We start from the raw sequence: 72,089 nt of genomic DNA, 5'->3' as shown, positions 1-72,089 counted from the left end.
ATATATATATATAAAATGAATTGTAGAATGACAAATAATAGAACAATTACTTACTGCAAACATATAATCACTCTGTTCATCCACAATGGGGGGATGATCATGCTTAGGAGTGACAAGGCCCTACAACAAGCATTATGCAAGAAATAACATACAAGTATCATTACAATTTTTAATATAGATGATTAAAAGAACAATTAAAATTTACTAATTTGTCTCATACCTCTGTCAAAGCTTCTGAACTTGCTACTACTGCAGCAACACCACCATCCAATGTAACTCAAACATCAGGAGGAGTATCTAATGTCAATAACTAAAAATGAAACAATAACTAATGTACATTACCAACTTTAAGTAAAATATTATTTTTTATATTATAGTAGTGTTGTTTTATGAAGACTGTTCTAAAACGTTACTTGTTTTGGTCAATTTTTATTCCCTTATTGAAGGTTACTTTCTCTACATTATACAAGTAATATTATGAAGTGCGTATGATAGTCACCATTTTAGACATTGTTAGGCAAGATGTTGTCAACTGTTGCAAAAAAATCAACCTAAATCAATTTAATTTAAAAAAGAAAAATCAATTTCACTATTTGTAATAGTTATTGGTACACAATTTTAAAAAAAAATCTTATATTATTGAGAAAATATCTTCAATCTTTGTAAGGTGCATACAAAGAGGTAAAACTAATGCAACTACAAAAAAAGATCATTCAATATCTATGGTTTTTCCAAAAACACACATTGAGATTGGAGGTACACAAATTTCAGGGCACCTAATTTTTTTATTGCGAAGAGGAAAGTTTATTACTTGTAAGATAAAGAGATTATGTTGCATGTGTGTTATAACTATGATGGAACTTTTACCCAAGTTCATGCTTGCACTTTGTTAATTCAAGTCACATAGTTTTTGATAAAGATAAACAGGTTTTACAGGAACCTGAAATCCAAAGTTTTATAGACCAAGGCCAGTATCCAAAAAGACATTAAACATAAGAGAAATAGAAGATAGACCCCACAAAGACCCAACACCAAAAAACAAATCAAAAAGTCTCCAAAAAAGACAAGAAAAGGTCCTCAACTAATTGAGTGCACCAATTTAGTATTCTTCTGAATAATCTTCTTGTTGATTTTCTCCAGATCCTCCATGATGAATCTAGATGTACCCTGGTCCTAGCTCTAGCTCCTGGTCCTAGAACATGGACCCTAACTAGTCTTCTCTCTAGCAACACTTTGGCCACCCTCTGAAGCATTCATTTTCTATTTTTCTCCCAAGGGAGGATCTCTGGCTATGGTTCTGGTTCTATAGTCGACCATCATGGCATTGATTTTCACCAAATCTTCAACACTATTAATCATCATCTCCCTACTAATTTCCACTAGATTATTCAGGCTATCTTTGATGTCATTCACATACTCTTCCAGCTTATCAATTCTGCACTCATGGAAGATCTTCATATTTTCAACATCTTGAGATATCTCCAGAATCATGCTCATGATCTTCTTAGTTTTACTAGGCCTAGGGCACTTCGTGAAAGTTTCAATAATTCCCTTAATCCCATCTTTTAGGATTCCAATTTCCTTATCCACCCACTTCCAGTAGTTATCTTGGCCCCTAGTGACCTCCAAAATCAAGTCTTCCAACACCTTCTCCTCCTTTTTATCACCTCCATTCTCCTTATTCACCATCTTTGGTTTCTTGTTATCGACATTGATGAAGATGTTCAACCTAATCTCATAGTCCTTATCTTTGGACCCACTTGACTTGGTCAATTTTATTTTCTTCCTAATGGGGGTCTCTAGTTCTTGCATTTTCCTGCTACTGGATTTAAATTTGCCTGGCGCCCACCTTGGAGGATTGGTTTTTCTGCTATTGTTAGTTCCTGGGGTCACCATAGCCTCCTCTTCCTTCTTTGGTCTATACTTAGGGTCCTTTGAATCCTTGATATCACGCCAACCCATGGCAGTGCCACTATCATCCTCTTCCATCTCTGAGTCAGAAACAAACTGCACCCCAAGGATAGAGAAGGAAATGTGGGTTTTATCCATGGGGTAGGTTTTCACTTCATGAGCTTTGGAATACTCCATGATTAACATGATAAGCCCCTCATGAAGGTTCGAATTATCTGGGTTCTCAACATATTTTGCTAAACTATTGGTATGATATTATTTAGAGATGGTTTATTTTAAATGTAATAATTTTATCATTTGATCTCTATATTGATGAATTTTGAGAATGTTGTATTAATAATAAGATTGTTTGAAAAAAAATATATATATATATATATACATACATACAAATATACACACACACACACACATATATATGTATGTATGTATGTGTATGTATGTATGTATGTATGTATGTATGTATGTATGTATGTATGTATGTATATGTATGTGTATATGTACACACACACACACACACACACATGTGTGTGTGTGTGTGTGTTTGTGTGTGAGTTCCAACCTAAGATATTTCTCAACATATTTTTAATTTTCTTTTTCTTTTTTATTTTCAACAATCTTTTTTTTATCAGTAATATATATGTGTGTGTGTACATATACATTTACAGACATACATATACAGATATATATATATATACACACACACACATATATAGACACACACACACACACACACACACACACACACACACACACATATATACATACATACATACATACATACATACATATATGTATATATATGTGTGTATGCATATATATATATATATATATATGTATATATATATATATATATATATGTTAGTTAAGATGAGAGGGGGGGTGAATCATAAAAACTTAATCTTTAATATATTCAACAGATTCAACCTCGGTAGCTTTTACAAATATGCAACTATGACTGTAAATCATTCAAACTCATAAACAGATACACTTTAAATATCATAACACATTTAACACCAAATTTAATGTGGAAACCCAAATAGGAAAAAACCACTGTGGGATTTCAGACCCACTAAGAAATATACCCTTCTAGAGTATGCTCAGTTAAAAGCTTATCCTGTTAAAGATTACAAACACATTGCTAGATGTGACCCAGTTAAGGGATTTCCCTTAGACTTGTTAGAGTCTTACACTTTGTTAGAAGTGACCTTGTTGAAGAATTTCAAACACTCATTTAGAATGTTACCTTGCTAGAGGGTTTACAAATAAGACTATTAAGTCCACTCGGTTAAGAGATTTCCTGTCACTTACAAAATAAACAACAGTAATAAAATATATTTGCAACTTCACATCCAAAATGCTAAAGCAGATTCTATTTGCTCAAAACAATCTTGTCTTACGACTTATCTTGTCCCTTGTTGGGCTTGTTGGGCTTCTCAATTTGTTCTTCAATCAGATCTTCAAGCTTTTGTGCTCGGTAAACATTACTGTAGCATCATTGTGCATACATTTGCCCGCATACATTGTTCATCAACAATTCCTTATTTATAAACAATTTATAACCGCTTAATCTCCTTGATCACATTTCCCATGATCAATCTTAGCCATCAGATCTTCAAACTTGACCAGGTTCAATGTATCCTTCGATCTGAAAATTTTTTTACCTTACCTTGGAACTTGCATTCCTTCCTTGGAACTTGTGCTAGGTTATTGCGGCTCAATCTATGTTGTAGATCTTCCTCTTGTGTTTTCCATGTCGTTGATCCTCAACAAACTTCATGCATGGCATACCAATCGCTTATTCATCTCCAGCTCATCAGCATCCTTTATTAAATAATGCTTTTATCCATCCAATGTGATCTATTATATCTTGGTTGTTACTCGATAAATACTGAGCTTCACTTGATAGACATTCTTCCTTCTTTAACCAATATTGATAACCTTAGGGTTTACCAACTAGGTACCTTAGGGTTTACCGACCAGGTTCTTTGCTTGGTGACATAGTATAGTATTAAACTTATAATCAACAACATATGTAGGATATCAAAACAATCAAAACAACATGATCTCATCATTCTCTAACTCGGTAATAGTTGCCCATTGAATAACTTATTATTCCCCTTCATTATCACATCCTTTCTGTGTCACTTACTGACCACTTAATACTCATTAAAACATTCTTCTCAAGATATGGCAACATCATACTGAGTCAGAAAATCAATTGCTTGACATCAATGACAAAATAATATTATTAAGATAGTAATCATCCTTCTTTAGTTATATCAATGATCTCCAATAACCTTCTCAATAGCCTCATTGCAATGCCAACAATCTCCCCCTTTGGCATTGATGGCAAAACCAACTTGATTTGATTCAATTGATTCGAACTTTGATTGTTGTATAGACTTCTCCATTGCTATGTAGATTTTTCTGAAGTCTTCTCCCCCTACCATTAGTCTTCTCCATTTAGTCTTCTCCCCCTTTGAAAACAATGCCAAAAAGAAAAACTAATTCATGATTTCTTCCTTTGTGAAGTAATTTCCTTGCAGTCTCATTAATGGTCAGGACATCTTTGTCTTCAATCACTTTTTCTTGTACAACTTTAGGCAACCTCCTAAAGTGTAAAGCAACATCAACTTCATAGATAGTTATCCTTTAAATTCGTAGAATTGATGCTCTCACCAAACTCGGTCAGTGAGTACTAGATAGGGGTAGGACCCCTTACTAACTTCTGAGATACTCAAAAGTGTCCCTTGGCAGTGGCTTTGTGAAAATATCTGCTATTTGTTCCTTTGAACTAATATATTCCAGCACAACTTTCTTCTCTTGAACTTCTTCTCTGAGATAATGATACTTTATAAAGATATTCTTTGTCTTAGAGTGCATTACCGGATTCTTTGAAATGTTAATGGCACTAGTGTTATCACAGAATATAGTCACTGACTCGGTAACTTTCTCATTCATACCTTCCAACAGTTGTTTTATCCATGCTATAGTGGTATAATTCAATGCTGCAACAACATATTCAGCTTCAGCTATTGACTATGAAATGCATCCTTGTTTCTTGCTAAGCCAACTTACTAGTCTATCTCCCAAGAAGAAAGCTCCACCGCTTGTGCTTTTCCTATCATCAATGTTTCCTGCCCAGTCAGCATCAGTATAGACTTTTAGGTCAAAAATATTCCCTTTTTGATATGCTAAGCCATAATCTTCAATGCCTTTTAGGTATCTAAAAATTCTCTTGATTGTTGTCATATGTGTTTCTTTGGGATCTGCAAAAAATATTGCAACTATACCTACTACATGTGCTATATTCGGCCTGCTGTGAACCACATATTATAGCTTTCCAATCATAGATCAGTAAAGTGTCTCATCAATAGATGCAGATTCATCACTCTTTGATATTTTATAGTTGGTAATCATAGGGTACTTACAAGTTTAGAATCCTCCATTCCAAATTTCTTCATGATTTCCTTTATATACTTGGATTGAGTAATGAAAATCTCATTTTTCTTTTGCAGTATCTGTAAACCTATAAAATACTTTATTTCACTGATTAATGACATCTCAAATTCTTTGCACATTTCATTTCCAAAGTTCTTGCATAAAGACTCATTACCACAAAAGATAATATCATCAACAAATATAGCTGAAAGCAGTATACCATATACATGTTGTTGTTTTCACTTGTCCTTATAAATCCAATCTTGATCAAATAAGAGTGCGGTCTTTCATACCATGCTCTAGGTGCTTGCTTTAGACCATATAATGCTTTGTTCAACTTACATACCTAATCTTTATTCTTGTCTTCAATAAATCCTTCAGGATGTTCAATGTAAACTTCTTCTAGTATACCATTCAAAAATGCAGATTTAACATCCATTTGATATACCTTGAAATTTTTGTAAGCAGCATATGCCAACAATGTTCTAACTCCTTCAAGTCTTACCATTAGTGCAAAAGTATCACAATAATCAATTCCTTCTTCTTCAGCATAACCTTTGCAAACTAGTCTTGCTTTATTCTGAATAACCTCTCCTTTTTCATTTAGCTTGTTTCTGAAAATCCACTTTGTACCAATTACATTCTTCTCTTTTGGTCTTGGGACCAATGTCCATGTTTCATTCTTCTTGATTTGATCAATCTCTTATGTCATAGCATTTATCCAATCTTTATTACTAAATGCCTCTTTTACTATCCACGGTTCAAATCCAGATATTAGACATGTGTTTTGTCTTAGTTTGTTCCTTGTCATCACTAGATCATCCTTATCTCCTATAATCTGACTTGATGCATGATTTCTTCTGACATACTTAGCTAATATGGGCTCAGTAGGTTCAATATGATCTTCTCCATCACTCGGTAACTGAGTATTTTCTTCATTTTCTTCATAAACTTTCTCGGTAGGACTTCTCGGTTGAACATAAATAAATTCTTCATAATTTTCTGGTTCTTTGGAATTTCCTTCATCATTTCTTTCTACAGATTCATCATTTTTCACATTTGCACTTTCTGTTGGCATTATGTGAACTGGTAATAACTTTGTATGTTGTCATTGATGTCAATATGCTGCAGATAAGTGAATCGACATGTTACCAAGAACCGGTATATGTGAGAACTGGTATAACATTGTGAACCAGTGTGTGTCCCAAAGTGAAGCAGTGTGTCTGATCAAGGTGAACTGACATGTTGATATGAGAACTGGTACATAGAAGCTTTGTATGACTACCGGTTATTAGTCTCAGGGTTTTCAGTTGGCAATCTCAGGGTTTTCGGTTGATGAGTTTCAAGCTTATGTAACTCAAACGGTGACTATGTGTGATGAGTTAGCATTGCAATGAAGAACATACTATGTTGCCACGTCAGCCTTGTGCACGTGAAGAATCCTGCATGAAGGAGAGTGTTCCTATCTACCTTGGGAATGTGCAAAGTCTATAAATGGTAAAAATGCATGATGGGTTATCAGCCACCATGAATGCAGTGGAAAATGAATGATGGAGAACGTCTTCAGATCGGTTCAAGATTGTTGCATTTAATGCAATTTGCTCAATGGTTAGGATTGAACCATTTGAATTGTTTAACCTAACATGTTTAGGGTTTAGGGTTTATGCTATCGACTGGTCTGTTTCCTATAAGGTCGATGTTGAGTTTCTTTCTGAAGTTGTTGGCAAAAGTTGTGTGTGTGTATCCAAGTGAAGAGATACGTGATTCTTGCCATACCAAAGGAAAGAAGTTATACCTGCAGAGTGTTAGTGCAGAAGGTGTTGAGGAGCTAAAGCGGATCTGCATTGGCATTGAGTGCTATTACGAGATCATTGTAATACCTGTTGATCTCTAACCACTTCAATAGTTAAGAAATCCCTTAATAGGGTAGCTTTAACCGGCTTATAGTAAATCCTTTGACAGGGTGACTGAAAACCATTGAGTTCTTGAAATCTTTTAACAACGTAACCTTTAACAGGGTTTAACCCTTAACTGGGTATTCTAGCCATCCCTTAACCAAGTGATCCCTAATAGGATTGGTTCTTAACAAAACCTATTGTATCAGTCTTTAACCAGACAAGGCTTCTAACAGAGCGGACTTCTAAAGAGTTCAAAACAACTTGTGGGTATTCATCCCCACCGTGGTTTTTCTCAGTTGGGTTTCCACGTGAAAAATTTGTGTGTCATGTGTGGTGGTTCATTGTCTTATGTCTGATGGTAAAACATGTTGAACTAGCTGTTATTATGCTTTTGGTGATAGATTACCTGTTCTTGCACTAGTGTATAATGGAAATGAAGTATTAGAGTGTATGAAAAGATATGTGTCAACCAATTTATGCATGTCTTAGTTATTCTGGGTTTAGCCGATTATACTCTGTTTAAGACCGGTGTTATTGTTTGTTTCCCAAAGCACAGTGTCTGCTGACAAACCAGTTTTAGGAATGTGTTTTTGTCTGTACAGATTCACCCCCCCCCTCTCAGTACCGGTTTGGTACTAACCATTCATCATTGAGTTATCAATTGGTATCAGAGCATCCTCTAGGTCCTCTGTGTTGTAAGCTTGACTGCTTGAGGGAAAGATCCTACTGTAATGATGAAGAGGGAAGGTCCAAAGTTTAATAGAGATAATTTCAAAATATGGAAAGATGGAATGAAGATATAAATAAAAAGCATGGGTGCTCAACACTGGAGCTATGTTGAGAATGGTTATGTTGCTCCTACCGGTACTCTCACCGATGATCAAAAAAGAGAAATACAAGAGAATGGGCAAGTCATGGAAGCCCTAATTAGAAGTTTATCTGACATTGAGTTTATTGATGTCCAAGATAAAGTAAATCCCAAAGAAGTAGGATATACTCTTGAAAATATCTATGGAGGTGATGAGCATGAAAAACAAGCTAAGGAAGAAAGCCTTAGAGGGAAGTTTGAAGACATGCAGATGGTTGAAGGTGAAACCATTCAACAGTATGGTATAATAATCAAAACTATTGTCAGAGATATCAAGAGTGCAGGTGGTAAAATGGAAGATTCCACTGTGGTAAGTAAAGTTCTAAGATCCTTATTACCAGTCTATGCAATAAGGGTTGCTTCTATTCAGGAGTTGAGATCAATAGACAAGACTAAGGTATCCGTTGACTCCATCATTGCAAAGTTGACAGCCTATGAGCTAAATAGTTTTGATGGCAGTGTTCAAAAGACTAAATCAGCTTTTAAAGCCTCTATTGTATCATCAAGAAAAGGAAAGGAAGCATGCACCAGTGGTGAACCAAGATAGATCAGAGAAATGGATGATGAGGAGATCCTGATGGAATTTGAAGCTCTTCTTGCCAAGAAATTTCCAAAAGGAACTGGTAAATACAGAGGTAAGCTCCCTTTGAAATGCTTTTCTTGCAACCGGATAGGACATATTTCTATAAACTATCCTAATGGTGACATCAAGGACAAACCGGAAAGGTTCAAGAAATTCAAAGGAGGAAACCGAAGAAACTGTTTTGTGGTAGTTGATGAAGCTGTCATAGATGAGGAATCTGAAGATGAAGAAAATGAAGATATTGTCTTTGTTGCTATCAAGGAAGAAGTGTCAAACAAGAAGGCTCTTGTCTCCTGCTTTGGTAATTCTAATGAGTGGATTATTGATAGTGGTTGTTCTCACCATATGACTGGTGATTGGAGCAAGTTTCTATCCTTGGAAGAGTATGATGGTGGTGTGGTTTGCTTTGGTAATGATGCACCATGTTTGGTCAAAGGCAGAGGGTCCATCTCTCTAAATGGAAAGAGTAGTGCTAACAATGTGTATTGGGTTGATGGTCTCAGACACAACCTTCTTAGTGTTGCCCAGCTGAATGATAGTGGTCTCACTCTAAAATAAAAGAAAGGAGTGTGTAGAATCAAAGGAAAGAATGGTGAAATGGTGGCCACCAGCATGCAGACCAAAGGTAATCTATTTCAGTTGAACGCAAATATCAATACATGTCTCATGGCCAAGTTTGATGACAGCTAGATATGGCATAGGAGACTCTGCCATGTAAACTTTGATAACATTGTGAAGGCCAGTTAGATCAAGGTTTTTAGAGGATTGCATGTGCTGAGGAAACCAAAAAACACCTTGTGTAGAGAGTGTCAATTGGGGAAAATGTCTTCCTCAACTTTTAAAGGTAAATCTTTCTCTACAGACAATTTACTTGATCTTGTGCATACTGATTTGTGTGGTCCTATGAAAACTAAGAGTGTGCAGGGAGATAGGTATTTCATGATTCTAACTAATTATTGCTCAAGAATGATGTGGGTCACATTCTTGAAAGATAAGTCTGAAGCTTTTGGAAAGTTCAAAGCCTTCAGAGCATTAGTGGAGAAGGAAAGCAGTAAAAGGATCAAGTGCCTTAGAACTGATCAAGGAGGGGAATTCACTTCCAATTAATTCAACAAGTACTATGAGGAATATGGCATCAAGAGGCAGCTATCTGCCCCCCAGACTCCATAGTAGAATGGCCTAACAAAGAGGAATAACTAGACTGTGGTTGAAGCAACAAGAACAATGTTGATCCAAGGGAAGGTAGCTCACACCTTTTGGAGAGAAGCGGTGAGCACTGCAATGTACACAATGAATTGGGTACTCATCAAGAAAGGAAAAGACAAGATTCCTTATGAGTATTGGACCGGTAAGACTCCTGTGGTAAGCTACTTTAGAATGTTTGGTAGAAAATGCTATATCAAGAGGAGTGAACATCAGAGCAAATTTGATGCAAAATGTGATGAAGGAATATTCTTCGGATATTCCACCAAGAGAAAAGCTCTCAAATGTTTCAACAATAGGACTCGGAGAATTGTAGAAAGCATCAATGTTAAAGTTGATTAAAACTTTGGAAAACTTGAGGAAACCGACAGTAAGCAAGTAAGAGATGAACTGGTAGTAACCTTCTGGGAACCATTTGCTAATCAACCAAGTACCAGTAACAGTGTTCCTTCACCGATGAATGCTGACACAAATGAAGATGAGGATGAAGAAGAAAAGCATGAGGAATCAGTCAAGACCATTCCTTGGTATGTCAAGCTCAATCATGATCCTAATCAAATCATAGGAGATAAGGATGTAGGAATCCTTACAAGAAGAAAGGTCAGAGAAAATTCTTGTATGATCTCTAAATTTGAGCCTAAATCATTCAAAGAGGCACATAAAGATGAGGATTGGATCAAGGCAATGGAGGAGGAACTTGACCAGATAGAGAAGAATGGTACATGGTCTCTGGTACCCAGACCAGAGCATAAAAATGTCATTGGTACCAAATGGTTTTTTAGAAATAAGCTAAATGAGGATGGCACAGTGGTAAGGAACAAAGTGAGACTAGTATGTAAAGGATATGCTCAAGAAGAAGGAGAAGACTATGGAGAAACCTTTGCTCCAGTAGCCAGATTGGAAGGAGTTCGTATGCTTCTTGCATATGCAGCTTTTAAAGGATTCAAAGTATATCAAATGGATGTAAAATCTACATTCCTCAATGGTGTACTTGAAGAGGAGGTGTATATAGAGCAACCAGATGGGTTTGCTCTATCTGTAGATAGTGACATGGTGTGTAGGCTACATAAAGCCTTGTATGGTCTAAAGTAGGCACCCAGAGCATGGTACAAACATCTGTACTCCCATCTACTAAAGATTGGATTTGAAAGAACAAGTGAAGATAGCAATATCTACTTGAAATCTAAAGGAGATCAGATCTTGATCTGTGAGGTATTTGTTGATGACATTATCTTTGGTGGAGATGACAAGATGAGTCATGAGTTTGCAAATGAGAAGAAGAAAGAGTTTGAGATGTCACTCATAGGGGAAATTAAGTTCTTCATTGGACTACAGATTTAGTAGATGAGAGATGGAATCTTTATCACTCAGTCCAAATATGTCAAAGAGGTGTTGAAGACCTTTGGCATGGAAGATAGAAAATCGGTTGGTACATCGATGGTGACTAGTTGTAAACTATCCAAAGAGGATGACTCAACATTGATTGATGAGAAAGAATACCGATCAATGATTGGTAAGTTGCATTATGTAGTGCATAGCAGACCAGATATTGCACATGCAGTTGGCATCACTGCAAGGTTTCAGAAAAGTCCAAGAGAATCTCACTTGGTTGTAGTCAAGCAGATTCTTAGGTATCTGAAGGGAACTATTAATTATGGATTATGGTATCCATATGGCAAGGACTTCAACTTCAAAGTATTCACAGATGCTGATTGGGTAGGTAACGTGGATGACCGGAAGAGAACAACCGATGGTGCATTCTTTCTTGGTGGTAGACTAGTCTCATGGATGAGTAAGAAGCAGAGTTGTATCTCTCAGTCTACAGCGGAAGTAGAGTATGTTGCAGCTTTCATGAACTACACTCAGACAATTTAGATGAAGCATGTATTGAATGGCTTCAAAGTTCCTATATCTGAACCGGTAAGTATATTTTGTGACAATACTAGTGCAATTAACATCTCCAAGAATCTAGTTTTACATTCTAGAACCAAGCACTTTGAGCTCAAGTATCATTTCTTGAGAGAAAAGGTTCAGAACAAAGAGATTGCACTGGAACATGTTTTCAGTAAGGAGCAGTTAGCAGACATATTCACCAAGCCTCTCCCAAAGGCTACATTTATGTACTTAAGAGGTGAGTTAGGGGTGTTGCCCCTTTAGGAGGTAAACTAAAGGTATATACTCCACATCAGTCAAGTATTGCATAGTCAAAATTCTCTTCAGATTGATGTCTTGACGAATGCTACTCCTCAATGGGAGTAGCACAATGGAATAATAAAAGCATGTGCCTCCACTTTGGCATTGTTGTCAAAGGGGGAGAAGAAGTGAAGTGGAGAAGATATCTGTAGAATTTGGGGGAGAAGATGTGAAGTGGCAAGATATCTTTGTATATTGCCATCAATGCTAAAGGGGGAGATTGTTGGCATTATGTGAATCGATAATAACTTTGTATGTTGTCATTGATGTCAATATGCTGCAAATAAGTGAACCGGCATGTTACCGAGAACCGATATATGTGAGAACTGGTATAGCATTATGAACCGGTGTGTGTGCCAAAGTAAAGCAGTGTGTCTGATCAAGGTGAATCGACATGTTGATATGAGAACCGGTACATAGAAGCTTTGTATGACTACTGGTTATTAGTCTCAGGGTTTCCAGTTGATAGTCTAAGGGTTTTCGGTTGATGAGTTTCAAGCGTATGTAACTCAAACAGTGACTATGTGTGATGAGTTAGCATTGCAATGAAGAATAGACTGTGTTGCCATGTCAGCCTTGTGCACATGAAGAATCCTGTATGAAGGAGAGTGTTCCTATCTACCTCAGGAATGTGCAAAGTCTGTAAACGGTGAAAACGCGTGATGGGTTATCAGTCGCCATGAATGTGGTGGAAAATGAACGATGGATAACATCTTGAGATCACTTCAAGACTGTTACATTTAATGCAATATGCTCAATGGTCAGGATTGAACCGTTTGAATTGTTTAACCTAACAAGTTTAGGGTTTAGGGTTTATGCTATCGACCAGTCTGTTTCCTATAAGGTCGATGTTGAGTTTCTTTCTGAAGTTGTTGGCAAAAATTATGTGTGTGTATCCAAGTGAAGAGATACGTGATTCTTACCAGACCAAAGGAAAGAAGTGATACCTCTAGAGTGTTAGTGCAGAAGGTGTTGAGGAGCTAAAGCGGATCTACATTGGCATTGAGTGCTATTACAAGATCATTGTAATACATGTTGATCTCTAACCACTTCAACAGTTAAGAAATCCCTTAATAGGGTAGCTTTAACCGGCTTACAGTAAATCCTTTGACATGGTGACTCAAAACCATTGAGTTCTTGAAATTCTCTAACAAGGTAACCTTTAATAGGGTTTAACCCTTAACCGGGTATTCTAGCCATCCCTTAACCAAGTGATCCCTAACAGGATCGGTTCTTAACAGAACCTATTGTATCAGTCTTTAACCGGACAAGGCTTCTAACAGAGTGGACTTCTTAAGAGTTCAAAACAACTTGTGGGTATTCATCCCCACCATGGTTTTTCCCAGTTGGGTTTCCACGTGAAAAAATTGTGTGTCATGTGTGGTGTTTTTCATGTGGTGGTTCATTGTCTTATGTCTGATGGTAAAACATGTTGAACTGGCCATTATTATTCTTTTGGTGATAGATTACCTATTCTTGCACTAGTGTATAATGGAAATGAAGTTTTAGAGTGTATGAAAAGATATGTGTCAACTGGTTTATGCATGTCTCAGTTATTCTGGGTTTAGTCGGTTATACTCTGTTTAAGACCGGTGTTATTGTTTGTTTCCCAAAGCGCAGTGTCTGCTGACAAACCGGTTTTAGGAATGTGTTTTTGTCTATACTGATTCACCCCCCCCCCTCTCAGTACCGGTTTGGTACTATCCAATCATCATTGAGTTATCACTTTCTACTATTTTGTTAGATGATTTTATCAAACATTTAAATGCTTTGCTTCTAGAAGAATAACCAAGAAATATTCCTTCTTCACTTTTATGATCAAACTTTCTATTTTTGTCATCTTTGTGAACATAACATCTACTTCCAAATATCTTAAAATAACTAGCATTGGGTATCTTATCATACCAGATTTCATATGTTGTCTTCAAAGTTCCTTTCTTTTGTTGTACTCGGTTCAGGGCGTAAACTGCAGTGTTGATTGCTTCTCTCCAAAATGTTTGAGGTAACCTCTTTTCTATCATCAGGGTTCTGGCACAATCTACAATTGATCTGTTTCTTCTTTCAGCTATCCCATTTTGCTGAGGTGTTCTCAGTGCAGACACTTGTCTCTTTATACCATGATCATTGCAAAATAGATTAAATTCATCAGAAATGAATTCTCCTCCTCTATTAGATCTTAGACATTTCAACTGTCTTCCTGTTTCTTTTTCAACTCTAGCCTTATACCATTTGAACATTTGAAAGGCTTCTGATTTTTCTTTTAAAAACATAACTGACATCATTCTTGAGTAATCATCCACAAATAATATGAAGTATCTATCTCCATAATAACTTTGAACTTTCATAGGACCACAAAGATCAGTGTGTACAAGATCTAAAATTCCTTTAGAGGTGTAGGACTTACTTGTAAAGCTTGACCTTGTCATCTTACCCATTTGGCTATTGGCATTATAACAGACAAAGGGAGATTGTTGGCATTCAAATTACAATAAGAGATTATTGGTATTTCAATAAGGATATTCAGAAGATTGATGATGATTATGGATATAACTGATTAAGGATGTTTACTGTCTTAATACTATTATTTTGTCATTGATGTCAAGAAATTGATTTCTAATTCAGTATGATGATGCCATATCTTAAGAAGAATGATTTGAAGAGTATAAAGAAGTCGGTAAAAGACACAAAAAGAATGTGATGAATAAGGGGAGAAATAAGTTATTCAATGGGAAACTATTACCGAGTTAGACAATGATGAGATCATGATATTTATATTGTTTTGATATCTTACATATGTTGTTGTTTGTAAGGTTAATACTATACTATGTTACCAAGCAAAGAACCTAGTCAGTAAACCCTAAGGTTATCACTATCGGTTAATGAAGGCGAAATGTCTACCGAGTGAAGTTTAGTATTCACCGAGTTGCAACCGAGTAATAACAGAATGCATTGAATGAATAAAAGCATTATTTAATGATGGAAGGTGATGAGCTAGAATTGATTAAATGATTAGTATACCGTGCATGAAGTTTGTTAAAGAATCTATGGCAAAGCAAAATTGGCAAGAAGATATACAGCTCAGATTGAACCGCAATACCCTAGCACAAGTTCCAAGAAATGTATGCAAGTTCCAAGGCAGAGTTAAACATTTTTCAGATTGAAGTATACATTGCACCTAGTCAAGTTTGAAGATCTGATGGCTATGATTGATCATGGGAAATGTGATCAAGGAGATTAAGCGGTTAGCAAATTGTTTATAAATAAGGAACTGTTGATGAACAATGTATGCGGGCAAATGTAAGCACAGGGATGCTACATAGTGATTACTAAGCATAGAAGTTTGAAGACCTATTTTGATAACAGAGTATAGAGCCCAGCAGATGGACAAGATAAGTCCTATGACTAGATTGTATTGAGCAAATAAGAATCTACTTTTGCATTTATAGATGTGAAGTTGCAGATATATTTTTATTACTATTATTTTGTGAAGTAATAGAAAATCTCTTAACGGAGTGGACTTAACAGTCTTATTTGTAAATCCTCTAGGAAGGTGACATTCTAATTGAGTGTTTGAAATCCTTTGACAAGGTCACTTCTAACAAGGTGAAGATCCTAACAGATCTGAGGGAAATCCCTTAACCGGGTCAAATCTAGCAATGTGTTTTGTAATCTTTAACAGGATTTTCTTTTAACCGAGCATACTCTAGAAGAGTATATTTCTTAGTGGGTCCAAAATCCCACAGTGGTTTTTCCTTATTTGGGTTTCCATGTTAAATTTGGTGTTATATGTTTTGTGATCTTATCTATTTATGAGTTTGCATGCTTTACAGTTTTTTTGATAAGGTTACCGAGGTTGAATCTGTTGTTTTTATGGAAGGTTAAGTTTGTATGATTCACCCCCCCCCCCCCCCCCTCTCATCTTATTAGCTAGGAATCTATACTAAACATTTAGTATCAGAACTATCAATTGGTATCAGAGCTTTGGACTCCAGAAGAAAAAGTTTAAAGGTACTTGAGGCAAAGATCCAAAGATGTATAAGAGGGATGTACCAAAGCTGAACAAGTCAAGTTTTTCTACATGGCAGAAAAGGATGAAGATGCACCTATCAGGAGTTGGAGAATATGTTGTATATTATCTGGAGAATGATTTCATTACACCGAGAACCTATCCATTGACCATGGAAGAGATAAAGGCAAAGCAAGAACATATCCAAGCAATGATTGAAATAACATCTGCACTGACTGACTCAGAGTTTAATGATCTAGAAGGCTGCAATGATGCAAAGGCAATGTGGGATAAGCTCATATCTATGTATGGTGGTGATGAACATGTTCAAAAAGCAAAAGTGGATAGTCTAAGAGGAAAACTTGAATCTATGAGGATGAATGAAGGTGAAAACATAACCCAGTACAGTACAAGACTAAAGGAGATTATCAGTCAAATCAAAGGAGCGGGTGGAACTATTGAAGAAAAGGATATAACAAGTAAGTTGTTAAGAACCCTTCTACTAGCTTATGCAATCTGAGTCTCTGCAATCAATGAATTGAGGTCTATACCCAATATGCTAGTTTCTTTAGATGCTACTATTGGTAAGCTACATGCATTTGAGTTAAGTAATTTTGATAACAGTGGGTCTTCGGTAAATAAAGTTGAATCTGCTTTTAGTTCTATTCATATTGGTGAATCTGATGATTACAATGATAGAATGAGTAAGTATACTGAAGGAGATCACAGTGGAGCAAGTGAGAGATTTCGTAAGAACATGGAAAAAGTACACAAGTTGTATGAGGAAATCAGGAAACAAGAAGAGTTTGAAGCACTATTAGCCAGAAGGCTACCGAGAGGCAAAGGTAAGTATAAAGGAAAACTACCTTTGAAATGTTTCAATTATGATAAGATAGGACATATGGCCTCAAAATGTCCTGAGAAAGAATCCACTGAAAAGAGAGATTGCCGAGATGACAGACAGAAAGATAATCATTATAGAGGACACTGAGATTTCAGAAGAAGAGATAAGAATACATGCCTAATAGCTGATGAGGAATCTAATGATGATAAATCAGATGAAACTGATACAGAGGAAGTTGTTTGTGTGGCTATCAAAGATGGATCAGATGAAAAAAGGTATGAAGAAAAATCCCTAATATCTCACATAAATACTAATGATTCTTGGATCATAGATAGTGGATGCTCACATCACATGACAAGTGATAAACACAAATTTGTTACATTAGAAGATTATGATGGAGGCTATGTAAGATTTGGTAATGATGCACCATGTCCAGTAAGAGGTAAAGGATATATAACACTTCTTGATAATGCAAAATTCAATGATGTTTATTGGGTTGAAGGTTTGAAATACAATTTGTTGAGCGTAGCACACCTAAACAACACAGGTTATCGAATAGAATTTCAGAAAGGAATTGTCAAAGTTCATGATAAGAATGGAAAGTTAGCTACTACCGGGACACAAACAAAAGGTAACACATTTCATCTTGACTCAACTCGAAATAAGTGTTTATATGCAAAGATAGATGATACCTGGTTATGGCATAAAAGGTTTTGTCATGTAAATTTTGATAATCTGATCAAAATAAGCAAGAAGCATCGAGTAAGAGGTCTACCGAGTCTTGAAAAACCTAAGAATACTATGTGTTGAGGATGCCAGATGGGTAAGATGACAAGATCAAGCTTTACAAGTAAGTCCTACACTTCTAAGGAAATTTTAGATCTTGTGCACACTGATCTTTGTGGTCCTATGAAAGTTCAAAGTTATTATGGTGATAAGTATTTCATATTATTTGTGGATGATTACTCAAGGATGATGTTAGTTATGTTTTTAAAAGAAAAATTAGAAGCTTTTCAAATGTTTAAATTGTACAAGGCAAGAGTTGAAAATGAAATAGGAAGACAACTGAAATGTCTTAGAATAGATAGAGGAGGAGAGTTCACATCTGATGAGTTCAACTTATTCTGCAATGATCATGGTATTAAAAGACAAGTCTTTGCACCGAGAACTCCACAACAAAATGGAATTGCTGAGAGAAGAAACAGATCTATTGTGGATTGTGCCAGAACCCTGATGATTGAAAAGAAAGTGTCACAAACATTTTGGAGAGAAGCAATAAGCACAACAGTTTACACCCTGAACCGAGTACAACTGAAGAAAGGAACTTTGAAGACACCATATGAAATCTGGTATGATAAGAAACCTAATGTAAGTTATTTTAAAATCTTTGGAAGTAGATTCTATGTTCACAAAGATGATAGAAATGGCAAGTTTGATTAGAAAAGTGAAGAAGGAACATTTCTAGGTTATTCTTCTAAAAGAAAAGCATTTAAATGTTTGATCAAATCATCTAACCAAATAGTAGAAAGTGCAAATGTGAAAATTGATGAATTTGTAGAAAGAAATGATGAAGGAAATTCGAAGGAACTAGAAGTTATGATGAATTTGTCTATGTTCAACCGACAAGTCTTACCGAGAAGATTGTTGAAGGAAATGAAGAGAATATCCAGTTACCGAGTGATGAAGAAGATCATACAGAACCTACCGAGCCTGTATTAGCCAAGTATGTTAGAAGACATCATGCATCAAGTCAGATTATAGGAGATAAGGATGATCCAATGATGACAAGGAACAAACTGAGACAGAACACATGTTTGATATCTAAATTTGAACCGAGGATAGTGAAAGAGGCATTTAACAGTGAAGATTGGATAAATGCTATGACAAAAGAGATTGATCAAATCAAGAAGAATGACACATGGACACTAATCCCAAGACCGAAGGACAAAAATGTAATCGGTACAAAGTGGATTTTCAAAAACAAGTTGAATGAAAAAGGTGAGGTCATTCGAAATAAAGCAAGACTAGTTTGCAAAGGTTATGCTCAAGAAGAAGTAAGTGATTATGGTGAGACTTTTGCACCTGTGGCAAGACTTGAAGGAGTAAGAACATTGTTGGCATATGCTGCTTACAAGAATTTCAAGGTATATCAAATGGATGTCAAATCTGCATTTCTAAATGGTATTTTAGAAGAAGAAGTTTTTATTGAACAACTTGACGGATTTGTTGAAGACAAGAATAAAGATCAGGTATGTAAATTGAACAAAGCTTTATATGGTCTGAAACAAGCACCTAGAGCATGGTATGAGAGATTGCACTCTTATTTGATCAAAATTGGTTTTATAAGAACAAGTGAAAACAATAATATGTACATGAAGAATGATGAAAATGGAATACTAATCTCAACCATATTTGTTGATGACATTATATTTTGTGGAAATGATTCTCTATGCAAGAACTTTGGAAATGAAATGAGAAAACAATTTGAGATGTCATTAATCAGTGAGATAAAGTATTTTATAGGTCTACAGATATTGCAAATGAAAGATGAGATTTTCATTACCCAATCCAAGTACATAAAGGAAATCTTGAAGAAATTTGGAATGGAGGATTCAAAACTAGTAAGTACTCTTATGACTACCAACTATAGATTATCAAAGAATGATGAATCTGCATCTGTTGATCAGACACTTTACTAATCTATGATTGGAAAGCTGCAATATGTTGTTCATAGCAGGCCAGATATAGCACATGCAGTAGGTATAGTTGCAAGATTTTCTGCAGATCCCAAGGAAACACACATGACAACAATCAAGAGAATTTTCAGATACTTGAAAGGCACTAAAGATTATGGCTTAGTATATCAGAAAGGAAATGATTTTGATTTTAAAGTTTATACTGATGCTGATTGGGCAGGAAACATTGATGACAGGAAAAGCGCAAGAGGAGGAGCTTTCTTTTTAGGAGAAAGACTAATAAGTTGGCTTAGCAAGAAACAAGGATGTGTTTCACAGTCAACAACAGAAGCTGAATATGTTGTTGTAGCATTGAATTGTACCAATATAGCATGGATCAAACAACTATTGGCAGGCATAAATGAGCAAGTTACCGAGCCAGTAACTATATTCTGTGACAATACTAGTGTCATTAACATTTCAAAGAATTCTGTCATGCGCTCTAAGACAAAGCACATCTCTATCAAATATCATTATCTTAGAGAAGAAGTTCAAGAGAAGAAAGTGGTGTTGGAGTATGTTAGCACAAACGAACAAATAGCAGATATCTTCACCAAGCCATTGCCAAGGGACACTTTTGAGTATCTCAGAAGCAAGTTAGGGGTCTTACCCCTATCTTCCCTTCACTGACCGAGTTCGGTGAAAGCATCAATTCGATGACTCTACAAAATATCTTTCAGGAGTTGATGTTGATTTACACACTTTAGGATGTTTTCTAAAGGTGTGCAGGAAACAATAACAGGGAACAGGAATTGAAGACAAAATGCTCTGACCGAGACTGAGTTGACACATAACAGCAAGGAATTCACTTCTTAGCAAAAGAAATCATGTTTTAGTTCTTTACTTTTTGGCATTGTTGTCAAAGGGGGAGAAGACTGAAGAAAGGGGGAGAAGACTAATGTATGGGGGAGAAATCTAATGACAGGAGGAGATAATTTCAGCAATCTGAGCAATCAATCACAGCAATCCGAATCCAAACCATTAGGTCAAATCAATTAGTTTTTCCATCAATACCAAAGGGGGAGATTGTTGGCATTATAATAGACAAAGGGAGATTGTTGGCATTCCAATTACAATACGAGATTGTTGGAATTTCAATAAGGATATTGAGAAGATTGATGATGATTATGGATATAACTCATTAAGGATGTTTACTGTCTTAATACTATTATTTTGTCATTGATGTCAAGAAATTGATTTCTAATTCAGTATGATGTTGCCATATCTTAAGAAGAATGATTTGAAGAGTATAAAGAAGTCAGTAAAAGACATAGAAAGAATGTGATGAATAAGGGGAGAAATAAGTTATTCAATGGGCAACTATTACCCAATTAGACAATGATGAGATCATGATGTTTAGATTGTTTTGATATCTTACATATGTTGTTGTTTGTAAGGTTAATACTATACTATGTTACCGAGCAAAGAACCTAATTGATAAACCCTAAGGAACCTAGTCAGTAAACCCTAAGGTTATCACTATCGGTTAATGAAGGCGGAATGTCTACCGAGTGAAGTTTAGTATTCACCGAGTTGCAACTGAGTAATAATAGAATGCATTGAATGAATAAAAGCGTTATTTAATGATGGAAGGTGATGAGCTGGAACTGATTAAATGATTGGTATACTATGCATGAAGTTTGTTAAAGAATTTGTGGCAAAGGAAAATTGGCAAGAAGATCTACAGCTCAGATTGAACTGCAATACCCTAGCACAAGTTCCAAGAAATGTATGCAAGTTCCAAGGCGGGGTAAAATGTTTTTCAGATTGAAGGATACATTGAACCTAGTCAAGTTTGAAGATCTGATGGCTATGATTGATCATGGGAAATGTGATCAAGGAGATTAAGTGGTTAGCAAATTGTTTATAAATAAGGAACTGTTGGTGAACAATGTATGTGGGAAAATATAAGCACAGGGATGCTACATAGTGAATACCAAGCACAAAAGCTTGAAGACCTATTTTGATAATAGAGTATAGAGCCTAGCAGATGGACAAGATAAGTCCTATGACTAGATTATATTGAGAAAATAAGAATCTTCTTTTGCATTTATAGATGTGAAGTTGCAGGTATATTTTTATTACTCTTATTTTGTGAAGTAACAGAAAATCTCTTAACTGAGTGGACTTAACAGTCTTATTTGTAAATCCTCTAGCAAGGTGACATTCTAATTGAGTGTTTGAAATCCTTTGACAAGGTCACTTCTAACAAGGTGAAGAGCCTAACAGATCTAAGGGAAATCCCTTAACCGGGTCACATCTAGCAATGTGTTTTGTAACCTTTAACAGGATTTGCTTTTAACCGAGCATACTCTAGAAGAGAATATTTCTTGGTGGGTCCGAAATCCCATAGTGGTTTTTCCCTATTTGTGTTTCCACATTCAATCTGGTGTTATATGTTTTGTGATCTTATCTGTTTATGAGTTTTCATGCTTTACAATTTTTTTGATAAGGTTACCGAGGTTGAATCTGTTGTTTTTATGGAAGGTTAAGTTTGTATGATTCACCCCCCCCCCCTCTCATCTTATTAGCTTGGCATTTGTACTAAACATTTAGTATCAGAACTATCACTGGCATCCACGACATATTGCATTTTTTGGTTTTTCCAAGCTAGGTAGACCTCTCACTCGGTGCTTCTTGCTTATTTTGATCAGGTTATCAAAATTTACATGACAAAACCTTTTATGCCATAACCAGGTATCATCTATTTTAGCATACAGATAATTGTTCCTAGTTGAGTCAAGATGAAATGTATTACCTTTAGTTTGTGTCCTGGTAGCAGCTAGCTTTCCATGTTTGCCATGAACTTTGACACATCCCTTCTGAAATTCTATTCGATATCCTGTATTGTTTAGCTGTGCTACACTCAACAAATTGTATTTCAACCTTCAACCCAGTATACATCATCACATTTAGCATTGTCAAGAAGTGTTATGGATCATTTACCTTTCACCAGACATGGTGCATCATTATGGAATCTTACATATCCTCCATTATAGTCTTCTAATTTAACAAACTTGTGTTTATCACCTGTCATGTGATGTGAGCATCCACTATCTATGATCCAAGAATCATTTCTATTTATGTGATATATTAGGGTTGTTTCTTCATACCTTTCTTCATCTGATCCATATTTGATAGCCACATAAACAACTTCCTCTGTATCAGTTCCATCAGATTTATCATCGTTGGATTCCTCATCAGCTACTAGGCATGTCTTTCTATCTTTCCTTCTGAAGTCTTGGTGTCCTCTGTACTGGTTGTCTTTCTATCTATCATCTTTGTATTCTCTCTTTTCATTAGATTCTTTGTCTGGACAATTAGAAGCCATATTTCCTATTCTATCACAGTTAAAACATTTTAAAGGTAGCTTTCCTTTATACTTACATTTTCCTCTCAGTAACCTTCTAGCTAATAATGCTTCAAACTCTTCTTGCTTTTTGATTTCTTCATATAGTTTGTGTACCTCTTCCATGTTTCTATGAAATCTTTCACTTGCTCCACTATGATTTCCTTCAGTATACTTATACATTCTATCATTGTAATCATCATATTCACCAATATGAAAAGAACTGAATGCAGATTCAACTTTATTCACCGAAGACCCACTGTTATCAAAATTACTTAACTCAAATGCATGTAGCTTACCAATAGTAGCATCCAAAGAAATTGACATATTTGGTATAGACCTTAATTCATTGATTGCAGAGACTCGAATGGCATAAGCAGGTAGAAGTGTTCTAAGCAACTTACTTGTTACATTTTTTTCTTCATAGTTCCTCTTGCTCCTTTGATTTGATTGACAAACTCCTTTAACCTTGTACTATATTAGGTTATGTTCTCACCTTCATTCATCCTCATGGATTGAAGTTGTCCTCTTAGACTATCTACTTTTTCTCACTGAACATGTTCATTACCACCATACACAGATATGAGCTTAGTCCACATCGCTTTGGCATCATTACAGCCTTTTAGGTCATTAAACACTAAGTTGGTTAATGCAGATGTTATTTCAATCATAGCTTGAATATGTTCTTTCTTTGCCTTTATCTCTTCCATTGTCATCGGGTTGGTGTTGGGTGCTATGTAATCATTCTCCAGATAGTATGTTGCATATTCTCCAATTCCTGATAAATGCAACTTCATCCTTTTCTGCCATGTGGAGAAACTAGACTTTTTCAGCTTTGGTGCATCCCTTTTATACATCTTTGGATCTTTGCCTCAAATACCTTTAAACTTTTCTTTCGTAGTCCAAAGCTACGATACCAATTGTTAGTTAAGATGAGAGGGGGGGTGAATCATAAAAGCTTAATCTTTAATATATTCAACAGATTCAACCTCGGTAGCTTTTACAGATATGTAACTATGACTGTAAATCATTCAAACTCATAAACAAATACACTTAAAACATTATAACACATTTAACACCAGATTTAACATGGAAACCAGAATAGGGAAAAACCACTGTGGAATTTCGGACCCACTAAGAAATATACCCTTCTAGAGTATGCTCAGTTAAAAGGTTATCCTATTAAAGATTACAAACACATTGCTAGATGTGACCCGGTTAAGGGATTTCCCTTAGACTTGTTAGAGTCTTACACTTTGTTAGAAGTGACCTTGTCAAAAGATTTTAAACACTCATTTAGAATTTTACCTTGCTAGAGGGTTTACAAATAAGACTGTTAAGTCCTCTCGGTTAAGAGATTTCCTATCACTTACAAAATAAACAACAGTAATAAAATATATCTACAACTTCACATCGGAAATGCTAAAGTAGATTCTATTTGCTCAAAAAAATCTTGTCATACGACTTATCTTGTCCCTTGTTGGGCTTATTGGGCTTCTCAATCTGTTCTTCAATCAGATCTTCAAGCTTTTGTGCTCGGTAAACATTATTGTAGCATCATTGTGCATACATTTGCCCATATACATTGTTCATCAACAATTCCTTATTTATAAACAATTTCTAACTGCTTAATCTCCTTGATCACATTTCCCATGATCAATCTTAGCCATCAGATCTTTAAACTTGACCAGGTTCAATGTATCCTTCGATTTGAAAAATGTTTTACCTTACCTTGGAACTTGCATTCCTTCCTTGGAACTTGTGCTAGGTTATTGCGGTTCAATCTGTGTTGTATATCTTCCTCTTGTGTTTTCCATGTCGTTGATCCTCAACAAACTTCATGCACAACATACCAATCACTTATTCATCTCCAACTCATCAACATCCTTTATTAAATAATGTTTTTATCCATCCAATGCGATCTATTATAACTTGGTTGTTACTCGGTAAATATTGAGCTTCACTCAATAGACATTCTACCTTATTTAACCAATATCGATAACCTTAGGGTTTACTAACTAGGTTCTTTGCTTGGTGACATAGTACAGTATTGAACTTATAATCAACAACATATTTAGGATATCAAAACAATCAAAACAACATGATCTCATCATTGTCTAACTCGGTAATAGTTGCCCATTGAATAACTTATTATTCCCCTTCATTATCACATCCTTTATGTGTCACTTACCAACCACTTAATACTCATCAAAACATTCTTCTCAAGATATGGCAACATCATACTGAGTCAAAAAATCAATTGCTTGACATCAATGACAAAATAATATTATTAAGATAGTAATCATCCTTCTTCAATTATATCAATGATCTCCAACAACCTTCTCAATATCCTCATTGAAATGCCAACAATCTCCTTTTATGTTGTAATGCCAACAATATATGTATATGTGTGTGTGTGTGTGTGTGTATACATATATATATATATATATATATATATATATATATATATGTATATAGATATGTGTATATATATATATATATATATATATAAACGATAAAAAAAGGATTGTTGAAAATAAAATTAAAAAAGGAAAATTAAAAATATGCTGAGAAATATCTTAGGTTAGAACTCATATCTTCACAACCTAATAAGAAAAGACAACACACATAAATTAAGAGGGCATTCTTATCAATACTTAGTTAAGAAGAGCAACATAAGAAAATTTACATATTATAAAAAATTAAAACAAAAACAAAATGAATATTTGTGTTATTCCAAAAATAGATGGAACCCCAATATGGTCCATTTTTTTGTCATGAACACCTCAATTTTAAATACCGAATACCTTACTAGTACAATGAGTTTATTTTTTTACTCTCAAGTAGTTATTAATAAAATTTATTTGAACCAATTACAAGTTAATATTGTTTTTGTTTTATTAATTTTTTTGTTTTCATAAAGTCTACATGTAAAATTTCTAAGTTTATAAATTAATTTTCTTTTTATGTACTAATTGGATAATCTAATTTAGCTCTTATACACGAATTTTTTTTAAAACCCCACTTGACCAATTCAATACAATAACCCTTGGAGGGGTGTTATTACAACACCTTAACACAAATGAAACAGGATTTCATGGTTTAGAACTTCTGGAACATCAATTTTGACTTACTTTCCCTCAAATAGTCCTAATTGCAATTAGGATTCCATTTAAAGGAATTGGGTGATAACTTTTGACACACTTAGGATCTAGGCAAGAAAATTATATTTTCAAACACCCTTTTGGGAGTTCTTAATAATATCTCACTTTTAGGTTTCAAACCAACATGTAAATATTCCAACCTATACTGCACTAACAGACCTAATAGGGCTATTAGGCCTATTTGACTGAACACCTTTCATAAAATTGCTTGGCTCTCCTAAAGATGACTATCCTTGACCATAAAATGTTATGTCAACCTCCAAGATACTCCTCTATCACATTCAAACCCCTTTCCAATTCTCTACCACTCAATTCTCACACACTGTACTCATCCAACAGGTCTGTCACATAGAGATGCCAGACCTAGGGTTAGTCCTCCATCCTCTTCGCCCTGTTGTGTCATCTTAATGGATTTTGGAATTGACATATGATACAGTGGCCTATCATCTCCTATAATGGCAGAGTGTTCAACTTAGGATTGATAGGCCAAAACCCATTATTACAGTCAAACCCTAAGGGTTTGAGGGTTTTAGGCTACCCGGTAGATATTTTCTTGTAGAATGGGGCAACAATTAATTCAAGACTTCACACCAAATGAAAAAACAAAGTTAAAAAAATCTATTTTCAGATTCTATGTCATGAGCATTCTTGCCAATCCACTTGCAGTATGCAATCAACAAAATATAGACAGTTTTCTGAGTTCCAATGGTTCTTGATGCTTCAATTTCCTTTCCAAATCAACCTACTTACATCCTTTGGTGTTTGGGGCCTTTAAAGGTTTATCCCAAATGACCACAACCTCGTCCAACTATTTTTCAAATTGAACTAACCATTGGAGAATCACAACTTACAAAAACTGCAAAATTGTCATGACAACAAATTGACAAGATGACAACTTTTTCATTATTCAACCAACTTAGACTCCTGACTATCATAGTCCCCCAAAAAGATTATATTTGATCCTAAAACATAAAAAAAGTCTCAAATAAAGTTGTGGTCACTTGATCCCTCAATTTAGACCATTGTGACCTTTATTGACTCAATTTGCTCTACAAGACCCTAGATGACAATTTGACCCAAACATGGAAAAACTTGTCACACTCCCAGGACATTGAATTACAAAAAGGACCCATAGTGATCCAAATTATGGATTCGGATGACAACACCTAAGTGAGAACCTGCAATATTGTAAATTCTGTTTACAAGAACAAGAAAGCATAGAATTGAAGCAAGCCAAAAAGTGATCTATTCCATTCGAAAATCCAACATATAGTAATTCATGAGATTCCAAGGGTCACACAAACCCCTTGAGAATTGAAGCCCAATAGTCACATTTGTTTATTACATAATAAAATCTAAAAACTACAAAAATTCAAAAAACTATATGAAATTTTATCCTAACTTTAACTAGGCATAACTTTCTACTCGGGACTCGAAATTAGGAGTTGTTTAACTCGTTGGAAAGGTCTCCAAGAGTTAGGAGCAAATTTTTGCAAGAATGTGCCTATGACAACATTCTAAAGGATAGGCCAAACTTTCAAGGGCTAAAAATGCCCCGAAGGCCTTCAAAAATGACAATTACTAATGTATAAAAAACTAAAAAAAATATAAAAATATTTTTCCACTATTTTAGATTTGCTTCTGATCACATAGGGTCTTATTACATTCCTTCTAGGATAATAGAAGATCATATTGTTCTTGGTCCATTTCTTCATAGGTGGTGCTCATGCACCACATTGCCAAAAAACTAGTCCATGAGTACCAGACAATAAAAAGGTGCACTCAATACACACAAACCTCTATACATCCTATTAATATATCAATTTCAGCATTCTAATAACAAAATGACAAAAAAAAATTGAGTGAGAAGCTACTCTCCTTTAGAAACAAGACATCTATGAACACACCACCCCCTCCACCATGACTCGGGCTAGGTAGATCAACAACAACCTCAACTAGAACTTACTTTCTAATGGTCAACCCAAATGTGTCATCTTTGTCCTCACTATCACTTATCATGCCTTCCACATACTTATAATCCTTTATCCAGTTGCTTCTCTTGTTCAACATCAGCCTAAGAAACTTCTTTAGAAATGTGATGTTCCTGAAATGATAGGCTTATGACTTTCAAATGCCTCTAGGTTGAAGAAAGAGAGTATGGGGAGTTTGGGCACATCTTTGCCCTGTCAATGAACCACAAATTAGTCCTTGGGGCTGGGGATTCTCATCTCCTCATCCTTGTTTTCCACCACTAAGTCCATCTCTCCAAGGAATGACTCCTTGAATATCTTCCTATACAACCACTTAGCTCCAACTTTAGATTCACCTATCATTAAAGAAACTACCAAGATCATGGCAGTGATATCTGTGTTCACCCTATAGTGGTAGCAAGTGAAGATGAATTCCCCTCCCAAAGCCTTATTCATTGCATGAATTATCAATTCATCAGAGTAGTTGGATATGGCTTTGAGCCATTTATCCTTGACTTCGTGGAGAAAGGACATTTGCCTCTTGTCCAAAATATGTCTGATGGGGGTATCCATGAGAGCCTCCACCAAATTTCCAACTTGAGCTAAAAAACTAGATATAATGATCTTATTGGACAAAAAGTACTTTTCTCAACTAAGATCACTTTCTCAAGAAACCCCTTCAATCTGTTTGGTATTATCTTGGTGATTATTTTGCAAAATATATTGCATGTTACTATCAGTCTGTATTTATTAATATTTTGGGCATCCTTATTTTTAGGAATAAGTGCAAGGAAGGTATGGTTTAGTGCATGTTGGGAAAATGGTGTCTCAACCTTGCATTCACACGAGGTTACTATTTATAGTAAGTTTTCATTTGAGCACGAAATGGTGCAAAATCCTCCCCAAAACTTCTGGTTGGCTAGCTAAGCATTCCAATAAAGTTACGTCATAAGATCACAACTAGTTTTGAACATATTAGATTTTCCGTTTTGGAGGGGTCCAATGAAAGGTTTAAATTTGATTTTGAGTAATTTAGAGGCCTCGAAATGCTCTGAAAAGTGGGCATAAATGGAGTAGTGGTTTATGCAGAAATAGAGCACTTTAGGAGCTTTCAAATGCTTCAAACAATTTGTCCATAGGACACATGGTTCTCAAGTTATGGTCTCTGGAAGTTTGTACTCCTGAAATAGGAAATATAAAATACATCAGACATATAAATGAGCTATAAAAAGGGAGGGACATGTCATAGGGAATCTAAAAGGCAGATAAGGTTGGCTACACCTTATTGGGTGGTTTTAACCCATGGTTTTGTAATACCATTTGATGGTTTCTTGTATTGACTCTCCTATATATGAGGTGTGTGAGATAGAGGTTGGGTGTAAGAGTCTCGTAGCTAATGAGTTACCTTTGAATCTCTGATTAGTGGTACTCCTATGGAGATATTTATCTACAAGTATATTGTAATCTATTTTTGATTGTGGAATAATATATTGGGAAGCTTTTGGAGTGTCCAGTTTTTCTCCCAAAAGAGTTTTCCCCACGTAAATCAAGGTGTTATGGTTTGAATGTTATTATATCTATTTCTGTTTTCTATAACTATTTGACGATCTATAATTTTTTTTGCATTACCCTCCTTTCAAGGTTAGTGTAGGAAGTTGTTCCTCTTCTTAACTTCCTTACAAGTAGTATCAGAGATTGATCACCTTTGGTTTTAGTTGTGGGTCGTGTTGGGTTTTTTGAACTAATCCAGATTTGAGTGGGAGCTTTTGCAGAAGACACTTTTTGATTTTGCTGTAGGATTTTTTCAGATGGAAAGTTTGTTAGGGAAAATAGAGGTGGATAAATTTAATGGAACAAATTTTGAGATGTGGAAGCTAAAAAATGGAAGATCTGCTAATAGATCAAAATCTATCGGATGTTGTTGATGCGAATGTCCAAAGGCCCTTAGATCCTATTGCGATGGATTTGTATGATGATATGGACCGAAAAGCCAAGGGTCTAATCAGACTGTGCTTGATAGACTATGTTATGATCAATGTCCATGAAGAAAACACTACAAAGAAGCTATAGACTAAGCTTGGTGAAATGTATCAAGAAAAATCTTTATTAAATCAGATTTTCTTGAGGAATAAATTGTATTCCTTGAAGATGGAAGAGGGTGGATGAGTTGCAGACCACTTGGAAGCATTCAATATGTTGGTGGCTCAATTATTATATGTCAGAGTTAAGATGAATGAAGAGGAGAAATGTCATATCTTGCTTTGTTCTTTGCCTGATTCATGGGATTCTCTTGTTATGGCTATCGGTAGTACTTCTATTGTTTTGAAGTCTGAAGATGTGGTGGGTGTTGGAAATTTGGAGGAATTGATTATGTGTTGCATTAATGTTTGTCATTGATGTCAACACTAGCTTCTTTGGTTGTTTATCAAGTTCTAGTAGAGTGGTTGAACTTTGATGATGATCAGGAGATTTGTCTCTGGTATGTTTCGATTGGTGGAATTGGTTTGGTTCGGTCATTCATGTTATTTAGATGCATGTCACATTTAATTGATTCAGGATTTGGTGATCTGGAAGCTATCATATGTTCTAGTAAGCCTTTTGATTACCATTAAGGGTTCTACTGGCAGAGCTTCGTTGAATATTTTTGTTGGATTTGATAAGTGGTGTTGGTGTGGTTTCTAGAAGGTTTTCAGGATGTTGATGGTTATCGTGTTCATGTTCCAGTTGATTGGTGGTATTTTATTTGGTTTATGGTGACCTATTTTAGGTTTGGTCTTATTCTGCTAGGTTATGAACCGGTTTATGTAACATGCTGGTGGATGCTCTCGATGCGTTACCAGTTGGATTTATTGTTTGTTTAATGTTGTTTCGGTCTTAGGCCGACTTGGATTATCATTGGTTTGTGACTTTATGTAATGGATTTATTGTATTATATTTTAGGTGGCCGACCTAATTGTTTAGGTTCTGGGTTGGTATAAATATGATGTAAGATCTCTTTGTAGATCGTTGTATCGATCGAGGTTATGGGATTATCTGTATGTGAATAAAGTTGTAATCATATGCAAAGGTTTTGGTCGATCATAGGTGATCAAATTGGGTTTGTGTGAGAGGTTTAAGACCTATAGCATTGAGCTTAACTAGAACTGTACTCAGACATAGGTGATGCTATTCTTGCAGTTCATTCTTATTTCTGGATTGTAGTCTAGATTTCCTTTGTAGTCAGTGAGGCTCCTTTTGTGATGAGTAGTGCACTCTAGGTTGTTGGCCTTCATGTGCAAGCCCCTTATTGTAATCACATACTTACTACAGAAGTATCATCTGATTGTGGGTAGGCTTCCCACCATGGTCTTTGCCTTTACCGAGTTTTCCATGTACAAATCTTGGTGTTATGTGTTGTGGATGCATGGTAATTGGTTTATGATTCATGGTTGTGCTTAATTGATATATCTATTATTCTGATATTTATTTTATGCATTTTGGTAGAAGGTTTTATGTGCTTAAAGTTTCATAATATGTTAAAAATTGATTCAGGCCCCCCTCTCAGTTGTTTACAGGTTATCCCAACAACTGGTATTAGATCTTGGTCCTCTCTATAGAATCTTAACCGATTGAGGAAGATCCTATGGAGACTAATCATTCAACTTCAATTTCTTACCAGAAGGACAACCCTAGGCTTGAAGGAAAAAATTACAGAGTATGGAAGCTTCGGATTGAGATTCATCTGAGATGTCTTAGCAAGGAGATTTGGGAGATCACTGAGAAAGGCTATACCCCTTATGATCCAACATCTAGAAACCCTCCTTCAACAAAATTTGATAAGAACATTGAAAATGACTGTAGAGCAAGAGAAGCCCTTTTGAGCTCCCTTTTAGATTAACAAGTAATGGGATTAACGGATAAATCATTTGCAAAAGCTATATGGGATAAGTTGGAAACTCTGAATGAAGGTGACCCTACAGTTAAAATTGCTAAACTTGATGGTTATCGAGTAAGGTATGAAAACCTGAGAATGGAGGAAGATGAAATAATTACTGCTTTTATGGAAAGAGTTAATGAAATTGTTTTGGGAATTCAATGTTGTGGTGGATCTCTGAGCGAAGATGAGATTGTTTCTAAAGTATTGAGAGCTTTATCATCTGCTTACAAGATGAAGGCTACTACAATTAATGAGTTGAGAACAATGTCTAATAATTTTGTTAATAGGGACACTTTGGTTGGAAAGTTATCTACTTTTGAGCTTGAAGAATTTGCTCCTCAAGGAGATGCAAAGATAGATTTTGCATTCAAGGCATCCACATCATCAATCGGCAAGAGTGATTGTAAAGCATTATATGTGGAGGAACTACAGGATATGAGGAAACAAGATGAATAGATTGAAGAACATGAAACCCTATTTTCTATAAGAGTACATAAAGGTCTAGCAGGAAGTAAGTATGAAGGAAAATCACCTTTCAAATGTTTTGCATGTAATAAGATAGGTCATTTTGCATCTAGATGTCCTGAGAGGAATTCAAAATTTGAGGAGAAAGATAGAAGATATTTTAAGCCTAACCATGAATATTTGAACAAGCATAAGTATAGGAGGAACAAAGACAAATCATGCTACTATGTTGATGAGGAAGGTGTAACTGATCATTCTGATGATGAATCGACAAAAGATTCAGCTAGTGGATCCGACAATGGAAAGGAATGGGTATTCTCAGCTATCAAGGAAGATGCTCCAGAACCTATCATTAATAATGAAGAGAAGGCCCTTGCTGCTAAAGTTGAAGACAAAGATGAATGGGTAATAGACAATGGATGTTCACATCATATGACTGGAGATAAAAGTAAGTTTCTATCTTTGCAAGAATTTGATGGTGGTTTGGTCAGATTTGGAGATGACAAAGCATGCACAATCAGAGGAAGAGGAACTATATCATTGGATGGTAAGCATAACACTAATAATGTATATTATGTTTAAGGTTTAAGGCATAATCTTTTGAGTGTAGTTCAGTTGGTGGATAAGGGATTTCAATTACAGTTCAAGGATGGAAAATGCAAAATCATCAACATATCTAGATTAGAGATTGTAATAGATACTCAGACTAGAGGTAACATCTTTCATTTGAACTCTGGTGAGAAGACATGTTTGATTGCACATATTGATGAGAGTTGTCTATGACATACAAGGTTGCATCATGTGAATTTTGATTGCATTGTAAAGATCAGTTCAACTAAGGTAGTTAGAGATATACCTAAGATTATGAAGCCTCATAATCCGGTGTGTAAGGAATGTCAAATGGGAAAGAAAGTTAGAACTTCTTTTAAGAGTATTCAAGATAAATCTAATGATGCTCTTGATTTTTTTCATACTGATTTATGTGGTTCTGCTAGAATAAGAATTTTTTCAGGGTGATTGATATTCATGCTAAAATCATTGATGACTATTCTAGAATGATGTGGGTTACTTTTCTAAGGGAGAAATTTGAAGCCTTTGAAAAATTCGAGAACTTTAAAGCTATGTTTGAGAAAGAGACAGGATTGAAGATCAAATTATTAAGATCTGATAAGGGTGGTGAATTTACATCCGGTGAATTTAACAGTAATTGTGAGAAACATGGGATAAGGAGACAATTGTCTGCACCCCAAACACCTCATCATAATGGTGTTGTGGAAAGAAAGAACAAAACTATCCTAGATGCATCTAGATCTATGATGATGGAAGCTAATTTTCCACATATCTATTACAAAGAAGCTGTGAGCACAGTGGTGTACACATTCAACAAAGTTCATATCAAAGGAGACACTAGTAAGACACCCTATGAGTTATGGTTTGGTCATACACCTACAGTTAAGTATTTTAGAATCTTTGGTAGTAAATGCTATATCAAAAGAGATGATTCCATTGGAAAGTTTGATCCTAGATGTGATGAAGGAATATTTCTTGGTTATTCAAATGAAAGAAAAGCATATAGATGTTATATCAAAAGATTGTAGAGAATTGTGGAGAGCGCTAATGTCAAGGTGGATGAGCAATACAAAGGTTAAATCAGAACTTATGAGAGAGAACCAAAAGTGGAAATGATCATAACTGAACTGGTACACTTGTACCGGAACAAAATGTTGAACCAGTTACCTTGACAATATCAAGAAAACAAAAATCCAGAAGACTCCTAGGTATGTAAGGTTGGCTCATTCAGAAAATGAGAGTATTGGAGACAAAAGAAAAGGAGCGATGACAAGGAGAAGGTTGGCAACTGAATAGGTATGTTTAATTTCTCAAATTGAACCGACATTAGTAGATGAAGCATGTAAGGATGAATGTTGGATGAAATTTATGGAAGAGGAATTGGATCCAATAGAAAAGAACAACACATGGACTTTAGTTCCCCGACCTAAAAATAAGAATGTTATTGGAACTAAATGGGTTTTTAGGAATAAATTGAATGAAGATGGAAAAGTTGTGAGGAACAAGGCTCGATTGATATGTAAAAGATATTCTTAGAAGGAAGGAATTGATTATGATGAAAAAATTTCTCCGATAGCTAGGATTGAAGCTGTGAGATTATTTCTTACTTATGATGCCCATAAGAAATACAATTTTTATCAGATGGATGTTACGTGTGCATTTCTAAATGGAGATCATGAAGAGGAAGTCTATATTGAGAAAAATTATGGATTTTCACTTTCAGATGACAATAACATGGTTTGCAAATTAAGGAAATCTTTATATGGATTGAAGCAAGCACCTAGAGCTTGGTATGCTAGATTGGACAAATATCTTTTGAAGCTTAGTTTCACTAAAGGTAATGCTGATAGTAACTTGTATTATAAGATCACTAATGAATACATATTGATTGTTGAGTTCTTTGTGGATGATATCATTTTTGCAGGTGAAGAAAAGTTATGTATGAAATTCTCTGATAATATGAAGAATGAATTTGAGATGTCTATGATTGGAGAAACGAGATTTTTCTTAGGTTTGCAGATTAATCAAACTAATAAAGGTATTTTCATCTGTCAAACTAAGTATGTTAGAGAGTTGTAGAAGAAATTTGGTATGGAAAATTATAAAACAGTTGGTACTCCTATGGTTACAAGTGAGAAATTGACAAATAAAGATGTATAAACTGTGTAGTGTCATGAAATTGTGACCCTTGCAATTTGCAACCACATTAGGGTCTTCATGTTGGCGATTCGAATCCCTAATCCTGATCAAAGACCTGAGACTTTCTCAACCCCCAAAAACTATCTTTTTATTTCCTCTGCGTTGCTTGAACCTACTTCTTGTTCTAAGAAAAGGGAAGGATAGGGGTAGGATAGGGGCATGGTGCCCTATGGGCCCCCTCTGTCATATCTCTGCATTGGACTTTGCATTAACCGAGAACAACTTTCCTTGTCGACCTATGATGAAAAATCAATCAATTAACCCTAATTGATGGGTCTATATGTCGCATTCACCTCCCATTTGCATAAGTTGGAAGTTTTCATCAATCACGCATTCAAGCATTCAAGAGTGTTCAAGCATTCAAGCATTCCTTTCTAGCATTGAGCATTCTCAAGTCTCCCTTCAAGTCTAGGTGTTGCATTCAAGTCAAGAATTCAACCATTGAAGAGGAGATCCCTTTCAACATTCAATTCAATACAAGAAAATATATCTACATTCTATCTACAACCTCCCTTGAGGTGACTTACATTTCAGTCTTTCATTTACATTTACTTGGAAGTACTTTCTTTCATCATTTCATTAATTCCAAAACTGGGGTTTGACCTGAAGGCAAACCCCCAATCCCAACCCCTTTTCCTCTCTTTTATGTGTGTAGGTTGCAGGTGCGCAGATGTGTTTGCAGATTTGGACTCCATTCGTAGAGGTGGAAGAACCCTTTTCATTTCATGGATTTTTTGAAGGACCGTGGACACTTTCAGCATGGTCCTGACAACTTTTCCTCAAATTCACAGGATAGCTTCTTCTTGACATATTATAACTAACTTTGGGTGCATAGATTCATCTCACACTTCTATCTCGAGTTATAATCAGTTCTTTGCTACTTTTACACTTAACATAATTCAATCATTTTCCATTCTAAAATAGGGGTTAGCTTATCATTTCTATCCTATTATCAATTCATTTAGTATTCAATCTCTATCCTAAGAGATTGGATCTAGTGAATTCCCCCTCTTTTAAATGTAATGTGAATAAGGTGTTTGAAGGGAAATCCATAGTGAAACTTTCATCTCTCCTCAGAGGGAAGAAAATCTTTCCTCTTGATCTCTCCATCAATCACCCTTTTTCACCATTACATTTTGGTGAACCTGACGTCTTACATGATTTATTCTGAAAATTGTTGCATATTTTTTATTACAAGTTTAATTTTTTTCCGAACTTAGTGGTTAATTCATTTAAAACCCTAGTTTTTAAAATTGAATTTGAACTTGTGTTTTGCAAAAATATTGCTTGTTATTGTCTTAGATCTGAAAATTGCTTTGTTTGTCAAATTCAATTTCTTCATTGTCTTGTTCAATTTGCAAATCAAATTCACTAAATTAAGAGGTTAATTGTCAAAACCCTAATTTTTAAAAATCATCTTGAAATTGTGCAAAAATTGAATTTCCATTTAATTTTCAGATTTGTGACTGTTTTCAAACTTATCTTCTATCCTAAAATTCAAATTTTCAAATTCCTTACTTTTTCAAAATTCCAAATTCTAAAAATTAAGTGGTTAGGTCCTCAAGCCCTAATTTTTAAATTTAATTGGATTTTATGCAAATTTCAATCAATTTCAGTTTTCTAAACATTTTTCAAGGTGTCCCTATCCATTAGGTTTGACCCTTTTCAAAATTTCAATCCAATTCTTCATTTTTTTCAAAACCCTAATGGGGTCCTATTTTCCCATTCAAACGTTCATTTCATCTATCTAGAGATCTTAACATTCGCCATTTTTTGGGGGTTCTCTTTAAAATCATCGTAAGTTTCATCCCTAAAATTTCTAAAAAAGTTGGTTGGACCATGTGCACTTTCAACACGGTCCTTGGCTTTTTTCCTGAAATTTTGGGAGATGGTTATGACCGTATTTAACAGCTTAAATCCAGAAAAATTGGTTGATTTTGTCGATTTTGATCCCTCTAAAATAAAAAAATACTTTCCAATTTCAACATTTCAAGTTTTAAGAATTTTTTAAAAAATTTATTGGTTAATTATACTCTGCCTTGATTTTAAAAATTTTGATTTTATCAATTTTAGAATTAAGTGGTATCCCATTGGCCCTAATTTAAATTCCAATTTCCTTTAATTTATCATAAACATTACTTTTTTGGAACTTGTGTCATTTTCTTCTTCCAACAAAGTCAAATTGTTTAATCATTATTTTCTCAAATTTTGTATTATTCAATTTTTGGTCACTTTGTTCCTAAGATTCAAAATTCAAATTTTCCCTCTAGTGCATGAGTTTCACCACTATTAGTCCTACGCACACTTTCCTTGTTAGATGAAGCATTAGAATTAAGGCTTCCCAAGGTTTGATTACCAAGGAGATGGAGCATAATTTGGGTGACTTCTTTAATGAGGATAATCTAATTCTTCCCATCCTACTCATAACCCTATCTATCCAATTGATGAATCCCATGATGAATAAGAAGAAGCTTTGACTAGAGTTTCCATAGATCAACTTTCAAAATTGGACAATCAATTTGATAACTTTCAACAATGGATGTCCCAAGAATACCCTAATAGTTAAGCTCTTACATTAATTGAAGGCCTTAAACACATGATTCAAAGTGATAGGAGTGAAACTGATATATTGCATAGCATTTCTCATATTGTTGACTCTAATGTCATGCCTATAAAGAGTTGTGCTGAGAACTTAGGTTATTCAAAACCTTAAAATCAAATCAATTCTTCTATTCCTTTGTCTACTCCAATGGCTAGTATTCCTACTTTCACTTCAAAAATCATGGCAACATCAACTCAAAATGTCATTCCTATAACAACTGGTCATGGGGGAAATCCCTCTTCTTTATTTAATCCTCCATGTTTACCTATATTTTCAAGAAGTATTCTTAATATACCTCAACCAATCAGTGTGACACAACCAGGCAATTCATTCAAGAATTTTATTCCTCCTTTAAGTTTCGCATTTCCTACTCAATCATCACCTATGCCAACTTATCACAATGTCCCACCACCTTGTTGTCAATCCATGCCTTCCTTCAACAACATCACACCACCTTCTCAATCAACCATGTATCACATCAATTCTTCTACTGAAGCAACCATTAACAATCTTGCTCAAACTGTGTCTTCCTTACAACAACAAATTGCTTCCATGAATCAATCCAAGTTTAGTATGCCCACATTTGATGTTGTGAGCCCACTTTCTCTTGATATTGTTAAAGCCATCCAACCTAAGCATGTTGAGGTCCCTCAATTGGAACTCTATAATGGAAAAGGTGATCCTCTCATGCATGTTATGATGGTATGATGAAAGAAAAAGGATCCGATCAACTACTGAGAGGGGGGGTGAATTAGTAGATAGAAAACTGTATAAACTTTCACCAATCTCAAAAACAACCTCTCAATGCAAACTCTAAACTAACAAGTTAAACACTAAACTTTAAATGCAATATTACTGATAAGTTAAACCGGTTGACTGTTATAACAGACTAACAGTAAAACAACTCTGAAACTCTCAAAACCTTTTAACTAAAATATCCAAATACTTTATTGACACAAGTAAAACATATTTTAGATTGTTGTTAGTTAACACAACATATCAAAGTGGATTTAGCAGTTAAGAAATTCAACCATAGTAAACATAACCAAAAAAACATTCACCACTTGACACTATTTTTGGCATGGAAACCCAAATGGGAAAACCCGTGGTGGGATGAATACCCACAAGTATTGTGAACTATTCTAAAGTTCGCCCTATTAGGAGCCAAGCCTGTTAAAGCTTTATAAAAGTCCTATTAAGAACAGATCCTATTAGGGACCACCCGGTTAAGGGATTGACTATAATGCCCTATTAGAAGCAATACCCTATTAAGAGTAACCTCGGTAGAGGATTTGAAATCTAAGCTAATGGACCACTTGGTTAGAGGATTTGAATAACACTAAGCTTGTTAGAGATTACCCAATTAGGAGATTTAACTACTGTAATTGTTAGAAAACAACAGGGGTTTGCTTATATGTTTGAATAACACTACACTTGCTTGTTCATATCCTTTTCATGCTCCTATCTTCCTTTACACAAACTACATATACATCATCTAGTTTGGCAACCACACTCTCACTCTCAACTACAAATTTCCAACTCTTCAACAAAACAACTCATCAACCTTATAAACAAAACAATAGGTCGGTAACACATCACAAACCTAATTCTCTCACAGAGATTACAAGCAAATTGGTTCAAGTATGACCATTGGATTACATAACAATCACTACACATCATTCAAGATGTTCTTGACCACTCCTTGATCACCACTTCATTGAACTCTGTAACTCATCACACAGTTTACATTACATGCAATGAACTTTCTCATTCCTAAGCTAAAAACCGTTATCTCTACGCACCAAAAACCATTTGAAATTTTTCTCATACAACATGCATATGTGTCATGACCATTACCGCTCATCATTAGATCACAAACCAATACAACCAATTCACCAAACTCCATCGGTTAGGGTTTATCATATCAACAGGTAGGGTTTACCAGTTGATCTCACTTGTTCTCTAGTAATACTGGTTTCCTTCACAAGCTCACATACCGGTTGTAAAAAAACATTATAACAACATCATTACAGGTTATAATTGATATAAATGACAATATAACATTTCAATAATGCAATCATCATGCAAATGCCAACAATATCCCCCTTTGGCATTAATGGCAATACAATTATCAATACCCTTGATTGCTATGATTGTGAATAGGAATCCTGGTTTACATTTTACCATGTACTCTCCTTGTCTTTAGCTAGTAACTAGCTATAGATCTTCTCTCTGGTAATCATACAATTCTTCTTCCCCATAATCACATAGTTCTTCTCCCCCTTTGACAGCAATGCCAAAGTGAAAGTAAAATATGCAATTTCAAGCTTCACTATTTAAGCATCATGAACTTGCAACATGATGCTCCCCCTGTGGAATAACTCCACTCTACACCAATCTTGCTGTAAAATTCTACAAGTAGCTTCGGGACTGATGTAATCTACATCATACTCAATTAACCTCATGTAGGGGTACAACCCCTAGCTGACTTCTAAGATACTCAAAAGTAGTCTTAGGCAAAGGTTTACTAAAGATATCTGCAAGCTGCTCCTTTGTAGAAACATGCTCCAATATCACATCTTTACTCTGCACTTTTTCTCTCAAGAAATGATACTTCAATTCAATATTCTTGGTTCGTGCATGCAAAACAAGGTTCTTTGAGATATTTATGGCACCGGTATTGTCACATAAGATCTTTACCGGATCTTAAATCTTCATCTTGAATCCTTCCAGAATGTGTTTCATCCAGATATCCTGGGTATAATTCATATAAGCTGCAACATACTTAGCTTCAACAGTAGACTGTGATATACAACTCTTCTTCTTTCTACTCCATGAAACAAGTCTTCCTCCAAGCAAGAATGCTCCACCAGTTGTGTTTTTCCTCTCATCAACATTACCTGCCCAGTCTGCATCTGTATACACCTTCAAATCAAAGTTACCTACATATGGATACCATAATCCATAGTCAATAGTACCTTAGAAATATCTGAATATCCTCTTGGTTTCTATCAGATGTGTTTTCTTTGGATTCTTCTAAAATCTAGCAACTAGACCAACTACATGAGCTATATCTGGTCTACTGTGAACAACATAGTGCAATTTCCCAATCATTGACTTGCACTCCTTTTCATCAACAGATGTGGCTTCATCTTCTTTAGACAATTCTTAACATGTAACAATTGGTGTCCCAACTAGTTTATAGTCACTCATTCCAAATGTCTTTAATACCTCTTTCACATATTTAGACTGTAAGATGAAAATACCACTCTTCATTTGTTGTATTTGCAAGCCTATGAAATTTTTTATCTCTCCCACTAGAGACATTTCAAACTCACTTATCATTTCATTTCCAAAGTCATTGATCATGTCATCATTGCCTCCAAATATGATATCATCCACAAACACTTCACTAAATAGTATCTTATCTCCTTCAGATTTGAGATATATGTTGCTATCTTCATTGGTTCTCTTAAAACCTATCTTCATTAGGTGTGAATGTATCCTTTCATACCATGATCTCGGTGCTTGCTTTAACCCATATAGTTCCTTGTGCAATTTTCATACCATATCTTTTTCATCAGTCAAAGCATAACCATCTGTCTGCTCAATGTATACTTCTTCTTCCAGCATCCCATTCAAAAATGTTGACTTCACATCCATATGATATACTTTGAGTCCCTTATACACTACAAATGCAAGTAAAGTCCTGACACCTTTCAGTCTAGAAACTGGTGCAAATGTCTCACCATAGTATTCTCCTTCTTCTTGTGCATAACCTTTGCAAACCAATCTAGCTTTGTTTCAAACTACTACACCATCTTCATTTAGTTTGTTCTTGAATACCCACTCAGTACCTATCACATTTTTATTCACTGGTTTGGGTACTAGGGTCCATGTCTTGTTCTTCTCAATTTTATCAAGATACTCCTCCATAGATTTGATCCAAGGATCATCTCCAAATGCTTTCTTAGCAGTTCTAGGCTCAATAGTGGAGATCATGCAATAATTCTCTCTAATTCTCCTTTTGGTTAATACTCCAGCATCCTTATCTCCAATAATCTGGTCAGGATTGTGATTGAGTCTCACATACCTTGAAATAACATGATCATTATCTTCAGGTTCTTATTCTTCATTATCATCATCTTCTTCTAAATCTACCTATTTTGATTGAATTGGTACAACAACATTCTCTTTACCAATTTCAGGTTTCACTGGTTCTCACTCCAAAATTAGAATGCAAGGATCTTCATCCATTTTCTCCACATTAGTTTCCCTTGATAATTCAAGATACTCATCCACTCGAACATCAACACTCTCAATGATTCTTTGTGTCCATTTGTTATAACATGTGTAGGCCTTAATCTTGGTGGAGTAACCAAGAAATACACCTCCATCACTTTTAGCCTCAAACTTACTAACATAGTCACCTCTCTTAATAAAACATTTACTACCAAATAGCTTAAAATAACTGACATTAGGTGATCTACCATACTGGTATTCATAAGGAGTCTTATCCTTACCTCTCTTTACCAATATTTGGTTCATAGTGTAGATAGTTGTGCTGACAGCTTCTCTCCAGAAATGTTTTGCTACACCTCCTTGTATCAGCATCGTTCTAGTAGCTTCAACAACTGACTGATTGTTCCTCTCTGTAATACCATTCCATTGTGGTGTCCTCGGTGCTGAAAGCTACTGTTTGATACCATTTTCTTCACAATATCTAGTGAATTCCATAGAAGTCACCACCTTGATCAGTCCTCGGATACTTTATCTTCTTACCACTTTCCTTTTCAGCTAAGGCCCTGAATTCCTTTAACTTAATAAATTCTTCTTTTTTATCCTTTAAGAATGTGGCCCACATCATTGTTGAGCAATCATTAGTGAAGATCATTAAATATTTGTCACCTTGAATACTTTTGGTCCTTATGGGTCCATAAAGATCTGTATGAACCAAATCTAACAGATGTTCCGCTGAAAAATATTTGCTCTTAAAAGTTGAGGATGTCATTTTTCCCAACTGACATTCCTTACATAGAGAATTAACCAGTTTGTCCAACTGAGTCAAACTTCTCACTATCTTGGACTTTCTCACTTTAACAATGTTATCAAAATTTATATGACAAAATATCCTATGCCAAAGCCAACTATCATCTACTTTAGCAATTAAATAAGTGTTGACCTTAGGATTCAGGTGAAATGGGTTATCTTTAGTCTTCTTGTCAGTTGTAATTAGTTAACCTTTGCTCCCATAGATTTTTCACATTCCATTCTTAAAATCCAATGGATATCCTTTGTCATTGAGTTGTCCAACACTCAAAATATTTTGCTTTAGTCCTTTAACCCAGTAGACATCATCTACACTTCTCTTTCCATTAAGATAAACAGTTCCCTTACCTTTTACCATGCAGGGTGAGTCATTACCAAATCTCACAACTCCTCCATCAAATTCCTTCAAGGAAATAAATTTGCGCTGGTCACGGGTCATGTGGTGTGAACAACCACTATCAATGATCCAATCATCAGAATTATCCATGTGAGAAACTAATGCTTTCTGATCAAATGTTTCCTCTTTAATGGCTACAAAGACAATGTCTTGATTAGCATCATCCTCAGATTCCTCATCAGTGATACCACAATTAACTACAATTAGACAATCTCTTTTTCCTTTTCCTTTGCATTTCTTGAACTTCTCACACTTATGCTCATTGTCACCATTAAAACAATTAGCTGCAATGTGTCCAATCTTGTTGCATATAAAACATTTCGAAGGTAATTTACCTTTGTACTTACCAGTGCCTATGGGTAAACGCTTGGCCAACAATGCTTCAAGCTCAACCAAATTGTCTTCATCATCAACTTCTCTGCTGGATCTATACTCATAGTTGTGACTGACATCTCTACTTTTCCTCATAGAGGGGTTAGAAATTGAAGCTCTAAATGCAGATTCAAATTTCTAAACACTACCATCATAACCATATAATTCAAAAGCAGTAAGCTTTCCATTGATGGAGTCAAGGGTTACCTTAGTTTTGTCAATAAATTTTAGCTCTTGAATGGCTGCAACTTGGATAGCATAGACTGGTAGTAGGGTTCTCAATACCTTACTAATTACTCTGGCATCCTCCACTTTACCACCAACACTCTTGATCTCACCAACCATCTCTTTTATCCTTTGACCATACTGTTGGATATTATCTCCTTCAGCCATCCGCATGTCATCAAATTTTCCTCTTAGACTCTCTTCCTTGGCAATCTTCACATGCTCATCACCACTATAGCTCTCTTCAAGTTTCTTCCATACCTCATAGGAAGTCTCCAGACCATGGATGTCGAATATCTACATAACACAAAGAATTGATAATGGTATTCGGTGCTTGATTGTTTTCTTGTTTCTCTTTCTTTTGATCATCGGTCATAATTCCACTAGGTGCAAGATATTGAGTACCAACATATTCCCAGTATTTACTTTCTAGACTCTTGAAATAAATTTTCATTCTATCACTCCATATTATGTAGTTCTCTCTATTAAACTTCAGACCTTCTTTCTTCATCATGTTAAACAAGATCTTTATCTCAAGTTGTTAGGCTTAGACCTTAGAGGACCTAAAATGCTCTAATACCAATTGATGGTATGATGAAATAATAAGGATCTAGTCAACTAAGAGGGAGGGTGAATCAATAGATAGAAAATTGTATAAACTTTCACCAATCTCAAAAACAACCTCTCAATGCAAACTCTAAACTAACAAGTTAAACACTGAACTTCAAATGCAATATTACTAATAAGTTAAACCGGTTGACTATTATAATAGACTAACAGTAAAATAACCTTGAAAATCTCAAAACCTTTTAACCAAAACATCCAAATACTTTACTGACACAAGTAAAACATATTTCAGATTTCTTCTGGTTAACATAACATATCAAAGTGGATTTAGCAGTTAAGCAATTCAACCATAGTAAACATAACCACAAAAACATTCACCACTTGACACAATATTTTTGATGTGGAAACCCAAATGGGAAAAAATACGGTGGGGATGAATACCCACAAGTATTTTAAACTCTTCTAAATTTCTCCCTATTAGGAGCCAATCCTATTAAAGATTTACAAAAGTGTTGTTAAGAACAAATCCTGTTAGGGACCACCCGGTTAAGGGATTGACTATAATGCCCTATTAGAAGCAATACCTTATTAGGACTAACCTCGATAGAGGATTTGAAATCTAAGCTAATGGACCACTTGGTTAGAGGATTTGAATAACACTAAGATTGTTAGAGCTTACCCAGTTAGGGGATTTAACAACTGTAATTGTTAGAAAACAACAGGGGTTTGCTGATCTGTTTGAATAGCACTACACTTGCTTGTTTAGATCCTTTTCATGCTCCTATCTGCCTTTACACAAACTGTGGATACATCATCTGGTTTGGCAACCACACTCTCACTCTCAACTACAAATTGTCAACTCTTCAACAAAATAACTCATCGAATTTATAAACAAAACAATAGGTCGGTAACACATCACAAACCTAATTCTCTCATAGAGATTACAAACAAATCGGTTCAAGTATGACTATTGGATTACGTAACAATCATTGCACATCATTCAAGATGTTCTTGACCGCTCCTTGATCACCGCTTCATCGAACTCTATAACTCACCACATGGTTTACATTGCATGCAATGAACTTGCTCATTTCCAAGATAAAAACCATTATCTCTACGCACCAAAAACCATTTAAAACTCTTCTCATATAACATGCATAGATGTCATAATCATTATTGCTCATCATTAGATCATAAACCAATACAACCAATTCACCAAACTCCATCGGTTAGGGTTTATCATATCAACAGGTAGGGTTTACCAGTTGATCTAACTTCTCTAGTAATACTAGTTTCCTTCACAAGCTCACACAATGGTTGCAAAACAACATTATAACAACATCATTACTAGTTATAATTGACATCAATGATAACATAACATTTCATTAATGCAATAATCATGCAAATGCCAACATGTTAAAACATTTCAAACCTTGTGTACTGATTTTGCTTATGAACAAAGATTGCTTGCAAAACTGTTTACAAGATCACTAAGAGATAAGGCTTTACAATGGTATTTCTTTTTGCCTTCTTATTCTATCACTTCTTTTCAACAATTAGCAAATGTTTTCATTCAACAATTTCAAAACAACATTGGACCTACAATCACTTTAACTGATTTAATGCATTATAAACAAGGTGATAAAGAAAAAGTGTGATTTCATTGGTAGATATAAGCATTTGTGTGCTCAAATTTCTTTTCCTGTACCTAATAATGATATTCAAAGAATTTTCATTTCTAATTTGCACAAAGATATTAGCGAAAAACTTCTTTTGTCTGAGTTTATTTCCTTTCTGCGGTTGTGCACAACACTCCATAATTATCAACTTGTTGTGAGTCAAATGGAGCAATCTACTCCTATGGCTCCAAGCGATAAGGCAAAGAGTGTTCAACAACTGTTTGTGAAGTTCAAACTAACAAAAATATTCATCAATTTCAATGATACAATCAACAACAACAATGTGAATGCTACAACAGGTGTGCCTCCTATTTCTAAATTCTTTAAAAGAGAAAGACAATTTACTCCTTTGAATGAATCTTTACATAGTATTATGTCTCAGTTGTTACAAAGAAATGTTATCAAGATTTCTCCTATCAAACCAGTTGACCCATCTAAGCTTGCATCCCCTTATTTTGATAACAATTCCTTTTGTCAATTTCATCATCAGCCTAGTTATGATACTGAGAAATATTTTGCATTGAAAAGTAAGATTCAAGATTTGATTGATAATAATACTATATCTATGGCAGGTGTGAATGATAAGGGAAACAAATCAATAGCTCCTCCTAATAAAAATATTAAGATTTTCACTGATCCTTTGCCTTCTCATACCTCTAATGTGATTGCGATTGAACATACTTGTTTCTCTCCTTCTGATCTTACTACCACAACTCCAAATTTGGTGAACATAATAGAGAAACAAAAGACACCTAAGGGTCCTTGTATTACATTTTACCCTAGTGAGACCATTAGGGCACCTGATGGGCCTTTCTACATAGTTATGAAGGTTAAGGACATACCTTGCTGTGGTGCTCTTGTTGATCCCTCTTGCATGGTCAATGTTATCACTGAGGAATATCTCTTCACTTTACGATTGCATAAACCAATCTATGATGACTCTAATGTGGTTGTGAAGTTATTTGATGGATTCTCTTGTCCTACCTTTGGTTCTATCACTCTTCCTTTTGAAGTTCACACTAAATCTAGGGATGTCAATTTCGCTATCATTCCTTTTTCCGAGCAATTTCGTGTGAAGTTGGGCTACCCTTGGATATCTTCCATGAAGGATATTGCTTCTCCTATTCATAAGTGTTTTAAATTTCCTCGCAATGGAGAAATCATAACCGTGAACCATAGCTAATTTCACCCATCCGAAAGAACCCTAGTGTGCCTATTGATCTCTTTTGGCGTAAGAAATTTCAATTTCTTCCATAAAGGAGCAATTCTCTTTTCCAGTCTTATCAAAATGGAAGAACAATATGATCTTATCATTGAGTCAACCTAGATCCCCAACAATTGACAATCTCATCCTTCTTGAAGATGAAATTGTTCCCCTAACGGATAGGACTAATGTTCCTCCTAAGGAAGATCCTCAACCTATTCCTATGGATGTGATTATGCCTTCTCCTAAGAAGAACAACAGTATTCCTCCTAAGGTTAGACCTGTACCACCTCCTCATGATAGAACCGGTATCCTTCCTACACCTAATATTCCTCCTTTATATGGTGCAGTTCCACCTCCTTGCTCTTATAGAGAGAAGAGGCCCGCCTCTCCTCTTGTTCAACCTACAAGACCTCAACCAAATCCTTAAACTATCAAAGAGGAGACTGTTCCTCCTTTCATAAAAATTCCTCCTCCTCAATCTTCCGCAAAGACTCGATGAAATTGTTGTGTGAGAGATCTCTGATGAAGGTGTTGTACTCAAGCTCATGAAGTTGTTCCTCAAACCATTCAATCTCCCAAGACTCCAACAGCTGATATGACTCCCTTTTCTCCTAAGCAAGATGTTGAACCTACATCTCCAAATCATAAGTTGCACAAAACATGTGATGGTTTTACTCCTATTCATGTTCATGCTCCTCTTTCTATAAATCTTGATGAAGAAATGAGAAAATGTTATTCATGATGGAAATACAACTCCTAATGCTTCTGATAGTGACTATGAATATATTGATGTGGACAAGCATTTATCAATTGAATCTTCACAAACCCTAATCCTAGCTCCTAGAATTGAACAAAGTGACTTACCACATGAGCATAGTCCTTGTTTGGATCTTGTGATAGCTCCATCTGTTGTGCTCAATGTCGCTCCTCTAGCATGTTGCTTGTCTTCCCAAAATAGTGATCAACAAGATTGGAAGGCAGATATCATGATAGATTAGTAATATTAGCACTGTAGATCTTCTCTCTCTCCTTTCTTGCTCTTTTGTGACTATTCTTCTATGTGTATCCTTGTTCTTCTATTTTTCCCTCAATATTTACTTGAGGACGATGCAACGCATTGAGATCTCTTTTGGTCTCTTTCATGTTGACTCTGTTGGGACCTATTAAATTTTGATAATTTGAGTGGCCCATTTCAAAATTTTGCTCTGCACTTTCAAATGACATCCTGATGAATCAACCTAAATCGCCTGGTTTGAGGGCATGAAAAATAGAGCCAACAATCCTCCCCTTGCATTCTTGTGAAACATGGGAGCAAAGAAGCCTTCATGAAAATTCATTTTGCAAGTGTATCGCCAAATCCCGTGCATGGTAGATGGAAGGTAAAAGAAACTTCAGAGCAAATGCAATCGGCCTGTGTTAAGAATTTTTACTTGGGCACCAAAGAGGGTTTTAAAAGGCTAGAGAAAATTCCATGTAAATTCCGCCAAATATAAGTCTTTATCCCACATTGGTTGTGGGAAGAGAATATTTTGTATTTAAATACAAATCCCCATGCATATTAAGTGTCAAAGCTTAAGGGCTTTTGGCAAGAGGTGGCTCGTGGCATCAGTGGACCTGACACATGCGCGTATTTTGAAGCAACCCAAATTTTGTGACAAGCTGGCGAGAAGAGGCTGCGGGTCATGCAAATCGAGAAGATCCAACAAAAAATCTGAGGAAGATCAATGGTAGAGTAAAATTCTGGGACTATCAATGGTTGTCATTGTACCGCAGTTGTGAAGTGCCCAAATTGAATACCCTCGCGACATGGTGACCAAGTGGTGGGACCCGATAGGAAAGTAGTTAAAGAGAGTTAAAGGCCGAGCATGTTGGAGGTGGATCAACGATCATTTCTATACTACAAGATGATGATGCTCACTATTTATCCCCTGTGACATAGCGACTGGTGAGGTGGGAGACAGGTGGCGCCCAGATGGTGGCCAACTAGATGCACAGACAAACCAAAGGGTGACATGCGGCAGAAGGGAGCCACTCAGGCAAGGTAAAAGTTGAGCAAGATCAAGGAAGATCTAACGGTGGTGTGAAAGGTCCAACAGTGGTCACTAGGTCACGATGAGAAATTGCTCATTAGAATATCCATTATGACCCAGCAACAAAGAAGAGCTTCATTATGGCGGTGAGTCCAAGTCATGCTGAGGTGGCAGGACAGGGACCCCAGAGCCAATTAGGGGGTGCCATGTGGAGGAGTGAAGCAGGTGGATCAAGGCAAAAGTCAAAATTAAATATATAGTCCTGGCTATAGTGCAAAAAATTCAAAATTTAAATGACTGTTGTGTAGAAAGATTGATGGCCAACAGGTTATTTTTTGCCCAGATATAGACATGTTATATATCATTGGAAAGCTTTCGAAATGAAAAGTCCTTTTTTGTAGTCAGTTGTAGCATACATAAACTATCTCAAGAGTAGTTTCCTCAGGATTTTAAAAGGATTTTTCAGTTTGTCAGAGAAGATTTTTTGCAAGCCAAGTGTGTGAGCAGTTAATGTAGAAATATTTAGGACAATGGTCATTGTCAGATATGAAATCCGAAATTCTTCTCTCTTCCTTCTTATTCTGAGTTTCTTCTCATAGTAAGGGTTCCAGTTTTTTGGATAATTTCTCTAAGGAGATTTCCAAGAGGGGTTCCATTTTTGCATTTAATTTTCTTAGTTGTAGCTGTTGATGTTCCTGTTCTTTTGTCATTGAATAAATACATTTTGCAGATTGTTTCTTAGTTGTGGGTCATATATATGTAAGGCATATATACAGTTGCATTGGATTGTCTTTAGGAATTATTTATTTTCAATAAATCCAGTCTTCAAGGGAGTTTAGGTTTGTCCTCTCAAAGTGGAAATGTAATGGGAGTTCTTAGGTACTCTTCAAGGAAGAGTAAAAATTCTATGAACAATCATTTTGGATTTGGGTCAATGTTTGGATAAGTATGATCTTTTGATTGAGTCTAGAATGTATTAATGTCAGGAATTAATATAGAGATATATTTTTCAATGAATATGATGTGCAGCTTGGATTCTATTTGTGGTTTTTGTATTGATTCTATGCTTGGGTTAAGGCACTGATCTGTTATAGCTAGATATTTTTTTCTTCCTTATAAAAAAATTAAATCAGAATATCTTTTGCTTTCTATTCTGTGGTAATGTTCCACCTATCACATGCTCCAATCTAGTTGAGATGTCAATGTAGATTTAGCCCATTCGCAGTAACCTCCTTGTTGTTGAGACTTTTGGGATTCATCTGCTTTTGTTGATGCCATATATCTGTAACTGGTTGCATTTTATGCATGAAAAGGTGTCCCCCCTAGGTCTACCATAACTTGAAGTGTAGGAGGATCATTAGGATCCTATGTTATGTTGTCCAAGCCCTAAAGCATTTCATTGATTGAGATTGGCTATTTCATAGATAGATTGGAGGTGAACTTGGGTTTCTCATTTTTGAGAACAACAAAAATGGCAACTCTGTTGGGGAACTATGAAATTTGTTGAAGATACTTTCCTCCGTGAAGGAGGTGGTGACTCTGTATGAAGATCAGTGTACAATGTTAGAAGGTCTAAGAAAGATCTCACCAAATATCAAAACAATAGCTGCAATATCAAAACAAAGTTCTAGAAGAGATTCCTATTTGGATAAAAGTGTGGATAAAGAAGTTAATACCCAAAGTTAATATCTTCTTTTGGATTTTTATACAAAACAAGGTGATGACTCTTGATAACCTCCAAAAGCATGGATTTGTTTTTCCTAATAGGTGTTTTCTTTGTTGTAGGGAAGAGGAGTCTTCTTGTCACATCCTCTACCAGTGCACTTTCAACTAGGAAATTTGGAAAATTATTTTTAGTAGGTGGAAGCTGAGCTGGGTTTTCCTGAACTCTCTAGGGGGGTTCTGGTAGCAATGGTATTGTCCTAATTCCAACTCTAAGAATGTTGAGCTATGGAGACTTATTCTCGATAATGTTATTTGGAATATCTGGAAGGAGCGTAACAATAGGGTTTTTAGGGATAAAAGTGCTAACCCTAAAGTTGTGGTGGATAAAATCTATAGAGGAATATTTGAATGTTTAAATGGAACTGATCATGGTTTAGCTACTAAAGAAGACTTTAATGATAGATGGAACCTTTCTAATATAAAATCAAGCAAGGATAAGGGTAGGGATGGTCTTGTGTGGTTCTTTTCATCTCAGGGATGGATTAAGGCCAACTTTGATGGGGTGTCTAAGGGGAATCTAGGTAAAGCTAGTTATGGGGGCATTATTAGAAATTTTGCTGGAAGTTGCCTTGTGGTAGTTGCTGGCCGTCTGGGTAATCAAACTAATCATTATGCAGAAGCCTCTGCAACTTTGAATACTTTGATTATTGCTAAAAAATCTAAATCATGATAACTTATGGCTAGAGGGAGACACTCTAAACATTATCAAGTGCTTGAAGGGTGAAACGGAGCCATCGTGGGCTATGGAAAATATAATTTTTAAAGCTAGAGAAATTATTGCTAGCTTTAAAGTTATTATAATTGAACATGCCTTTAGAGAAAAAAATTTAGTTGCAGATGGCTTGGCAAACCTAGGCGTTAATTCTGAAGCTCAAAGTATTTGGTATGGGGAAGGTAATATTAATTTTAATATTAAAGATCTTCTAAGAAAGGACAGATTCATGGGGAAAGATGGATCACACAATCAATTATGAAAGTTGTAATGAGTAATCTACACATTTATAGAAAGGTTATGATTACTTGGCAAAGTGGTAGAATCCTAATCAAAGATATTAATCCTCCATACACTTTGTGGGTTAACATTTTTAAAATTTTGAGAAGAAACTAGAAGGAAGCTTTGAATCTGTAGAAGAACAGAGTTGGTATTTTGAACTTGAAAATGGGAGGGGATATAAGGAGGGAGGAACCAGATAACATCTCCAGATGGAAGGAAATGCCAAAGGTATGGACTAAGCTGGAAAAAGGGTTCATGACGAATTTCATTAAAAAGTTGGTCGATTATGATAAAGGTAGGGTTAATCTTGCAGTCACCAAAATCACTGAAAACTGGATTAACGGGTCATTCAAAATTCATGGTGTGAGGTTTAAGTTGGATGTGGACCTCATAGTGACAGTAACAGGTATGTCCCACTCAGGTCTTAATTTTTTTAGAGATTTGAAAGTTTCTAATAATGCGGTTAAGCTTTTTCCGTGCAAAGAGAAGGAGAGGGCAAAATTTGGTAAAGCTACGAGGGGATATTATGATGCTTCCAACATTAAGAAAATTTGAGGTTGTGTGTTGAATGCTATCATGGAATACATTATAGTGTAGGGTTGTTTCACTAGGGCCCACACATACCATTTTGTGTTGTTAAATCATTTTAGGCATGAGAAAAGGATTTCTCTGCCCTACTATCTCTTCAAGTCTCTGTTAAGGTCTCTTAACAAGCACAACAAGAATCCTTCAAATCTGGTGCTTCATTGTGGCCTCATTTTGCTCACTTATGAGCACTACCAAATCCTTGCTATCCAAGAAAATAAGAGATTTTTTGCATCTCCTGGGAAAGGTAAGAGAAAGGTGGAGGAAGGCGGGCCCAGCAATGAAGAGTCTAATTAGAGCAAAAAGAGCAGAAGTGCTACTAGGATGAAAATCCAAGAGGACAAGAATGATTTAGAGGATACTAGAAAAGATGGTAGTGAGATGGAAATGGATGATTCTAGAGGGGAGGGAAGTTGGAAAGAAGAGGATGTGGGGGAAGAGGAAGGAGAAGCAGAGGATGTGTCTGACCAAGATAGTCCTACCCATAGTGTTAGTGTAGGCCATGACAATAGCTAGCCAATGGAGGAGAAGGATGATAAGATTAATGAGGAAAAAGAAATGGATATTGAGAAGGAGAAGAATAAGGAATTTGAGAAGAAAATGGACAAAGAGAATCTGAGAAAGGATAAGGAGTATGTTGGAGAAGGGTTATTTTTGGATAATCTCAAAAACCTATCTGAGGCTAGATTGGGTTTTCACAGGTGGACTTATGAAGTTATTAAGAATCTGGAAAAAAATGGGAAGCAGTTGGAAGAGGAAAGGAAGAAATATGAAAGAGACCAGAAGCAATGGAAGCAGGACATGGAAGAAAAAGATAAGAAGATGGAAGCTCAGATTGATAATCTAGAGGAGGGAAAAAATTCTATGAAAACCTTTTGGTTATGATTCCAGATATCTTGACAGTTGTTACTAATAACCTAGAGGAAATCTCTAAGGTCCTTGAAAGCTCCAGCACTCCCAAACCTGTCGTGGACCTTGATATTGATGAAGATGCCATCAAGACTAGGACTACGGAAAGTGTTCCTGGTGGAGTGGCAAAGAGAACAAGGGTGAGCATAAAGAAAGTTGTTGTGGCCTCTTTTAAGGAAATCCCTAAACTTAGGGATAATATTAAAGAATTGTATGAGATTAGTGGAAATTTGGCTAATGCCCTGAAAAACATTAAGTAGTTCCTTTTCTTTGTTTTGGTTGGTCGTTGTTAGTTCTATGGGGCTTTTTTACTAGATTTTGCTAGTATCTATGTTGTTTTTTTAGTTGTTTGTTCCTTCTTGTTTCTTAATGCTCTTTTTTCTTAAGGATCTTTTGTAAAGAGTTTCGGGGCCCCTTCAAAACCTGCTTTTACCGTAATAAAAAACAGCTGCAATATCCAGGTATTTACCAAAATTGGTATTAAAGGTAAGAAATTTGGTTCATTACCAATTGAGTTTCAACACTAAGAAGGAAAAAGAATAAGTTAGGTTGCATGCTCCTATCAGCTTAAAAGCATGGTTGAAGTATTTTAAATAATAGGTAAGATAGACTCTAGCTGCAATAATTCTTATTGGTTAAAAATATTGAATGTATTTAAGCAAGGTTGGAGCTAGTAATGGATTGTTGTAGAAATTTCTCTATTAAAGGTTATGTGCCATTTTGTTTTGATGGCATACCTGGTTACCCGAGTTAAATTCCAAGTGACATAAGGAAGCACTTACCATTGTTTAATGGGGACCAGAAACAATCAACAAGAATGCATGTGCAAAACTTTGTTGATTTAATGAATGACTATGATTTCTACAATGAGGATATTTGCATGAAGTTGTTTGTGTAGAGCTTGAAAGGAGATGCTAGGATTTGGTTCTCATTTATGCAGAAAGATTCTATTCCCTCATGGGAAGAATTAGTTGCATATTTTCTCAAGAAATTTGTTGAGAGATTAAACTTTAATGATATGCTAAGGAAGCTAATGGAGATTAGAGTTGAGGAAGGTGAATTAGTGCCAGCCTTCAATGTCAGATTTTTCAAAGCACTGGCTGGGATCCCACAAGGGTATAGACTAAATGACAAAGTGTCTATAGTGATTTATTTGGATTCCTTTGGAAGTAAGATGAGATATAGGTTGAGGGATAAAGAGCCAAAGACATTACATCAGGATTTTGTGACAGCCATGGACATAGAGAAAAACTTAAAATATGGTATTCCTAAAGGATTTTTATCTGTTGGTGTCCGCTGTCATAATGTTTGTAATGCTGCAATTAAGTGTGAAGTGAGAAGCAATGTTCAGAGCTTTGATATTCATACTCATGTTGGCAATGCCAATAATTTAATTCTAGATGAAAGTCAGAGTTGTTTGGTGCAAACAATGGTTGATCCTCATATAGATATTGATAATGCAAAATGTGTTGAAGATGAAGTGAGAGTATTTTTCAGATTTCACTTCTTGTAATAATATTGATGATCTTTCTGATATGAAAGTTGAGCACAACATTAATTCGGAAAATTTAAATAGTACACATGATTGCAATGTAAATACAACCCACATTGATGGATATTTTTATAAAGAATGTCACATTGAGCAACAATGTGAAGTACAATTGTAGATGAATGAAGAACTTAGAAAAGCTCTTGAAGTTGTGGACAAGAAAGTTCAAATGTTGGAGAGCCTTAGAGTTATGAATGAATACCTTCTGTAATGTGAAAATTTAAGTGAACATGCTGGGAATTCATCTGATGAAGTTAATCATGCATCTCATAAGGATGATGATGATGAAGATAATGATTGTGATGAGGAGTGGTCTTTATATGTTACTCATGTATATAACAGTAAACATGAAAGTTTGAACGACGACGTGCAACTCTTCTTGAAAGGAGTGAACAACTGAATGCGTCAATTAATGATGACATGAAGGAAATTGAAAATACTCATCATGTTTCAGCAGAGGCTGAAGAGAAGTCTTATGACAAGGAATTATCAACAAAAGAATATATGGATAATTGCTCATATCCCAACAACAATGATGAAATTGTTGAAGTTCATTGTTACCTTGATATACATGCTGATATTCCTTGCCAAGATGTTTCCAATTAAAATCATGGTCATAGTGTCAATCCTTAAGATTGTGACAAATGGAATGTTGAAGATAATTTTATTTCAGATTTTGTTTCTTCCTTTTTAGATGAAGATGATTGTGACAACAAAATGGATGATGTTTGCAAGAGGCAAATTTCTAATGATTTATTTGATGTTGATATAGATCATATCCAATCGTGGCTTTTCCATAATGTTCACAAAAGGGGTTTGCATTTTATTTCTAACCCCTTGTATGAAGAGATGTTGGATATGCTAGATATTTTAAATGATGAACCTGTTCATGAGGCTGATACCGTTCCATGCAGCAGTAACATGTGTTAGGATGAATATTTTTGTAATGAGTTGCCTGCTAGTATGTTTGAACCCCATCTTGAAGTTTTTCATGTAAATATGAATTAATGTTCAAATCTTATTTTAGATTATATGTTTGAGCCAGAGGTATATTCATTTTTTCATTTTTTCAAGAGTGGGGTATTAAAGATGTTGATTTATTGCATATAGTAGATGATGAAAATAATGGATATGTTTCAGTAGTTGATCATGAAAGTAAGGTCCAAAATTATTTTCATGATGAGTATGCATATAATGCTGACTGGAAAAGCATGTTGAAAGATCTGTGTTGCAATGCAAACACCTCTCTGATGATCAGTGTTTTCTTCAAATTGTGTACATTACCAAGTGATGAGAATTAGATTTTTGATAAGGGAAAGAGTTGGCTTCATCTTTGATGGCCCAAGGCCATTTTATAAATAAATTCTTTATTGTATAGTCACTTTGTTTTCTGTTGTGTTGTTTTCAATAAGGAATCCCTATTTTGGAGAGTGAAGCTCATTGAAGAATTTAAAAAGAGGAGCCCTGCTGTTTGGGTAGAATAAGGAACCCCTATTTTTGAGAAGAAGAGATGTGATCTATTTTTGGGTGGTTCGCTTTACCAAAGATTCTGCATTCTTGTGTTGATCTTGCAATCAACCATCCCAAGTCAGAGCCACTATTGGTACCTATTAAATTTTGATAATTTGAGTGGCCCATTTTAAAATTCTACTCTGCACTTTCAAATGACCTCCTGATGAATCAACCTGAATCGCCTGGTTTGAGGGCATGAAAAATAAAGCCAACAATCCTACCCTTGCGTGCCTATGAAACATGGGAAGCAAAGAAGCCTTCAAGTGAATTCATTTGGCAAGTGTATCACCAAATCCCCTACATGGCAGATGGAAGGTAAAAGAAACTTCAGAGCAAATGCAATCGACATGTGTTAAGTATTTTTACTTGGGTGCCAAAGATGGTTTTAAAAGGCCAGAGAAACTTCCAGTTAAATTCCGCCAGACATAAGCCTTTATCCCACATTGGTTGTGGGAAGGAAATATTTTGTATTTAAATACAAAGCCCCATGCATATTAAGTGTCAAATCTTAAGGGCTTTTGGCAAGAGGTGGCTCGTGGCATCGATGGACCCCGCACATGCACGCATCATGAAGAAACCCAAATTTTGTGACAGGTTGGCAAGAAGAGGCTAAGGGTCGTGCAAATCGAGAAGATCCAACAATAGATCTAAGGAAGATCAACGATAGAGTAAAATTTTGGGACTATCAATGGCTATCGTTGTAGCGTGGTTGTGAAGTGCCCAAAATTAATACCCTCACAACATGGTGACAAGTGGTGGGACCTAACAGAAAAGCGGCTAAGGCGAGTTAAAAGACGAGAAAGTTGGAGGTGGATCAACGATCGTCGCTATACCACAAGATGAAGATGCTCTCTAGTTATCCCCTACGACATAGCGACTGGTGAGGTGGTAGACAGGTGGTGCCCAGATGGTGGCTCAAGCAAGGTAAAAGTTGAGCAAGATCAAGGAAGATTTGATAGTGGTGTGAAAGATCCAACAATGGTCGCTAGGTGGTGATGGGAAATTGCTCGTTAGAATATCCATCACGACCCAACGACAAAAAAGAGCTTCATTTCGGCGGTGAGTCCAAGCTATGTTGAGGTGGCAGGACAGGGACCCTGGAGCCAATCAGGGGGTGCCATGTGGTAGAGTGCAGAAGCTAGATCAAGGAAAAAGTCAAAATTAAATATATAGTCCTGGCTATACTGCAAAAAATTCAAAAAATTAAATGAATGTTGTGCAGAAAGATTGATGACTGGCGGGTTATTTTTTGCCTAGATATAGACGTGTTATATATCGTTGGAAAACTCTCGGAACGAGGAGTCCTTTTTTGCAATTGGTTGTAGTATATTTCAAGTATCTCAAGAGCAGTTTCCTCAAGATTTCAGAATGATTTTTCAATTTGTCAGAGAAGATTTTCTGTAGACCAAGTGTTGAGCAATCAATGCAAAAAGATTTGGGATAGTGATCATTGTTAGAGATGAAATCCAAAATTCTTCTCTCTTCCTTCTTATTCTGAGTTTCTTCTCATTGTAAGGGTTCCATTTTTTTGGAGAATTTCTCCAAGGGAGATTTCCAAGAGGGGTTCCATTTTTGCATTTAATTTCCTTAGTTGTAACTGTTGATGTTCCTGTTCTTTTGTCATTGAATAGATACATTTTGTAGATTGTTTCTTAGTTGCAGGTCATATATATGTAAGGCATATATAAAGTTGCATTGGATTGTCTTCAGGCATTCTTTATTTTTAATAAATCCAATCTTCAAGAGAGTTTGGGTTTGTCCTCTCAAAGTGGGAGTGTAATGGGTGTTCTTAGGTACTCTTCAAGGAAGAGTTTAAATTATGTGAACAATCATTTTGGATTTGGGTCAATGTTTGGATAATTATTATCCTTTGATTGAGTCTAAAATGTATTAATGTCAGGCATTAATATAGGGATATCTTTTCTAGTGAATCTGATGTGGAACTTGGATTCCATTTGTGGTTTTTGTATTGACTCTATGCCCGAGTTAAGGCACTGATCTATTATATCTAGAAACTACTTGTTTCCTTTTTTAAAAATCAAATCAAAATATATTTTTCTTTTTGTCCTATGGTAATGTTCCACCTATCTCATGCTCCAATCTAGTTGAGATGTCAATGTGGATCTATCCCATCTGCAGTAACCTCCTTGTTGTTGAGCCTTTTGAGATTCATCTGCTTTTGTTGATGCCATATGTCTGTAACTAATTGTATTTTATGCATCAAAGGGTGTCCCCCCTAGGTCTAGTAGAACCTGAAGTGTAGGAGGATCATTAGGATCCTATGTTATGTTGTCCAAGCCCTAAAAAATTTCATTGGTTGGGATTGGCTATTTCATAGATAGATTGCAGGTGAAATTGGGTTTCTCATTTTTGAGAACAATACACCCGAAAGACATCCTCTCTTCCCTTTCTTCTGAGGTAGTGTCCTTTCTTTGGGGAATGACGATCATTATATGCACATATACATATATGATATACATGTGTTATCATACAACATACCAACCCCAATGAAAGCAAAACTACCTCATGTTTTTTGTTCATTGTCCTTGGGTTTATTCCTCAACTAGGGGCTAAATCCTTGCGATAATTTTCTCCCTCTCTTCTCTCTTGTGGATGTATCCTACCTTATATAAATCGCTCCTGATAAGGCACATGCAATTTCTTTAACGTGGGGGCATACACTTTGTTTATATTTTTCTTCTTGATACTTGAAGTTATTTAGTAAACTTGGCTTTGCTTTATAATTTTGGTATCTTTTCATGACTCCTAGCGAGGGGAACCTTGCTACTTGCAGTCATGGTTTTCCCTTCTTGATCTTCCCTTTTACTTTTTCAATCGATGTCGTAAGATCCTTAGTCCACTGGGGGATTGGTGCATCTTGCCTCCTTGACGTTGTATAAGTCTTTCAATCTTGTTTCCTTGTACTTTACCAACTATATTGGCTTATCATTTCTATCCCATTATCAATTCATTCCCATTATCAATTCATTTAGTATTCAATCTCTATCCTAAGAGATTGGATCTAGTGAATTCCCCCTCTTTTAAATGTAATGTGAATAAGGTGTTTGAAGGGAAATCCATAGTGAAACTTTCATCTCTCCTTGGATGGAATAAAAGTTTTCCTCTTGACCTCTCCATCATTCACCCTTTTTCACCATTACAAGCTCTTGGTATTATGTTGTCATTGATGTCAACCGGCATGGAATGGTCACTAGTGAGTAAGTAGTGGTGACTGGTATGGGTGAAGTAAATAGTGATGTCAACTGGTATGAAGGATGGAGTGTGTAAGTAGAAAAAAAAGGTATGTTACTAGTACACATGAAGTGCAACATCTACCAGTAAACCAAGACAACCGATGAGCAAGCAAAGAAGCAAAGAAGAATAGAGGGATGTGATCACTGGTATATAAAGAGAAGTATAATGCAATTAGTAAATGAACTTAGTGGATGAACAAGAATGTTTAATGGAAGGCAAAATTGATCCACCGACAGAGGAAATGTTAGTAGGTATGAAGGTCCACCAGTAAGGTGAGTTGAACTGATAGTATATCCTGGTCGGTGAAGGATGTCAAACTGACTTTACAGTATGAACATAGGTGGATGCTGATAAGGATGACAGGTGGACACTAGGTGGCGAGCACACAAAGGTCAATGAAGTATTCATCGACATGGTAGTTTGATGAGAAGGTTGGTATTAATAAAGAACCCACAAATCATGGAACAATGGTAGGATATTGCGACTCAAGGAAGATAGAGAGGCAAGATTATTGATCTAATTCTCCAGGACAATCTGATCCTTGTGGTCGCTGGTTGAAGGAAACAACTGAAGCATTAATGGTGATGTACAAAGAAAGGCTAAAAAGCATGTTGTAGACGTCTAAAAATAGAAAATGTGTATTAGAAGGAAAGGATATGGTGGTGATGATTGATATGATGTAGATCATCATTTCAAAAAAGTAGATCTAATTAGATTTGATAGGGAGTGAGTTGGTAGAGGAAAACCCTAGCACGCCACCGTTTGAATGTTTCTTTTGGCAAGAACCCTCACATATAAATATGTGAACTCGAGACTGAAGATGTTGATGTTGGATGCGAGTTAAGAGTAAGAAGAGAGCTTGAGAAAGAAGAGAAACTATCTTCCTAAGAGTTCTTTCATAGAGAGTTAGAGTGTGGAGTTAACAGGCCAAACTGATGAGAGGTTCTAACCAGCAAAGACAAAGTAACTGATAAACTGTTATAATATTAACAGTCAAGCGTACCGGTAGAGATTAAATGGTTAGGAAGGCATCCAAGTGTGATAGTGTGTAGGGTGAGGTTCTGAGAAAGAAGAGAGGCAAAGAGTAACCAGTAAGAGATCAGATAGAGAAATCTGATAACTGGCAGTAAAAGGACTGGTGAAATAGAGGAAGGTGATAACTGATAGGCATCACTTGATCAGGTATTGCAGAACACATTTGCAACTAGGTGCTATCATTGCATTAAATTTGTATTTCATTATATTACACCAATTTGGTACTTGGTGCAAGGGTTGTGTTCCTTCGGTTGGTGTCCTAAATCATTTGTAACCTGTTATTTCATTGTGAGGTTGGATTGGAGAAATAGACTCCAACAACATTTCTCACCAAGGTTTTTCCCATATAGGGTTTTCCTCATACATATGGTGTTGTGGTTTATGCATTTATGTGTTTGCCTCTTTGGATATCCTCTCATATCTTACTGGTTTGATTGCTTAGTATTTTGGTTGTTAACCGGTACTCAAAGCTTAGTTTAAAGAGAAAAGATTTTTAGGAACCACTACCCTCTTAGTGCTACATTGTGTTCAATAATTGGTATCAGAGCCTAGGCTCCTAGTTGATTAAATCTTTCTCTAGCTTGGGTAGATTCTGGTCAAAGATCACAATGGCAAGAAATGAGTCTGCCTCCTCAAAATCCCCCATGTTTGATGGATCTAACTATGCCTTCTGGAGCAGAAGAATGGAGACCTATCTTTCCTCTCTTGGTTTTGATGTGTGGATGTCTATCAAGAGTGGGTATACTATCCCTAGTTTTCATCTCACTGATCCAGATGCTAAAAAGGAGTATGAGAAAAATGCAAAGGCTAAACATGCTATTCTAAGTGGGTTGTCAGATAATGAGTTCGTCAAGGTCATGCACTATGCATCCACCAAGGAGACTTGGGATAAATTACAGAGATTATTTGAAGGTGATGCCAAAGTCAAAGAGGCCAAGATACAATCACTAAGAGGTCAGCTTCAAGGCTTGAAGATGAAAGATGAAGAAAACATTGCATATTATGTTTACAGAGTAGATGAAACTGTGAACACCAATAGAGGACTTGGAGAGGAAATTTGAAATTGCTGATAAAATTATTGTCAAAAAGGTACTTAGATCTTTCACATCTAAGTATGATACTAAGGTTTATACCATAGAGGAAACCAAGGATCTAAAAACCTTCACAATGGATGAGTTACTTGGCTCCTTAACTGCTTATGAAATGAGGACAACCGATGAAGCATCTTCAAGGAAAGAGGTGGCTTTAAACTTCATCAAAAAAGGCAAGGAAGAGGTTGCTCATAAAGGATCCAGTGAAGACTCAAATGCAGAGGTAGCAAACTTTGTCAGAAAACTCAAGAGAGGATCTGGTAAGTATAAAGGAAAGTTACCACTCAAATGCTTCAACTGTGGTAAAGTTGGACACTTTGATGCAAAATGTCCCTATAATAAAACTGATGGAGATGAACAAAGAAGTTTTGGCAGATCTTTCAGTAAAAACAAAGTAAAGAAAGTTTATCAGCAAGAAAGAAGAATCTACCGGAAGTAGAATAGCCTATATACCATTGAGGATGATGCCACAGATGAAGAGAGTGCATCAGAAAATGACTGCCCTGAAGATGAAAGAGAATTTAATCTCTTTATGGCACTATATGAACCAGTTGTGCAAGATGAGGAAGATGAAGACATTGAAGCTGAAGTGCATCTAGAAGGTGAGCTCATAACTGCTCTTGAGGAGTTAAGTAAGACAAGAAGAGAACTCAAGAAAGTCAAGCTTGTTGTAGCAAAAGAACAAGATCATCTGAAGCAATCTCTGAATGAGTCCAATCAGGTGATTTCTAACTTGAAAATCCAGCTGGAAGAAGCCAAGAGGATATGTGAAGTTACATCCTTTAATTTGATGAAAAAGGAAACGAAGCATCAAGACTTGGAAGAAGAAATAGTGAAGCTTGGAAAGGATCTTGAAAAGAGTAAGGATGAACTAAAAATGAAGAGCAAATATGAGGGTAGCACATAAGCCTTTGACAAGATGTTGAGCAAATAGAAGCAATCTAAAGATACTGGTGGCTTAGGATTTGAAGAAGGACAAAGTTCAAACAATAAAGATACATCCGGTAAGGAGATACTATTCACTTATTCAAATGAAGGTGAGGAGAAGAAAACATTCATAGTAAGAAATAATATCGGTAAGAAGACTTATGAAGAAGTTGTTAGAAACCGCCACACAAACCGGTATACATAATCAATGAACCTGAGGCCACACTCATTGTACCAAAATTCAGATCTTAGGAGAAATGCAAAGGTTGACAATGAAGGGTTTACTAGAGTTATACCATGAAAGGAAGACCACAGGTGAGACAGATGTTTGTAGGACCAAGGCAACCTAACCGATATGTTCCACACTTTCATGGTTATTGTTACTGATGTAACAAATTTGGACATAGGTTAGCTAAAAATAGATTAATGAATAAGCCCACTATAAGTTATGAAAATAGAAAATCTTTTGCTGCACTCCGAGAGATGAATGTCATTTTCTATCAATGTAATGGATCGGGTCATAGAAGTTATGAGTGTAGGAGAAGTCAACAAGTTTCCTAAAATAATTTTTTAAACTCATCATTTAATATGAATGTAAATTGTTATAGTTGGCATGAGTTTGGACATATTTCAAAGCATTGTAAAAATAGGAAAATCAAGCAGAAGAGGACAAGTCCTGAATAGGAACTGGTATTCATACTGGAGCATAAAATTGCAATTGACAAGTGTTATCACTGTTTTAAAATTGGGTTCTTTCCCCATAATTGGCTATGGTATTTTGAATTTTTTTGAATAGGGTATGGTCTAAAGTGCTTCAGCTTTGTTCTAAACCTAGAGGGTTTAAGGGTTTTCCAAGTTTTAAACTTTATCTTTTGTATTAGATCCCCTGGTTTCTATTCCTTCGTTACTTTATTCCACTTAAGTCATGGGTCGCGGGGTCGTAAGAAGTGTCCCCCCTTGCTATTTACCTAGGCGGTTGTGTTAATTATTTGAAAATTTTTGCCTTGTATTATTTCCTTCTAAAGTGTCGGGCCCAGTAAACGCCGATCAACTTGGGGAAAGATCCGACGGTCGGCGCTATTTCGCAAGGGTTAAGTGCTTGCCCTTTAAGGCTGTGAAATAGCGAGGATGAATATCATCCGTCCATGTGTCATGCGGAGAAAGTAAAGGATGTGGCCGTCGAAGAAGGTAGGACCCCCCTCTGTGGTTTTCTTCTGGCGAATTATAAGGCAGCACGTGGCACAAGTCGCCACGGTCAGCGGGTTAAGATTAAAGTTCAAAAGTGGGCCCCGAAGATGAGTCAGCTCACAGGTGGAGATGACCTGGCAGAGACAGCTCTTACAGTTCACTGAGACCCCGTGGCTCCTTCGAGCAAATGAAAAATTGACAGGTCAGCTCCGAAGGTGACAAGGCGCCAGGTGTCCATGGCGTGTCTGTGGGCCCACCATCTCTGAGAGCTTCTAACAGGGTTTAAATGCCGAGCAAGTTGAGATATGATCTAATGGCTCGCGCTATTTCGCAAGGGTAAGATGCCCACTTCTTAAGGCCGCGAAATAGCGAAAGTTAACCAGGACCGTCCACGTGTCTTGATGACACGCGGTCTAAAAGGAAACTGTGGGTCCCTACGGTTCCTGCTTGACGAATAAAAAATTGACAGGTCAGCTCCGAAGGTGACAAGGTGCCAGGTGTCCATGGTGTGTCCGTGGGCCCACCATCTCTGAGAACCTTCCCAAGGGGTTAATATTAGCCGTCCACGTGTCTTGATGATATCGTAGGAGATAGACCTGTTGAGAGGAAGGTAGGGCCCCCATGGTTCTTCTTCTGGCAAATGACAGAACGACAAATCAGCATAGTAGGTGACTAGATGCCAGGTGTTAGTGGCGACTCAGCGGGCCCACCATTCCTGAGGACCTCTTCGAAGGATTAAAAGGAGATCAACTTGAAAGATGATCCAACGGCCCGCGCTATTTCGCAAGGGTGAGGTGCTCACCTTTTAAGGCCACGAAATAGCGAGAGTTAACGAGGGCCATCCATGTGTCATGATGATGACATGGCAAAAGGGGAAAAACATGGGCCCGCCACAGTATAAAGGGTGACATTTGGCCAGTATCAAAACAGAATGTAGAGGGATTTTCTAAGTCAATGATCAGATGCCGCGTGGTATTATGTAGCCAATAGAAGGATGGGACCCAGACTAAAGACAAAGCCGTCAAAATGCAATTCACAGTGAGACACTTGCAGGAAGGCTGCGACCCGTTGGAGTTAAAATATGAATTCTCATATGAATTCGATTTTGAAGGGACGGCCGAAGCATGCGGAATCAATGTTACAGTTAAGGCCCAGAGTACAAGCATTTGATTTCCTAACAACCAAGTATAGAGATCTTTTAAAAGGATTTTGCAGAAGAGTAACGCAGAGTCATCTTTTGCAAATACAGAGAAGGTGAATCAGTTGCAGAGCAAATTCCTCGAAGCAAGCATCAGGTTTTTTCTTATTTTGTAGCTATTCTTGTGTGTTGTAACAAGTGGAATTATTCTCGTATTACAGAAGTGTTTAAGAAGTGATATTCATCTGGTTGTTTTGCAAATGGCTCCTAAAAGGGAATTCTTTGGTAAAGTTGATTATTTAGAAAGGAGTGTGTGTGATGACTTTTTAGAACAGTTGATGCTGTCAACCAACCAGGCATCTAAGGCTAAAGAGTTAGTACCCAGGGCTCCCCGTCTGAAGATTGGAGAAGGATTATATGACAAGGGTAATTGGTTAAGAGACCCACAGGTTGGACTGTCTGGGTTGGGATTATTTAGAATCGGATTTGGGATGAGGAATTCTCCTGCTCCTCAAAATAGCATTTGGGAATTAGATGTTGGGAAGTTGGTGGTCCCAGGGGTGTTCATGGATACAGATTTGTTAACCCAAATGGCGTTGAATTATGATTCAGTTACAAGGTGCATCCGGGATGTAAATGGAAAAACCCTCGTGGAAATTAATGCAGAAGAGTTGAGAAAAGCATTTGGGCTCAGTGAGTTCACCAACTTTTTGGAACCTATAAACTTCACACAATTAGCCCAGGTGTATAGGGCACAGAGGAATCATCTTAGGAATGGGCCTCTCAAAGAACTTTTTCTGAAAGTAGGAGGGTTAGCAGTTGTAGGGCCCAACACACAAGAGCCTTTTTCATTAAGTATGTTTACCTTGAGGGCAAAAGGGATGTATTGGGCACTTTGCCAAGTTCTAGGAGAGGATGCTGAATCGAATATGCCAAACCATTACTTGCTAATGATTGTTCAAATTTTGAATCCTTCTCTTGCTATTACATTCGATTATGCTTCCTATATTGCTGATGCTATCCATGGAGGATTGATAGGGATAAAGAATGGAAAGGTGGATAGGCCATTTGGGTGGTATTCACTATTGATGCACCTCTTTCTCTTCAAAGGTGGAGATTATTTCGCTAGTGGAATGGACCTGGTAAAAGAAAAGGAGGGGGAGAAGATGCCGGTACAACTATGGAGTACTGTATTGTCATGGGACAGAGAGGATGCTAGTTTTCTAAAGTTCGATAAGTATTTTGCATCCAAAATAAGGACTCTCCTTTGCTCTGACAACCCAAGAGTCCCCAAGATTCTCCTGGAGTTCTTAAGACCAAAAGAATTCGCAGAGAATATCAAGATAGTTCATAACTGGGGTGATATGTACTTGTATCCAGTCTCCATAGTTTTCAGAGTCTTTGGTTTCAGAGGCACCCCATTTTTGTTACCATACCAAGTCCCCCTCAAAGTGGGAATAGCTGAGATTCTCAGACAAATTGGTGACCTGCAAGAGGCAGAGTTAACAGGCAGAGGTAAAGGGACTATTTTCCCTACAACTACAGTAGCCCACCAATTTGTAATCACCAAGGGAGGCTGGAAATGTTTTGAGGATTTCCTCAAACCCTACCATTTGTCCACTGCAGTGTCTAGATGTGCTGATCCAGAGGATTTTTACAATGGTATATTTCGAAAGAAAGTAGCATGCAGAGGTAGGCCTCATCAATTCCACTTTCCTGAAGACCTCATCAGAAATGAATTTGATTTAGATGAGCAGGAGTTGAGGAAGGAAAAGTGGGTGGCTTACAGGAAGGCCCTAGATTTTGTGCATCAATTTGATGCTAGCTATGACCCATTGTCTAGCTTCTTCCCATTGGAAGAGAAGATAAAATTTTTGATTATTTGCTTTGAGGATGTGATGCAGACAATAAAGGAGAAGAGGGAGGTTGTAATTAAGAACAACCCTAAGAAAGCAAGAATGATTTTGGGGAAATCAGCTCCCACTAAAGTAATCCCTCCTGGTGATTATGCCCTGCATAAGAAAGCAGGTTACAGTGTGTTGGTGTCTGCAACAGGTGAACCCTCTTCATCCAAAGGAAAGAGGAAGGCACAAGAAGCCATTGACATTCAGGACAGCCCAAATAAGCAGAGGGTGGGAAAGGAAGTGCAGTCAGATACACCCCTATATTCCCCATCCCAATCCCCTCTCCACATAGGAGATGAGCAAGCAGCAACTGAATACCTCTCCCAGCTGGGCAGCTTGGGGGAGATTGCATATACATATGATGAAGTGGAAGAAGGAATGCCAGAAGAACCCACTGAAGCACAGATGGACATCACTTCAACTGAACTTAAAGGCCAGGAGTGGGATCCTGAGATAAAGAAGGCCACTAGTGCCTTTCTAGCTGATGATAGCTTTGTCACATCTGAAGCATTCATGCAATTTATCTGGAAGCAACATATAGATAAATATAATGCTAGATGTGAAGCAAGAAAGGCAGAGCAACCTAATAGAGATCCAGCCTCAGTGGAGGAAGAAATAAAACAGGAGATGATGGAAGAATTCAAAACCATCACTCCTAAACAAGGAAGGGATTTAGTAGCACAAGCTGGAGTGCTCATTTTACCAGAGTGGAATATTGCTGATGCTCTGGTGCTGGATGCAGTGAGAAAAGAGACCAAACCCATGGAAGGGGTTACATTCAGTAAGGACAATGCTGCACTGGTCATGTGGTCCCTTAAAAGAAATGAGGACAAGAAAGGTAAAGATACCTCAGGGACAAGTCACATTGGTGGATTGATGGTCAAGAGAGTAGAGAGTATAGGGGTAGTAGAGGCTGCTAGCACAGTGTTAGAGACTGCCAAATTCAGTGTTGCAGTGGCTGAAAAGGAAGCTAAAGAAAGAGAGGCCCTTCAGCTTAAGTTGGAAATGGTTTTAAAGGCTTATGATAGTGCTAAGGAGGAGATAAGAGGCAAAGATAGCATTATTGCTAAATTGCAGAGCCAGCTGGTAGGACAACGCCGACAAGGTGAGTCTTCAACATTAATGATCACCTCTTCTCCTGCAAGACCTCCACCTACTAGCCCCATCATTGAGCTCCCACCATCTCCTGCGCCTTCCAGCTCTCAAATGATTGAGATAACTCCCCAAGAATTGGAGAGTCTAAAGCAAACTCAGGCTTATTATGCAGGAAAGTATGAAGAGAAGATAAAAGCCACAATCTCCAGTTTTGCAGACACTATAAATGCCTCACTCCTTCACAATAGTGTAGGAAAGGTCATGGAGATATGGACTGAGTTAAGAAGAGATAAGGCCATTTTGACACCCATTTTTGACAGATGGAGGCCTAGGGAGCAAGACTTAGAGTTCATGTGTGTTTCCTGTGATGAAGCAAGATCTAACCCTATTATCAAATCCACTTCTGATATCACTAAGAGTTTATTGCAATTGGCAACAGAGGTGGATAACGTGGAAAGAAGGGTTAAATTGCTTAAAAAGGAATACACTGATCAAGTTTGTGAGTTGCTCCCAGGAATTTTTGCCAATCTAGATCAGCTGAAAGATAAGCAGATATGGCTCAATGAGATGGATGCCAAGTTGTCAGCAAGGGTCAAAGAAATCATTGATTTGGATGACACCTCTTTCTTTGTCATAACCATACAGGAAATAGAAAGAATTAAATCGCACTATAATTTTCTTAACTCGGAAGTCAACAAACTGAGGAATTCTTGGAAAAGGTTGACTAAGGTTAAGAATGATGTGATTAGTTTTGTATGGCCGACAGAAGAGACATATAGTGAGTGGGGAGTTAAATATTCTACTCGAGATCTGGAGTAGTTGGAGAGCGCCCCTGAAGAGCCAGAAGAGGTTGCAACTGAACAACCCGTTGAACAAACTGCTGGAGAAGCTGAAAAAAGCACATAACTGATTCACGCAGAAATTGTAACCTCTTCAATTTTGAAATAATTGTAACAAACTTTCCTCGAGAAGTCCAAAGCTTTGTGCATCCATATTGTTATAAATGGATACCAGGACTATAGAGAAGGGGATCACAAAAATTTTGTAAGAAAACGCTGCAGAAAAATTATCTGAGCTTTTCCAAAGTTTAATGGAGAATCAGACTTTTGTAAAATCTTTTCAAATGAATATCAATATACAGGCCGTCAGTTTTGAGTAAAGCTCTGTGTCGTCTTCAATCTTGTCCTTAAGTCTATTTACTGTTTTCATTCTGAATGATCCAGGATTTTCAGTTTGATTGAAATTGTAAGGCAATCTCAGTATGGGTGTTTTAGCTTTTCCCTTTAGGAGGGAAATTAAACATGCATGATCACTCTTACCAGTAAATACTTTAGGAGAAGCTTTGAATTTTGAGGACCATAGTTTAGTTTGAAGTGACTGAATTCTTGTTGGTGTTAGGCATTAGCAAGGATTTATGGAAACCAAGTTGATGGGAAGTATGGAGATATTTTATTTCAAGAGTTTTATCTGAGTTTGAGTGACTCTGTAACCTTGGATAAGGCACTGGTACTGATCGAAGCTGTTTATTGCATGCTTTGTTGATCGAATATGCTGAAGTTAAGTACTGTTTCATTCTTTGTTTTCAGTTGTTTTCAAGGTGAATGAACCCATTGGTTTTCTGGACCGGTTTGCTGTGGGTTTGTTGCTTAAGAGTGTGAAGTTAATTCACAAAGGGTATACCCACTTGGGCTCAAAGAAAAGCCCGAAGTGTAGAAGGTCTAACCAAACCTTGTCATATGTTGTCTCTAGAATCCCTTTATCCTTGATGCCTCCTCGGCACCCATTTTAGATTGTATTGTTTTGAGGGCATTGAAGGGGAATCAGATTTTGAGAATAACAACAAGAAGAAGGAAACTCAACCGATTTGGGTTGAGAAAGAAAAGGTCAAAGCTGAATCAAGTCTGATAGAGAAGTTTGCCCTACATGAAGAAAGAAGAAACTTGTGGGTTGTAGACATTAATTGTTCCAACCACATGACTGGTGATAAAAAAATTTCTATGAAGCTTGAAGATTGGAATGGTGGCTCAGTGAGGTTTAGAGACAACTCATCTATCAAGATAAAGGGAAAAGGTACTCTAAATATTGATGGAAAACTGAAAGCACATGATGTATATTATGTGGAAGACCTGAAGCACAATTTTCTGAGTGTGAGTCAGATGTGTGACAAAGGTTATAAATTCACCTTTGATTCTATTGGTTGCCAGATAAAGAAGGAGAGTATCGGTTAGGTTGTAGCAGAAGGCAAGAGGAAAAATGGAAATGTATACAATCTAAAATAATGTTTTGAATCCCAATGCATGTTGGGACAAGTGGATGAAAGCTAGTTATGGCATAGAATATTAGGCCACATAAATTTTGATAATGTAGTTGCAGTAAGCAAAAAGGGTTGTGTGAGAAATATTCCACCCATCATCAAACCAGTAAGAACATTTTGTGATGAATGTGTGAAAGGAAAACAAACTAAAGTGAGCTTCAAGACAAAAGAACACAACACCTCAAGACCACTTGAACTTGTACATACAGATCTGTGTGGACTGACTAGGACAAGAGCTCTTGCCGGTGAGAGATACTTTATGCTCTTCATTGATGACTATTCAAGAATGGCATGGTTAACCTTCCTACAGGATAAATCACAAGCATTTGACAAATTCAAGATCTTCTAGAAGATTGTAGAGAAGGAAAGTGGATGCAAGTTGAAATGCCTAAGATCCGACTGAGGTGGAGAGTTCACATAAAATGAGTTTGAATATTACTGTGAGAGACATGGAATCAAAGGACAATACTCAGCCCCTAGGACACCACAAAAAAATGGCATGGTAGAAAGGAAGAACACAAAAGTCAAGGAGATGGCCAGAACCATGTTGATTGAGGCAAGTTTGTTGGATATGTATTGGAAGGAAGTGGTTCGTACTGTAGCATATACTTTGAACTGGGTTTAGTTGAGAACAAACAACAATATGACACCTTATAAATTGTGGTGTGAACGGAAACCCTCGGTCAAGTACTTCAAGGTGTTTGGGAGTAAATGCTTCATTAAAAGAGATCAGGATGGCTTGGGCATCTTTGACTCTAGGAGTGATGAAGGGATCTTCCTTGGTTACTCAACTCACAGTAGAGCCAAAGGGGAAGATTATTGGCAATTTGGAGGAATTGATTATTTTTTGCATTGATGTTTGTCATTGATGTCAACACTAGCTTCTTTGGTTGCCTATTGGGTTCTGGTAAAGTGGTTGGACTTTGATGATGGTCAGGAGATTTGTCTCCGATATGTTCTGATTGGTGAAATTGGTTTGGTTCGGTTATTCATGTTATTCAAATGCGTGTCACATTCAATTGGTTTGTGATTTGGTGATTTAGAAGATATCATATATTCTAGTAAGCCTTTTGATTACCGGTAAGAGTTCTACCGGCAAAGCTTCATTGAAGATCTTTTGATGGATTCGATAAGTCATGTTGGTGCGGCTTCTAGAAGGTTTTCAGGATGTTGATGGTTATCGTGTTCGTGTTCTAGTTAATTGGTGGTATTTCATTTGGTTTATGGTGACCTATTTTAGGTCTGGTCTTATTCTGTTAGGTTATGGACCAATTTATGTAACGTGTAACAAATTTATTGTATTATCCTCTAGGTGGATGACCTAATTGTTTAGGTCTCGGGTTGGTATAAATATGATGTAAGATCTCTTTGTAGATCGTGGTATCGATCAAGGTTATGGGATTATCTATGCACGAATAAAGTTGT

The sequence above is a fragment of the Cryptomeria japonica genome, chromosome 8 (assembly GCF_030272615.1).
Source record: "Cryptomeria japonica chromosome 8, Sugi_1.0, whole genome shotgun sequence".
In the NCBI taxonomy this organism is placed as follows: Eukaryota; Viridiplantae; Streptophyta; class Pinopsida; order Cupressales; family Cupressaceae; genus Cryptomeria; species Cryptomeria japonica.
Note: the sequence above shows the minus strand (reverse complement) of the source record.